Source organism: Dermacentor silvarum, chromosome 4 (assembly GCF_013339745.2).
Source record: "Dermacentor silvarum isolate Dsil-2018 chromosome 4, BIME_Dsil_1.4, whole genome shotgun sequence".
Lineage (NCBI taxonomy): Eukaryota > Metazoa > Arthropoda > Arachnida > Ixodida > Ixodidae > Dermacentor > Dermacentor silvarum.
Window position 1 is genome coordinate 65,235,502 of NC_051157.2, and position 72,089 is coordinate 65,307,590.

A 72,089-nucleotide genomic window follows, 5' to 3' on the forward strand; every position below is an offset into this window, starting at 1 on the left:
ATTTTATGCATTGCATTGAAGCACGAAAGTAACTGGAATGCCAGTGTATTTCGTCACACACTTCGAAAATTAATATATCGTGCCTAGTGTCGTCCTGAGAATTCGTTCCAAGTGGGTAGGTCTTGCGAACTCCTCGGCTATGATTTCTAAATTACAATATGTGCCGTTAAGTAATTAAATTAAAATTTAGTTAGTACAATTTTGTTAATTATTAAATTAAGCATCTTGATTTATCGTAGAAGTAATGTCCGCCTCATTTAGTTCAAGGATCCAAATTGTGCTATCTTCCATAGGCAATCCTGAAAGACTTGGTGCAGCTAAAGAAAAAAAAAAAAAAAAACACCCGGTATATTCAGCGCACCTTGTTCAGAATGGCTTACTGTGTAGCTACCGTTGCAGTATCAGCTTGCAAGTCCCATCGACGTCCTAAAGGTATCCACACGTCCTAAATCCGAATGAAGACCTCTAATAGATTTTGCAGCGACAACCTAGTTGGTAAGGTCCCGAAAACGCGTCATCACAGACACGATTGGAATGTGGAATCAGCATGCGAAATATTTTCTGCGAACGTATACCAACAGGCCGCCTGCCATAAGGGCCAAATAACGTGCCATGGATATCCAGTGAACGTCAAATATTCGAGTGCTGCGTCTGATGAACGTCCTCTGGATGTATCACATGAAAAAAAAAAAGTACAGATTTTAACATCCTATGGCTATCCGAATGTCCGAAAGCGACGTCTGCACGACGTTCAGTCGAATGCCTGTCTCTCTTTTCTTTTTTTTTTTTTGTCTTCTTTTATATGGGCTTTTCTTGTGCACGGGACAGTCTCGTAGATATTCGTGCTATGTTATTCAAATTTGTGGGGACGTCGTGGTGTCCGGGGTTGGATGTCCCACGAACGTTCCTCGCATATATGTGGCCCATTGGGTACCGAGAAAAACGATTTCTCCTTCCCCATGTATTTAGATACGAGCCCTCGAGCCAAAGCACCGTCTTCATACTTACACGTGTTACTCGTGGGTGTGCGCATGAAGGCTCGCTGACAGCTTTTGTTGCAAAAGAAGAATCAAACTTGCCGTTTTACAGTTTCAATTTCGATATTGTATGTTCTTGTCTTGTCGTCGCGGTTTTGTACTCATGCATTAGTACGAGCCTGCGAAATATAAAGGTACTGATAAAATGCGTTGAAAAATTGTGTTGTTAATTCATGAACATAAAACGAACTTGAATGGCTTAAGATATTTTTGTGAGCACGGTATGAGTAGCAAGCACATTTGCGGCCTCTTATTATTGCACTGATGTGCTCAAGAAACAGAACTGGGGGTGGCTTTATACGTCTTCATTTTCTCAAAACCCATCGTATTAAACAAGTCGCGCGAAAGACCCGCAATACTCGCGTATTTGTAACCAAAATGGGCAAACGACAAATGTAAACATTGTCACGCTGTGCTCACTCACGCCATGAGTTTGCTTAACTCGACCACGGCCTAGCTCGAGTGCGAGTGGCGCTTTCTGTCTGTCCGGTTGCGGCACGACAGACAGATCCAGCTAACTTCTTCTGACATGCCAAATCAAAATTGGGCTCAATCTTCTCGGCCTGTTTCAAGAACACATCTCTCTTTCTCATTCCCCCCTTTTTCTTTCGTTTTTTTTTTTTTTTCACAGAAGTTGTCAGTGGGAAACCGGACAGCTAGTGCACACGGGTGAACATACCATTTCATTGCCCCCGACGATGTTATCGTGCCTGCCAGGATAATATGCGAAACAAGTGACGCAGGCTGTATCCAGTATACTCATCCGCAAGGTAACCGGAGCTTTGCATCTGGACTGACGAAACGCTTGCCTTTGCATATCCCAGACACGTGATATCGAACGAACAATGCAGTTATCTGTTTTTCACGCTGCGAACGCTGCAAGCAGGAAAAAAAAAGAAACAAAGAGATTGGGTTTCAGATTGTCTTTCCACCTTATAGTTCCTGGTTTGGGAGAACCGAGCAAACAAAGTTATCACTTCTGCATTGAAATTCAGTTGAACTTGAACACCACCCCGAACTGAAACGAAACCTCATTTCATCCGTAAGCATGATGGCTGCTTAGATGTGCAGCATACTTATGTAGAAAGAGGCCGTGCACGCCGTGCACTGACAGACATGCATGCGGGAGGTTCTCAAATGCGCATGTCGTTTACCCCTGTCCCATGGATCCAAGAGATGCCACCTCGCTCGGCCATATGAAACGTTACAACTTACACTTACCGAGACGCAGGAAATATCTCTTCGGTAGCTTCGGGGCTGGAGTGGCCCTTAGACCATCCGTTACGGATTCACAAAAAGTCAACCAACGAACGTGTCCCAAGTGGTCGGCTCCTGTGGTTACGTCAGATTCTCGACACCTACTTGGGCTATGCCCTGAAACTCGGGCGATCGCAATTAACATTTGTAAGCAAGACGGGATTGAAGCCAGATGTACCTGGAAAGTACGCCTATATTGGGATTTGAGCAATAAGTTTGCAGATGCATTGCTGCAGTTCCTGCCCGATGCACAGGTGCAAGCGTTTACACTAGCTTATTTTATTCCCCACATAGCCTTGCGGCATATCATTCAAAAAAAAAAAAAAGGAAGGAAAAAGGGTCTGCGGTGGATTACAGTGGAGATGAAGAGGTTGCACGATTTTGTAGCGTTTCCGTGAACCGCACAAGATATTACAATCTGACCGAGCATCCGGACCAAATCTTAGCTTATAGTTTTTGTAAAAGTACTGAAAGTTGGGCGAGTTGGTGGCTAATTATTAGGAAACTGCAGCGCACACACAAAAAACGAGGACACAAGGCGAAGGTAACGCACAACACGCCGTGGTTGCTCAGTGGCTATGGTGTTGGGCTGCTGAGCACGAGGTCGCAGGATCGAATCCCGGCCACGGCAGCCGCATTTCGATGGGGGCGAAATGCGAAAACACCCGTGTACTTAGATTTAAGTGCACGTTAAATAACCCCAGGTGGTCCAAATTTCCGGAGTCCCCCACTACGGCGTGCCTCATAATGAGATCGTGGTTTTGGCACGTCAAAACCCATAATTTAATTTTATTTAATGGTAACACACAGGTGCCTATGTGGGCACTGCCGTTTCATAATGAATTTGTCTAGCCTCTTAAACACGGAAGAAACAGACCGAAAAGTGCAGAAGACTTATGCTTCTCGCCGTAATCATGTGCAGGGCTTGCTCATTAAAAGGGCCAAACACAATCAATCAGATGGTCAATCAACTGGTTCAGTTGTGTATATTTAGCTTCCTAATGTTTCTCATACGACGCTTAACGATATTGCTACGCGTTCTTGCTTTACTCTTTGTTTTTCCATTGTATCACTTCGTTTTTATTCGTGCTTCTTTACAACAAATTATCGAGTTGCCGCTTGGCCGCAAGACGCGCCGACAGTATTCGAAGTTCATGTTCCGTGAGATTGCACGCGGGTCACCACTATTGTACATTCTCTAATGCACGTGAGCACCAGCGATCAGGGTGCCGAACCGAACCGCCGAATTTTCAGCCGAATCAGAACCGAAGCGAACGAATATGTTTTCCGCCATCTTGGAACCGAGCCCGAGCCGGAACTTTTAATGCGTTAGCATGCCTAGGCTACTTTGCGCACTTTTCTTGGGCTTGGTGTGTTTGAAATATGTATGCGTGTAACCGTTTTCCCGCCTGCTTGGGTCACATGGGTAGTCCATGGTCGAATGGTTAGCGCATCGGGCTGCTGTGCTGAGGTAACAGGGTTCGAAACCAACCGCCGGACCAACTTTGGTGGCTGAGTATGTGGCAATGTGTATACATATATGTGCCGCTCTTCAACGAACCTCTTCCACGCCGACATGGGACACTGTAGATGCCGAACTGGGTAGGTACCACGGTTCAATGAAACTCTTTGACGCCGACTTGCAGCACTGGGGATGTGCCACTCGGTCTGTTCTTGTCTTCAACGAACCTCCCAGCGATTAATCTGAAGTCTAGGATTTGGGTTGAGTGTTGTGTTTTTGGCCGGTCACCGTAACATGACAGTATTATCTAGGGCTAATATTCACGAAAAAAAAAAAAGAATCTTGGGCTACAATTGTTCTTAAGAGCAGACGCCAGCGAATCGTGATATTATACATTACATTATTAGCGAAGACGGCCAGCCATTGGCAAATTTTACTTTAGAATGAAAAGCTTCGTGATGGCCCTTCGCGAAATCGCAAAAGGCCAGCAGTTGCTTGGTAGGTCGGTTTTCGGTTATATGATATTCGTTTCGTGTATAGGACAGTTTCAGTTCGGTAATTGTCTTCGTCTTGACGCACACTCTCACTTAGATTTCGTTCGTATACAAATGTTTGCTGCGCGCATGAAATGAGCAACTTTAAAACTCGGGAGATACACAAAGACACAACAGCAGAAATTACCCCCCCCCCCCCCCCCAACTTTGTTCTTTTTTTATTATTTGTAAGACAGGAAGTGTAGGGGACGTTACATCAGAAGCCCGTGCGTTGAAACGGCGGGGTTGAGGTCTACCTCCCTCGGACGGTTCCTCCAGAATGCCGCTATTCAGGCAACCGTAGGTTACGTCACACATTTGATCACCGTCGATGCGTGAAGCTGTGGGAGTCAGCGGCTGGATGCCGTCCCACCGATTGTATGAAGCGGCGCCGCGCCTCGTTGTGGCGACGGCCAGCCGAGGACGCAGGAGACAGGTGGGGAGTGCCTGCGCCGGCGTGCGCCAGCGTTTAGAGGGCGCTCCGCGCGCTGTAGTGCGTGCTTCCCGCCATTCAGCAAGGCAGCAGGACGGACGACCGGGAACTGACGCGCCACTGGGGCTGCCACCGCAGCGGCATGTCTCGAATCCAAAAATACCTCGCCGCCTCGGTCGGTCCTAGCGCTGGTATTTATGGATCCCTTCTGCGAAGGCTTACTGCGCCCACAGAGCCCCGGGCTGCCTCGCTTTTCTTCCCGGGCTGCATGCACGCGAAATGCGGCTGGCTTTCTCTTAGCCGCAGCGGCGGCATGCTCCGGTCCTCGGCAATGGGCTCCGTCGCGGTGCTGCAGCTTCCAGCACGTGATCGTCGATCGTCGTCGGCCGTATTATGATGTGAACGTGACGCGGCGGAACAATGAGTGCCGGGGAGTGTCCCGGATTCGTGCCCCACTTCGCCAAGGCCTCGAGGTGCAAGCGCTGCTTCCGCGATGTCTCCGAGCATGGCAAGCCAACCGCAGCGGCCCCCGCAACTGCCGCCAAAACGACGACGAACGAACGTCAGCCGGGGAAGCTTCCCGGCCAGAACCGCAGGGACAGCTGTCCAAGCCCCCAAAATACACGTGTTGCTGCCGGCTCGTCGCCTTCGCCGGCGAGCCCCGCGCCAGCTGCTGGACAGCCGAAGGCCGCCAAGTCGCCCACAGCGGCAACCGCTGCGAACGCCACGCAAGAAGAAGAGGCGAAGGCTGTCGTGAGGCGCAGACGGACCGCGGAAGACAGTGAGGACGCCGAGGAAGAAGTCACCAGCGTCAAGCTCAGGAGGCGCCGTCCGCACTCCGCCGAGATCGGCGACGAGACGGCAACGAACGGCCGCTCTCGGAGCTCCGCCGATTCGTCGCGGCTGCAAGTGAGCAAAAGCGACTCGGAGTCTCAGAGCAGCGATACCGAAACGCAGCAGCAGCAGCAGCAGCAGCAGCCGCAGAAGCGACGCCCTTCTTCGTACGGCGCGAAAGAACGCAGGCGAAGTCAGCGCATCAAGATCGTGGAGGCGCAAGAAGTGGAGAAGGGCCCGTCTCCCTCGTTGCCCTCGGACTCCGCAACGGTCGCGTCGCCGTCGGCGGACGTGGAGTTCATCCTGAAGGTGAAGACCACCGCCAGTCAGCAAAAGGAGGAACGCGATGACGACGACGATGATGGGAGCTTGGCGCTTACGGAGACGACCGAAACTACAGACACCACGCTGGCATACTACGACAGTTACGAAGACATGGAGAACACCGTGGCCAAACTCAAGAGCCAGCTCGCGGCGGCCGAAGACAAGGTCCAGAGGCTCGAGAAGGAGAAGCTCGAGATGCAGAAGAGGCGGTCGGAGGTGACCGATACCGACAAGAAGACGCTCGAGAAAACGGCATCCGAGATATTGAAGCTGAGGTCTAAGATCAACGAGCTCGAGACCATTAACGAAGAACTAAAAGACGACAATAAGTGTCTCAAGCTTGAGGTGAAGGAACTTCAGCAGGAAGTGGACAAGCGGGACTTGGAGGAAGACGTTAAGAAGGAGGCCGAAGCGTTGAAAGTGAAACTTCAGCAGGCCGAGACGCTGTGTGAAGAGCTGATGGAAGAGAACGAAGAGATCAAGAAAGAGGTGCAGGACCTCGAAGAGCAGCTCGAAGAACTGCAGGATTCGTACCGCGAAGACCAGCAGAGCGAATACCAGGACCTGAAGAAGGAACTCGAATCGACGTCGAAAAACTGCCGCGTGTTGCAGTTCAAGCTGCGCAAAGCAGAGAGGCGCTGCGAACAGTTGGAACTCGAGAAGGGACAGCTGGACGACAAGGTGTCGGAGCTCCAGAAGACAGCGCAAATCGAAGTCGACAAGACGAGAATGAAAGTGCTTGAAGACGAGCTCCACGTTGCGAACGAGCTCTCTGTTAAGCTTGCCACGGAACTGGAAGTGTTCAAGGATGCGAAAACTAAGCTCGAAATGGACAATGCCGCTCTCAAGAAACAAATGAGCAGCGGGGCCAAAGGTGTTACTGTGAGCCAAGTAAGTGTTTAACTATATAAAGTATTCACTCACAATGCATTATTCCTTCTGTTGTCACCAGACGCGGATGGCGCAGTCGCGTTTTCTTGGACAATAACCTGGGCGTGCTTCCCTGCCTGTGAACACATGCTGGCACTTGAAACCTTGCCAAGGCATTTTCGTCTAGCATTAAAACAGAGCAGCAGGGGTCCTCTGGGAGAGCTTGATGAATAGGTGGCGCATTAAGCCTAGCAGGTGCGTTGCAGACAGACGCTTAAAAACAACAATAATAATAACTGTGAACGTCCACATATTGCAGCACTCTGTGTATCTTATAAACAAAAGGCGCTTGAGGCTAACGAGTTGGCACTGCCTAAAGCCAGAGGGCTAAAGCAGCTGTCTTGCGAAAGGTGGTTCCATGGCACATGCGACTTCTTATTTGTTTAAGGAGCGTAGTTTTCTGAAAAACAATGAAGACAAAGCTTTATCCCACAGTCAGTTTCAACTCCGAAAGAAAGCCAGCGTTGCCGAACGGCGTTGTCTGCTACCACACTTGTGAAATAAGGCGATGTGGCTTCTCGTGTCGAGTGTCGAGTGAAGAGATAAGGCTTTGGGGAATTTCGACAAAAGCTTTCCCGTAGTGTCAAATCTTCGTATCGCTTAAAGAACATATATACATGTACAAGTAAACCTCAATAAAGTCTTTTTAAGACGGTTAGGCTAAGGTCCGACGATTCTGCACACGCAACTTCTCAGCGGAATATAACTGTTGGTGTTGACAATGTTCATTCTCACTTTGTGTCCCCTTTGAACAGTGGCATGAAATGTTAAACAGTGTTCTAAACGCTGTGTAATAAATTTTGCACAGTTTCTGAAAAGAAAGGAAAAGCCTAATGGGACAGACTTTGTGTGGACTTCCTTCTTGAAGTTATTCTGCAATAGCAAACAATGAGCTGCTCCTTTACTGGAGTCATCAAAGTAGCTGTACTCTGGATTTGATGGATTTGTTTTTCTGGCGCTTAAAGTCTTTTTATGTCAACCATATTGAATTCAATTGGTCATGAAAAATTCATCCTGGGAATAATTTTTAAGGTAATTAAACATCTGAAAGCTTCCATTCAATAGTTTTGCTGATACAGTTTAAGATATAATTGAAAAGAATATTTAAAAAAGCGTAGTCAGGTTGAGTTTGCTCTATAAATGTCATCTGTAAACATTTAGCGACACACGCAGCCTAAAGTGTGGTTTACTGATTATTCAATGTTAAAATAAATTTGTCAGTGAGCGCAAAGCCCAATTTTACTCCTTTGAGAAGAAAGTTTGAAACACAAATGATCCTGAGAGAATAATATGTCCAACGTGCTTTCTGAGAGGAGCTGCACCAAATTGTGAGAAAATCCACGCTATATAGTATACTTTTGATGCAGTGAGCTCTACCATGGCAAAAGCAAAAAAAAAAAAAAAATTATACTATCATTGCTTCATACTTGACTCCTATGCACAGTGATTAAATGGTTGAAGCGCTATAACTATCTCATTAGTCTTCAATAATGTACTAATTCAATAGTGTTGTTGATCCCCCTTTCAGGCGTTCTAAACCTTCAACTATTGTATCTGAATCAATATGCAACTAATTCGTCATTAAAGCCGCAGTTCTCAATTTTCTGTCAGATGGAGGCATCCGCAGGTGCACCGGTGGAAAATAAAACAAAGATTACCCACATATGAGTGTGAATGACCGGTGTGACATCGTGGTTGCCATGGTTGCGAGGCAAAACGCAATACTACATGCCTGCAATGATGAAAGGAAGGGCAGAGTGACTGATACATAACGACGGTTGTTTCAATAAGATGGAAAATTGGACTAGTTTGTGAAGCTTCATGGTTGTTTCCATGAGAGCCATCGCAGATTGAAAGAAAAGACTGAAATAATGTTGTTTAGCGAACGCTTGAAAGATGACAAACAAGTCGTCGTTATCCACGAAAACGTGGAGGGCCAAAGACAAAAGTAAACAAATCACATACGTGGAACACAGATTACACGTGTATGTATCGCACATGAACAATTACACAGAGCTTGAAAAAGTTGTGCCGAAGTGTTAAAAGAAACGCAACCTGGACAGCAAAAATATGTCTATAGTGTGCACTGTTGGAAATTGGACTAAAGTTGCAGCAAGTGTTCCGATTTATAGAAATGATGCACAAATGTTCAATATTGTCGAACTAAAAGTATACATGTATTGCTCAAGGGCGCACAACCAACCAGCAGCAGGTTCTGAGAAGTACGCATGTAAGTTATTTTTGCCATCTGCCGACGAAGCTGCTGGATTTGCAGCCGCAACGCACAACACGCATCCGCTAAATGTGATTCGGTGTTAGCGATTCCGTTCTGTTCTCATGACAGCGAGCGCCAGAATCGTCCCACTCTTACTGCCGACGAATTGTAAAATAAGATTTGCGTCCCGAATATAGACGCTGGTACCAGCGAAGACACATTTGTTAAAATCAATCGCGTGCCCATATGCCCGCAAAGTTCGTCAAGATCACGCCTATAAGGGAAACCAGGCAGCGTCTCCAGTGGTGAGCTTTGTCTTCGATCATTCAGCTTAGCGTTGCACTGTTTGGGATAGTAGTGATTCTGGATGCAAACACTCAGCCCCATGAACCGAGCTGAGGCTAAACATTCCAAGCAAGATTTGCTGCTGGTTCGTACTGTTATCTACTGTATGTTAGAGGCGCCCGGCTCTTGCGAGACGAGATTGCAGGAGATGGAAGATAGCTTCAAGGAGACGCCATGGTAGCGTTTTGTTTCAAACTGCTTCATGCAAAGAAATCATATCTTACTTGCAGCATAGTGGTGCTCCTTTATAGTACAATTTTACTCATTTTAGTGCGAGCTGAAGGTGAAGCAGCCTGCTGAGTAACCGTCATGGCGAGGAAAAAGAATTTCTTGCTCGTGAATAAGCATGTTCCGGATGCGCTGCATGACAGGGAAAGGGCAATCTCCTGAGCATGGATACAGCTGTAGGGGGGCTGGCAGCTGTTCTTCGCTTGTGGACCAAACAGTTGCGAGCATTTCCCGCCCATGTGGAAAAAGCAAAAACAAAAAAGAAAGAAAAGCGTCAATTTCCCGATCCACGGGGGCAATGAAAAACCGAAGCTACAGATGCGACATAGTGTTTCCCTAGACATAAAGTAATGTTACATGCCCACAAGTTAAGTTATATGCCACATGTCTCGCGCATTCGTTGCTTGAAAACAGTTTCGGTGTTCCCCCTCATATTTCTAAATGGATCTACAATTCTGTTGCCGAGCGAATGAACACGCCAGCGCCGAACGTTGAGTCGGTCAGCGTCTTTTCGCGTCGAGAATGGCTGCTCCAAGAAAGCGCACGCGGCTGATGATGATGATAGATGATTTATATTTTTTATCTTTTACCCATCTATCCCCTTAGATGGGTAATCAGGTTTTTTTGCACCCCCTGCCAGGCTGTTCCTTGGGGGAAACATCGCCGTTGCTGATGTATCCGTTTTTATTTATTTATTTATTTATTTATTTATTTATTTATTTATTTATTTATTTATCCTTGCTACGCTCTTAGTGATGAACCACTGCAGCTGAGTGAATAACTGCTGCGCGCATATTAATAGTGAAAAAGAAAGAAAAGTGAGTCTACAAGCACCGACTGCTCCTCAAAACATTTCCTGTCGCATGCTTATTACACATTTTTTGCCAACACTATATTTTATTTATTTATTTATTTATTTATTTATTTATTTATTTATTTATTTATTTATTTATTTATTTATTTATTTATTTATTTATTTATTTATTTATTTATTTATTTACCCTCAAGGCCAAAGGCATTACAGAGGGGAGTGGGGAAAATACAAACAAATACAACAGCAAGATACAGTGAGTAATAATAACAATTTCGAACAGGCATGTACTTAAGTAATGGTTGTTAGTGCTTCGCGAAAACGTTGGTTATCAATGATTGATACAATGTCAGCAGGAAGGTGGTTCCACTCGATTGCTGTGCGCGGAAGGAAGGACTCAGAAAATGTTTTCGTTTTACAAAATGGAATACCTACCTTGTAGCGATGATCTATGCGATGGGACATATATTGAGGTGATAGAATAAGTATGTAGGGAAGAAAGGTATGGTAGTATATGTTATGGAATAAATTCAAGCGGCTAAACCTACGACGGGCTGCTAGAGACGGAAGCGAGAGGCTGGCTTTCATGGCTGTTATGCTAGCAGTGCGATTGTAGTTGGAGAGAATGAAACGAGTCGAGTTATTCTGAACAAGTTCCAGGGCAGTGATTAATTTTACATGCATAGGATCCCATACAGAAGCAGCATATTCAAGCTTTGGTCGTATTAAAGTTTTGTAAAGTATTAGTTTAACTGAAGAAGTAACAGTGGAAAAGTTGCGACGTAAGTATCCTAGCATACGGTTAGCGTTGTTAATAATGTATTCTGTGTGCACTGTCCAATTTAAATTACATGATATATGAACACCTAGGTATTTGTAAGATGATACGGATTCTAATGGAACACTGTTCAACAGATAAATAGGAGGAGTGTTAGTGTTTCGGGCGACACGCATAACCTTGCATTTTTTTATATTTAGTTCCATTCGCCATGTTTTACACCAATTGGATATAGCCACGATGTCTGATTGAAGAATGTTAATATCCCTATCAGTATTAATTTCGCGAAAGATTACACAATCATCAGCGAAAAGAAAGATGTCAGAGGAAACAACGGAAGGCAGATCATTAATGTAAATTAAGAACAGAAGGGGTCCAAGGACGGACCCCTGAGGAACGCCAGAGTGTACGTCAGTAAACGATGAGTTGTGACCATTAGCAGTAACAAATTGTAATCGGTTAAGAAGAAAGGATTCAATCCACTTAAAAAGGTTAGGATCAAGGTTAAGAAAACTTAGCTTGTGAAGTAGTAGCTGATGACACACTTTGTCGAATGCCTTCGAGAAGTCCATGAATATGCAGTGAGCGAAGGATGATTCATCAAGAATATGGTGCAATTTATGAGTGAAAGACAAGAGCTGAGTTTCACATGAATATGTTTTACGAAAACCATGTTGTGAAGACGAGAGAAATGCATTATCTTCGAGAAAACTAACTAACTAATGACATGCTCAAGTAGTTTGCAGCATGTGCTAGTAAGTGAAATGGGGCGGTAATTAAGTGGTGAAGTTTTACTGCCGGACTTGTGAAGTGGAACCACCTTCCCAATCTTCCAATCTGTAGGAAGGCTAGATGTGTCAAGAGATTGCTGGAAAATCTTGGTTAGTATAATAGAACTATAGGCTGAAGTACTTTTCAAAAATTTAGTACATGTACAATCATAACCAGGAGATGCACTTTTTTTGCGTGAATCAATTAGTTTAGCAACACCTGATACATCAACAAAAACGGGATACATAAATGGAAAATCAACGTGATACAGATTTGGTAGCTGCACGTTTGAAACAGGGCAAAAGTTTTGAACAAACACGTCGTTTAATGTTGTAGCACATAGGTTGCTAGGAACGTTATCACGGTTAAGGTTTTCAAGCGCTATGAATGAGTCGTGTGCTGGATTTATCAGACACCAAAACTTTCCAACATTATCCTTCAGCAGAGATGGCAGAGTTGTTGTCATGAAGGTAATCTTAGCGGATTTGAGCGCTTGTACATAAGACTCAGAGGCTAACTGATAGGCTGCCCACCTGGAGTTAATGTTTGAGAGTTTAGCTAAGCGATAAAAGCGTTTCTTCCTGTTCGATAAACGCTTAAGGTTAGGATTGTACCAAGGGGCACGCGGGTTAGTGGCGATGCTCCGCTTTGGGATGTATTTATCTGTAAGTTGGCGCACTTTGTTTTCAAAAAGATCCCAGTTAGCTTCAACAGACCGGTCATCGAAAGCTTCTAAGAAGAAGTCGAGAAACGTGGCTAGATCACTATTGATAGCCTGAAAGTTAGCTCTGTTGTAGTCTAGTATAATTTTGCTTACCTTCTCAGTTTTAGGATGTGGTGTCTTTAAGTGGAAATTAATAAGAACGTGATCACTGATTCCTGGTAAATGAACAGTGTCAGATACGAATTCTGGATTAGTTGTGAATAATAAATCAAGGGTATTTGCACCGTTAAGGCATACTCTGGTTGCTTCTGTTATAAGCTGGGTTAGTGAGAATAAAGAACACATGTCCAAAAATTCCTGAGCCTGGACAGAGGGCGGTGACAGGTGCGGTGGCCCAGAGTCCCATATAATATTCGGAAAATTAAAGTTTAAAGCTACTCTCGAGAGAAAGAGGGGGAACAGTGCCAGCAGAAAACATAAATCAACTTGGGATGTGTTTTATGTACTACGTGCGCGCACGCGTCATGACGTGGCGAAAGTTTCAAAGACCATTTCATTGTCTAACCAGTGGCGTTACGAAAGAGAACAAGATTTTGCTTTGTATATGCATTTTGTGACAATTATGCTGCCAGGCTAATGCACTGGACAAACAACATGCAACGTGTATGTGCAGCTGCTTTACGATCTCCAATCTCTTCCTGCACTCAGAGCGTCATCGGCCTAGCCGCATTACCTCCCCGTTGATTAAACTTGTTGGCGTCTTCTTCCATTCTGGGAAAATCGTTTTGTGTGAAATAAGCCGCAGAGGGATGGTCTGTTCGCGTAACAGTAATTCTTAGTGTTACTTCCACGGTGGCGTTACGTTAAAGGAAGCCATCCTTTTGAGAGCCAGTTCATGGACAAAAGCGTGAGCGTCGATTTAATGTTGGCAGTGCTTGAAGAAGAAATAAACTTTATTTAATGGGCCGGCACTTTGCTTTTAGTGGCCTCAGGTGTCGGCTCGAAGTCCTTGGACTCGGGCGGCATCTTCGGCTTGCCGGACGGCCCAGAGCTGGTCTTCCAGCTCCGAACTTTTCAGGGCCGCCTCCCAGCGGCGGCGACGCCGACGGCGAAAGGTCCCCGGCGGCCCCAGCAGCCGGGGCAACGGCGGGAATGAGCGAGCTCGAGGCTTCCTTTAATCTATTAACGCCTGCCGTTATGGGCGCGTCGCGAACGGTGGCGGTTTCAGTACCGTTGTTGCCGGCACATTCCCAGAGCATGTGTCGCAGCGTTGCTCTGAGTCCGCACGCTTTACAAGCATCAGTCGGACATAAGCTAGGGTAACAGTGGCGTAAGACTGCCGGACTTGGGTAACTGTGTTTGTAGTAAGCGTAAGTTTACGGCCTCTTTCCTGTTTAATTTGCGTCTTTCGAGGCTGTAGTGTTGTGTGAGGTCTCTGAACGTGGTCAGGCGATCGCCCGACAGCCACTGTGATTGTTGTTGTTGCAGCGTGTCTGTCGTAGTGTCTCGATCCGGCAGATCCGACGCCCCGCACTCGCGGGCGGAGGCGGCGGCCACGTAGTCTGCCACGGCTCGGCGAGTGAGACCTCGAGCCGCGGCGTGGGCCGCCTCGTTGCCCGCGAGCGGGACGTCGGTGTCCGCCGGGGTCCAGAGGAGGAAGACCGTAGAATTTTGTGACGTTGAGTCCCCGTCCTCACAGATTTGGAGTATGCGAGCCGCTTCCCGCGAGACGCGGCCGCGCGCGAAACTTCGGACTGCATGCCGCCTGCGAGTCGCTGATCACGATCGCAGCGTTCGGCACCGTGGCGAGTGCGAAGGCTATCGCGGCTTCTTCTGCCGCCTCCGTGTGTCCCGTGGTCACTGTGACACTCGCGAGGCATTTGCCCGTGCTGTCTACAGCCGCGATCACGTGCTTGAAAAAAAATTATCGTGACATAGCACCACGCCGCGTAGACAGCGCCTATAACACATAAATATGTTTTCCGCCATGGTTCAAACGCTTCCGTCACCTTTCCTTGCATGATTTTCGTCTACGGGTGAAGCCAGCATTCGCGTCGTGTAAAGCAGTTGTCGCAAGCGCTCTTTTGCACCAATGAATGCGGCTTATTAAGACGGAAATATAGAGTAATATATTTGAATGCTGGCTCTAGGCCTGCTTCGGGAAGCGGTAAGGAGAAATGAACGAAGTGTGGCTCACTGTGGAAGCTTCACACGCGAAGCTCCATAGTGAGTTAAATGCCTGTTTGTCGGTAGCTCGCGGTCGGGACCCAGTACTCAAACGACGTCAATCCCTTAGACCTGTATATTTGCCCAAATGTATCCAGTTCCTTCGCACTGCCACGTGAAGACAGGCTCCGTCAGTTTTTTGCGGTGCCGCCGCCTACGAGCAGAAAAGAGAAGTACTGCATTATGACACTAACGCGCACCGACAGTGAACGCTTCGGTGGTCTCACCACTACGACGCCTCGATGCCAGCATTCGAAGGGACGCTGGCATCAAGAAGCACTACCAACGCCACCTAGGTGGCGTTGCTAGGTGGCGTTGGTAGTGGCGTTCACCGTACTCAGCACAGCGGAGCGTGGCCTCCGCAATTAGCTCTGAAAATGTTTCTGAAGTTGATCGCGGAGGCTGCAATTACGACGCGCTGTACGCGCTGATTTGACTCGGTGACGATTCAGTTACGTGCTTTGTCTTGCGCGTTGTATTAGTGTGTCAGTTACGTGCTTCGTCTTTCGCGTTGTGCTAGCGTGTGCAGCGTAGTGCAGCTTCCATATGCACGACGGTTGCTCATGGTCATCGACGTTGGTAGTCGTGATGGAGGAGACGTGCCACCAGGCGTCAGCGTGGGTGCATCAACGCCTAAGGGCTATCCGTACGTTTCCTGTAGGCTTCGAAGAGCAAGGAGGCCGTGATGGGCAAGGACTACGAGACGATGTGCAAGGACCTGTACGACTCGATGGAACGCGAGACCGACCTGCGGGAACAACTGCGGTTCGCCGAGGAGGAGAACAAGACGATGCGGCGCAAGCTGAACAACATCGAGCAGGAGAACGAGACGCTGATGCTGCAGATCCGCAAGCTGAGCGGCAAGCGCGACAGCCTGCCGGACAACAGCGACAGCGACGAGGAGGTGTCGCTCGAGGAGCTGCGCATGCAGTACGAGCTGCAGGAGCAGGAGACGAGCGTGCTGCGACGCAAGGTCGAGGAGAAGGAGCAGCAGATCGAGGGCCTCGAGAAGGAGGTCAAGTACCTTCAGGTGCGTAGTCGAGGGTTCGGTGAAAGTATATTTCGGTCATATACTGGGTGACCCGGGATAAGCCGAAGCCAAAGTATACCGTCTCGCTGTGTCGCGGATGATAATCAATGGACTCATTATCTTCAGAGATACAGTGAACTCAGCGCGGTATACATTTGTGACATCTTCAAGCCCTTGGACGACGTTTCGCGTATTAATATCGCCTTACACTTTATGTGTTCTTCACTTTCTTTGGGTTTAGATTATCTTAGGCCACCCTAAGACTGAGAATGGAGGGGTGGGAGGTCCATTCCGACCTGGAACATTGAACACCTAGTCCAGAGCTTTCGGCTCGGGATTGCGGTTGTCTGCGAGGTCTCTCCTAACACGTTACAAAGTGATCAGCCAGAGGAAGGAAAATGGAGGTTGTAGGTTTGGGGAGCGTCGATCACTAGGCTAGGCAAGATGCAGGGCTGGATGAGTTGTGTTCGCTGTATTTCTAGAGAATTATTCGGGCACGAGGCATTTCAGTAGCGCGCAGGTGAAAGAGGAGAGTGTGTTCATAGTGGAATGAAGGTTTATGTTAGTGTGTGCGTGTATAGAGTGCTGAGGGGGGGGGGGGGGAGGCGTAGGCAAGCGATCACAAAACATAACTCACAGAGCAGTGGACGAAACAGCGGTTATGAAACCGTTAGCAAACGATGATGCGTGAGTGGGCACGTGGATGCTTGTGCAGCTTGGCACCGATCGAAACAACAGCTGCCGGACCATCTCTCAAACTGCGTTGACGCGCATATCATCTAGCTTATTCGACTTCACCAATCACAGTGGCACCGCGGTCACGTCACTGCTCACTTTGCAACCGAGATTGAATAGTGGGCGGCCAGGTTGGAATAAGACGGCACTTTTCTGATGACGAATAGACGTCAAAACGGCAGCGGCTTTGTACACCGGGACGTGGGTTTACGTACACCGTCGTTATCAAAATGAAAAGTTGCAGCTACTGGGTAAGCATAGATGTGCTAAAATGAAGCACCTTGGAACTCATACTTCTTCTGGGATCGTCATTTCAAAAGGTGACATTACAGCCACTGAGCAGGTCAACTTCTTTAGAGCACACATACTGTGATTATATGTGGTCCAGGTTTCTTGAACGAAGTCATGCGGAGTCGAAAATATCTCGTTTTAACACAAGGGTAATGGCGGCGCAATTCGACCGTATGCGTCATCAGGTAATGAACGTCCGAGTCGTGGGGACTTCTAGTGTATGCGTATAGATCGATGAGTCGGTGCCAACATAGGGCTTCCACGGCACTAAATGGATGAGAGCTCGCTATAGATTACGGAAGAGATTATTTTGTTTGGGCTTGCCCGGTGAGTCACACATGTCTCCGCGTACATAATGAAAACATAGCATAACATGAGAGGTACATGGGAAAATTGTTTCGTTTTCCAAACCGGTACTCAATAAATAGATCAAATGTGTTGTGTTGATGGATGAATTACATGGATGAGATTCACGCTTTCATTCTCTACATCAAAATTGCTGCAATTAACACTGTGTTAAATAAAATGCGCTCATTCTTTCTCTTTTTTTATCTGCAGAGTAACGCAGTACGTTGAGATATAATTAAATAAGACAAAAAAATTGTGGCACTGCTTACGGGGGGATGAACGGACGTATATTCGATACTCCTTTTTCTGGCAATAATTAAAAAAAAAGGCCTCCTAAGCTTTCGTGATGTGCCATGGACAGCTGATATGTTGCGTTCCCGAAGAAACGCAACACATTCTACAGTAATTACTGTAACCGTCATAACTTTACGGAATAGTGTCTTGTTCTATGTAATGCATGACACGGGCAGTTCTACCTTTATACATACAGCGCCATGAGTGCTCCGTTCACTGCCTAGTCAGCTACATTTTTTTTTCACGCAGCAAATAAGTCAACGCCCCTCGAATCGCCGGTTTTTATATATTCTATCCTGTGGCAGATAGCACAATTCTAGTCCATGAGCTGGTCTACTCTAAGAGGCGGACATTACTTGCACAAGAAATTGAAATGCATAATCGAAAAATAACAGAAATTAACTAATTAAGTTTTTAACTAATTACCTGATGGCCCATATTGCAATTTACAAATGGTAGCCGTGGAGTTCGCAAGGCGGATCCACTTGGAACGAATTATCGGGATGACACCAGTTTCGAGATATTAATTCCCGAACTTTGCGGAGAAATGCATTGGCGTTCCAGTTAGGTTCTTAAGAAAACGTAGCTTTTTGCATTGAAGCACAAAATTAGCTGGAACGCCAATGCATTTCTCCGCAAAGTTCGGGAATTATCTCAAAACTGGTGTCAGCCTGATGTCAGCCTGAGAAGTACTTTTATGTGGATCTGTCTTGTGAACTCCACGGCTACAATTCGTGAATTGCAATATGGGCCATCAGGTAATTAGTTAAAATTTAATTAGTAAATTTTTGTTAATTAGTCTAATCCTGTACGTACCCTTTAGAATAGTGTTACTTTTGAGTTTGCCACTGTGGATCAGTGTCTACAGCATTTGGCTGCTGAGCACAAGTTGTCTGGTTGCCATGGAGTCTCAGCCACATCAGCCGCATTCCGAGGGGAGGGGGGGGGGGGGGTAGGCAGCATGCAAACAATAATTTTGTGCCGAAATTCGGGTCCACGTTTAAAGATTTTCCTTGTTCCAAATTAATTCACACCTCTCTACTACGGCCTTCCTCCTAGCTTGTGGTATCTTAAAGACTAAAAAATTATAAATCGATAGATCAAAGTGTCGCTCTAGTACCTTAAACACGCGCTGCTCGTTCGGCGGCGTTCAGAGCGATCGAAGGTGACGCACAAGCTGCTTAGCAAGCTGAAGTGGAAAATGCAAAGAAGCCCAACCATTCTGTCTGCGTTTCGACCAGAGGACTTGTTCGTCACCGTCCTTTACAAAACTGAAGGTCCAGTTGCCGAAACGTTGTTGCCTTAATTACCAGAATTGCGGCGCAGCAAAAGACGAGAGGCGACAGAAGCAGCGCAGACAGCGTACACTTCCAACTGATTTACTTCCAGAAGAGCACATATTATATGTACAGGTGTGCAGCACATGCGCAACAAGCACAATCAAATGTGATCGTCCCAGAAAGTTATATTCATTACTGTGGATTACAGTAGAAGGTTCACTTACACGTGCATCACATTTCCTTTTGATAAAGTTGTTACTTTCGTTGGTCTACCCTAGTGCTTGGTCCTCCACATCGCACTTCCGTTTCCTTTTCACTTGGGTCTCATTGATGATCTGGCGACTCTCCTGGTGATACTACCAGTGCGAGTGGGTGAGTCTCCAGCGTGCGGCCGTGTGTCTTTATGCAGGAGAAGCTGGTGAGCCAACCGTTCACAAAGGTGGAGCTGCCGGCGCCCCCGAAGAACGAGGCAGACGTGGACGTGTACCACCGACAGAAAGCCAAGCTCCTGGAGTACGAGGCTCGGGAGCTGCGTCAGAAGCTGATAGAGAAGGAGCGGGAGAACGAGAGGCTGCAGACGGAGATCGAGGTGCACCGGCGGAAGGCCTCTAAGGTCATCGTGCGCAGCCGGTCGCTGGACAGTGAACTACAGGTATGGCCTTGCAAGATCGGTGATAGGACGGCAGGACAATATGGTAGCCGGAGTAAATTAAAGAAAGGAAACTGGCTTACTTTTTTTTTCGGCACAGTATACAGACCCCTCGTTCGTAAAGGAAGTAACTGCGCTGACAGCAAAATATATCGGAGTCGTCTCCTCTAGGCGTTCGCAGTGTGTTATCGTGGGCAAATTTGAGCGCGACCTTTGCGAACAAGTGATGCTTACAGACTAGGAAGCGCCAGCGAGAGTATTGCAATAGTGGCATCTTAGATGTGTTATTTGTGGTGATTCAATAGAGGTCCAATAGAGGTCCATGAAATTCGACACTTGGTGTTTCCTCAACACTCATGAGTAAAAAACAAAAAACTAAAGGAAACTCTACTATTTCCAGATAGTGAGATGATAATCACTGTAGAATTGCCCGGTGTTTGTCCGTAAGGGTTATCGGAATATTTATTTATTTATTTATTTATTTATTTATTATTTATTTATTTATTTATTTATTTATTTATTTATTTATTTATTTATTTATTTGGTTAACAATGCAGGATTACATGATGCTTGGGGAAAAAGATGACATCAGATAGTCACCTGACTAGGCCTCTCGTTCTCTCAACCTCTTCAATGAGGTACTTTCACAGGGCACGCAAGACGACAGGGAAAACGAAGACATGGTGCAGCTAATGACTGATAATTAATTTCACGTTGTCAATACATACATACGTGCTTGCATGCATTCATACATACATACATACAATACATACATACATACATACATACATACATACATACATACATACATACATACATACATACATACATACATACATACATACATACATACATACATACATACATACATACATACATACATACATACATACATACATACATACCATCGTACAAGAAGCAATAAAGAGGAATACAACACAAATTACATCCCAGCAAATATATTTTGCAAAGCCGCGACCGAGGAAGAAACTGGATTATTATTATTTTTTTTTGAAAAGCAGACGTATGTTCAATGCAATTTTTGCCTCCACTGTTTATCTTAAACGCTTCTGTTATCTTTCTGGTCTGTTGATCAGCATTTTTAGTCAGTGTACGCGCTCCAATGGCGCATAGCTTATACGTATACCAGGTAGCCCATAAGTATGTGCTTCGGAAATTCTATTCACAATGACCGTCAGTTTCTTTGTCTCTCCCACCGTAGCGAATGTTCGCGCACCACCCACTATCTAGGCCACTGGTAATTCCTCCTCATTGCCACTTCCAGAAGCGGCTCACCAATGTGCAAGTGAAACGCTTCTCGACTAGCGCCACTAAACATATCAGTGAGCACTGTAGGTGGGTTAGAACGTGCAGTGGTGAGGGCCGAGACAGCTTCGCTTTCTAGAGTTCAGTAAGTTCACTCCTTGGCTCTTAATCAAAACCTGTCAGTGTTAGATTCACGCGGGACCAGCGAACTTAACACTCCGGCTTGGTCTACTCACCAAGCATTCGGGGCTCCTTGGGTCCTTGGTTTGCAGGTGGACCTGAAGCGGCAACTGCAGCTGGTGGAGCAGGAGGCCAACATTCTTCGTCAGAAGGCGCAGGACCTGGAGACCGAGAACGACAAGCTCATGGCCGAAAACAAGCGTTGCCAGCTGCGGCTGAGCAGGAAGCCGCCGCCTGGCCCCCAGGAACTGCTCCAGCTGGACAACATGGAACTCAAGGAGAAGCTGGCCGACGCTGAGCGCAAGCTCAAAGTGCTCAAGGAAGAACTCGAGAAGGTGGGGGTACACTGCGTCGCCTACGGGATACATCGATAACGGCCGGATGTCGTTCGTTGCTTCCAGATCCAATTGTGCCGTCGTGTCAGTTCCACAAAGCTTTAGATTCTGACTTTCGTTGCCGTGTTGCGGAGGTTGAGGATGTAACGAAAAACCTATTGATGCGGGGAGCTGAAATTCGTTACACATGCAGGATTTGTTGGAGGAATCAAACATACTTGGTGAGGTGACTCAAGCCCTATGAAAACAGTGAGAAAGCTCGGGCCGCTAAACGACGAGGCATCGAGCAACTTTTATTTGTGTATAGTTACGAAAAAAAAAGAGAAAAGGAAACAGGCCAATAAAGAACTTCATTCCGTGATGGCAGCGAAGGTAACCGCTACCTGGGCGCGATTTCCCAGGTGCCCTTGGCTCGATCACTGTTCCGCTTGGCGCAACGCAAGGAACTTAAAAAACTGAGACAGAGTAACAGACAAACGAGCGCTTGTCTGTCTGAACTCTTTCTGCGTGTCATGTTCCTTACTTCGCACAAAGCAGAATCATGCACAGCAAAGCTAGATACCAACTTGCCCGCGATCATATTCTGCGATCTGGAATGACTTGCTCGAGCACTGACGGCGCCGCTTCGAGAAAGAAGCTACCGCTACAGAAATTTCGCAAACCTATACGGCCGATGATCTTATAAATATTAAGGCTGTAATTCTATAACCATAGTTACTGGAATAGACCAGTCCTTCAGACCTCCTCCACCACATGAGATCACGAAGGTAGGACGTTCAGGCATGGGCAATAGACCAAAAGGCGCCCGAAAGGCACATCATGTACCATGTGCATTTTCATTGAGCGACCGCGACATAAGCTTCAATATCTCGTGACCACGTGGTGTGAAGAAGGCTCGAAGGACTGCTCGATTGGTGTACGACTTGATTGAACTGTGCGCCTTGCTTCCACCGTGACAGCATTGTCTCATCGTGTTTCTTTTTTTTTTTTTTTTTTGCTTTTGTACAGAAATTAACCTTAACATCTTTCTCTTTTTTTTTTCTCGTTTCACATAGGTCGCAGCAGGAGCCGCTCCGTCAGCCGTGGTGATCCAGGAGTACGCGCCCAAGAAGGAAAAGCCGAGCGACATCGAGAACGACCTGATCGCCGGCCTGAAGAAGAAGGTTCGCGCCAAGGAGGAAGAGACGTCGGCCCTACAAACCAAGATTGTCCAGCTGGAAGTGGAGAACAGCCGCGTGAACCGCGAGTTCAAAAAGCTCAAGGATGCGCTCAACTACAAGAAGAGGGCGCCGCGAGCCGTCAGGGAGACAGCCACTCGTGGGGAGCTGAAGGACATCATCCGGGACCTGGAGGACGAGATCAGTGAGCGTCGGCCGATTTTTTTATTTTTTTTCTCGCCGTATACACGGCACAAGCTGCACAGGACGTGCGTAGATTTCGGTTAAAAAGACTTCAAGAGATACGTTAAATCGTTTTGTAGAGTGATAAAATGTTCTTTCAAAACTCAATTTACGGCGACAATATTGCCCTAGTAGCTTGATTATTAGAAGAGGAAGTGAAGGCCAAAATGTAAGTTTTAAAGCTGAAGCCCCAGTGCCTGTAGATCAGGGTTACGTCACAGCTTTCAAATATTTCTGAATGCTTGGGCACGTTGTGGCTCAACAAAGATGTAACTAAACCCGAACAGACACCGTCAAAATCCGTAACATCAGGGTGAGCTGGGGCGGGAACTTGAAGACGTAGTCTGACCACCCGGCCTTTCGTTCTCACGTGTTTCCCGCCGTATCAAAGCACTCCTCGTTGTAAGAATGCCTCCTTTGGTATTGTAGTATGATAATTTTTTAGTCCAGCTCACGTATTTTTTATTCTCTTTAGTGTCCCTTTCAGGTTTAAGATAAAACATGACTGAGGGACGCATCCGGTTTTTAATCTCACATGCAAGTCACACTGCAAACAAGGACGCAGTTTCCAACAGGGCAGGACATGCAGCACAACAAATGAATATATATATATGCAGATCCAAAGCGCATCTCGGAATCTATGCGAAGCGAAGCTGTAGTGAAGCGGGTAACGAAATGCTACAAAATTGCCCACTTCATTCCCGCTTTTTTGGCGTAACGGAAACTGGACAGCGCGCACGCACCCGCGCTACACGCAATGTGACACACGTGGCGATCATCGCAAACAGCTGGTTAGCATTGGCACGATATAAGTAAACGTTCAAGCCTTCTACAAGTGAATCGAATGGAAGGGAATAAACTTTATTGTGACGTCCAGGCTTGTGTTGCCCAGGCGGGTAGCCTCCAAAGCCTCCTTATTCCAGGAAACGATGGCCTTTCTGCCGACAGCCTGGCCCTGTGAAGAAATTTTAGAAAGCCTGTAACAGGGGACCCAGGCTCGGCTAGATTCGTGTACGTATGTTTGCTTCATTGTGAAAGTGAAGGAAAAGGAAACGAATTGTGGCCTTATGGTTCTGTGCTAGAGGACCGAGGTTCAATCCCACCATCGTGCCGATAATTCAATTTACTTTTTTAATAGCGTAAGCTATTCAGCAAGGCAGCAGCAGCAGCCAGCAGCCACGGTCAGGAATGTCCGGGAAGGCTCGCAAGGAAAGGTTCGCTTTAGAACCGTTCTGCAGAAATCCGCAATGTATAAGAAGTTTCACAGGAAGGAAGTATTCTCTTTCAGCACCAAACGCTCGTAAGCGGGCTGCTGGGGCCTGTGGCTGGAAGAGCATGCTTGAGGATTCCAAGCTCTCTCAACTACTCGTTGAACATAAGCTATTAAGCTTTACTTTTCTACGCCTGTCTCTGAACAGGATTCTTTGAACAAAGCATAAAAGAGAATATTTCTTTTTCTTTATTACGAACCGGTATGTGTGCTTCTTTTCGCTAGGTGGTGCGCCTTCGAGAATCTAATTTAATATCTCGCCTTCTGGAGGCTATCAATCACTGCAACCTAATTTAATGTCCGAAAATCTCATTACCGGCGCTTAATAAGAGAAAGGAGGGTGCCGGGTGACAGCGACTGATAAAAATAAATGGCGTTTAGAGAGTGTAATTTTTCAGTCTGACATGCAATAACGCAAAGGCCGGGAAATATCGAAGAGGAAAGGGCTATGTAGATTTTCTCTTTAGACATCAGGAGTAAATGTTTTTAAGGGTGTCTTGCGTATTTAAGGAAAGTAGGTAGAATTCCTGCGGTCGTGCGATGAGAACGAAGAAAGAAAAGACATGTTTTGTAGTAGAAAATCAAGGCACACGACAATAAATATCTGTTCAGAAGGTTCATATCAAAATAGCCAAAATGAAGTGTCTCTATCGTTGCAAAGGCGATCAATATATGCAATAAAGAAAATGATTGTTGTAAAATGGTCGACGTAAAGATATATACACATTTTTAATTACATTTATGGATCTTCTTACCAGCGCGAGAGCTGTGAGAGTTGTCCCTTTTTTTAAGAGTAGTTTTATTAATTACAAGTGATCGGTGTCGTTTATTTTGTCCTTAATCATATAAAGCGCTAGTGTGAACGAGGGGTCGTTTCTTGAGTGTTCTAGTTTGTGTGTGAGTGCATGCGGGTATGTAAATGTGCTTTCTTGCACTCTGAAATTGTTACCACGATATTCAGTAGTGTAGTTGAGATTTTTAAAGTCCTTCTGTACAACAATAGATACAATAACTCTCATAGCAGTTAACACATTGAAAAATGTTACTGGAGATTGACGGGAAAGATTGAAGTGATACTGAAACTTTTTAGCTCATAATCTCATAATGCAGTTCTCTTTCTTCTTGCCCTAATCAATGAAATATTACCTAGTAAGTGCAAGTAGACTACTATATCTCGTGCTTCACAAGCTTGAATTTTTATTTCCTATGCTGTACAATAGTGAAGCAAGTGCACTTACCAGGCAATGTGTGTTTCGCACACCCAAGCACTCGTGGCACCAAACACTCCTCCATTTTTTTTTTCATGTAGTTGTCTCTGTAAGAAAAAAAAAGCATTATAATATGAAGAATAACAATGGGTAAGCTTAGTGCGAGAACTGTCTCACGAAACGAAATTGGGCGTTGAAGATAACCGAATACTGCTGAAGATCGCGCCTGAAAAGTACAAGATTAATAGAGGAAATGCAAAATGCTGTCAAAGCAAGAGAAAACAAATTCAAGTTAAAACTCTTGATGCGAGACGCGTGCCGACAGTAAGATCAAATGAGTCTTAGGAAAATTCCAGATGGTTTGGATGGTTCGAGAAACAGCATGACAAAAGAGTAAATCAAGAACAAGTCAGACAAGAGGATGCACCCAGAAACAACATATAGGGCAAGATCGCTGTAGTGGTCTCGAAATCATGCGACGGAAGGTTCGCTGCACTAACGTCCCCGTGTCTCTTTCGTCCCAGGTGAGCTGTATGTCACGCTAAGGAGCAGGGAGGTGACGCAAGAAGGCATGGCTGAAGAGGTCGAGTCGGCCAAGAAGGCGCTGGAGGAGGCGCAGCTCAAGGCCAAACAACAAGAAGCCAAGATGGCGTCCGAGCTCGAGTGCCTGAAGCAAAAGGTGGACAAGCAGCAAGAAGATGTGCAGAAGGAACGGAAGAAAGCAGACGCGTTCAAGAAGCAGCTCGAGAGCATGATGAAGGGCTCCGCGGGCGGCCCTGCCGTCGCCGCCGACGTCATCGAGAAGGTCGCCTCGCTGCAGGTCATCGAAGAGAAACGCGGCTAAGAAGCAGAAGGAGCTCGAGCAGAAGCTCACCCAAGAGCAGAACAAATACAAAGAGCTCGAGCAGCGAATGGGCGTCATGTCCAAGCTGAACGAGAGCCTCGCGGCTAGCGTCAAGCTGCTCGAGTCCAAGGGCAAAGAGCTAGAGGAAGAGGTGAGGCGAAGGGCGCAGTCAAAGGGAGTGAGTGAGTGAGTGAGTGAGTGAGTGAGTGAGTGAGTGAGTGAGTGAGTGAGTGAGTGAGTGAGTGGTGTGAGTGATGTGAGTGAGTGAGTGAGTGAGTGAGTGAGTGAGTGAGTGATGGTGAGTGAGTGAGTGAGTGAGTGAGTGAGTGAGTGAGTGAGTGAGTGAGTGAGTGAGTGAGTGAGTGAGTGAGTGAGTGGTGAGTGGTGAGTGGGGATGTGAGTGAGTGAGTGAGTGAGTGAGTGAGTGAGTGAGTGAGTGAGTGAGTGAGTGAGTGAGTGAGTGAGTGAGTGAGTGAGTGAGTGAGTGAGTGAGTGAGTGAGTGAGTGAGCGAGCGAGCGCCCCAACAAGTGGCAAATTTCTGCGCCCTAAAGGCAAGATTGACGCAGGGCATACCAGTTAGCAATGTATGTATTTGTATTGTCACGTGCTTGATCGCATTCAAAGAAAAAAAGTTTAACGGCAGCTTGGTGAAATAACTGCTTGCCATTTATACTATCCATGTCTAACCTTCAATATCGCCCAAGTCGTGACTCGCAAGTCATTCTTTTCTGTAGCAAGTGGAATGACCGAAGCCAATTCATACCCCCCATCCTAGTCTTAGAACAAAATGTTTGCTGAAGTTTATTGAGACTGTGACTACACAATACAATATTTCTGTCAGAATCCCTATTCACCATGTGTATTGGCTTTTCGTTCTTGTTTGCAGCTTGAGAAGCGCAAGAAAGCTCTGCAGAGCGCAGAGACTCAGGCCAAGTTGCTCAAAGGGAAGCTAGAATCTACAGAAAGTGGCTACACGCAGCTCAAGAAAGAATGCAGCAATCTCCGTGCTGAGGTACGTCAAGCCCAAATGGACACCGGCAGTTATTAAAAAGTCATTTTCGTTAACGGGAGCTTGCCTATCTTCTCCCGTTTTAGGCTGTCGCAATCAGGCTGTAGGATTACCTTAAGCCAAATGGTTTATCAATCAAACTAAATTATAAATGTGTTGAAAATTTTTGAGGCGTCGTTAGAAACCCCTGAAAAGTTGCGCAGCGTATGTAATTTAACTGCGAAGCTTTTATCGATGCTAATGCTTGAATGTGAGTGTTAGAAACTTTAGATGCCCCGTGGGCGTAAAATAACGGGTTAGTCGCATTAGTACCGAACTCGTAGTTTTGAAGTAACGCTGGCTGTTCTTCTGAGCAGTTTGTCGTTACACTGCTTCTCTAGTAGGCCTATCATATAGTACTTATACAATCTCCCGCGCCATTTTACTTGGGACAGACTGCTATTTTTGTCTTGCCGTGCAGTTGCAGGAAGCCAAATCCAAGGATGTCAATGCGTCAACTACATCGCCGGCTCAAGCCGGTATCACGTGGACCAAAGAACGGGAGGAGTTGAAGCGAAAGCTGGAAGACATGAGGCAAACGCTGGACGTTATGACTCGGAAAGAGATCGAGAAGGAGAAACAATTCCAAGAAAAAGTGAGTTACTTACAGCTGGGTTTATGCCTGTTGTCGCTTATTCGCTATATTCGAAATGCCTGCACAGGCACCAGTGCCTGCCATTGTACAGGTACTGAAATATCGCCTCTGTTTTTTGTCTTCCGTGTGCTGCGTACACAGTCAGTCATCATAAACAGCAGTACAGAAGAAGCCAGCGTGTAACAAGTAGTGACTGATTATATGTTCGCAACGTGCCTTTGTCTGCGCCACATATATGTTTTCAACTGCGTATGTACGGCATGTTCCCAACTGCCGAAGCTAGTGCATTTGACATGGCGTGACGTCACAAGGCAGCATGAAATTTCTATTAGGCTCTGAACTAGTCAACATGGCGTACAAGAATTCCTGCGCTGGTGACATAAAACGGTTAGAAATGCACCATGAAGGGATGCCAGTCACTAGACAGTCGTAGTCATCACCAGGTTTGCCACTACCGGTTTTGACGTCATCCTTCTTTAATGTACACATATCTCGTCGTGGCACACGCATCTTTTTCCATAGTGTGCACGTTCATATATTTAGTGTATTACTCTAACTGAAACGAAAACACGTGGCGATGTTAGCTTAGCTGTTGAAAGGCAAGAAGACCTTGCCTCTCAAACGGCGAGCTCTTGTCAGTCCCGCTTGTCCTCGCTTCGACATAGCAGACGCTCGTGGCCAGCGTATACCTTGGAGCGCCTCAAGTTTGTAGTCGACGGCGACGCAATCATTCTCGGAAATGGGCGCGTCTGCTCGTTCCTCAGCGGTGTATCTCTCTGCGGTAGCGAGCACGTGATGCCGCCACGAACCATTTTGGTCTTCTCTTTTTTTTTTTGCGTCTTTGCGTTTTCCGTGCAGGCGCTTACTTGCGCTCTCTGCAGCTCAATCTTGCTTTTGCACTTGCGCAAAGTTTACGCGGAACGCGCAGCCATATGCGCCGTCGTTTCCGGGTTTCACAGAACGTGATTTGAACGTGCGCCCTGATCCTTTTGCTTGACGCCATTGCAGACCCCTTAATTTGCTATATGCGGAGGGCTTCTCGATTATCTGCACGCACTAAAACAACAGCTGAAGTAAACGGTGCCCAAGGTAGGGCTTTCGCGTCACTCTAGAAACCGTTGCTAGAAACCGTTGCTTTACGCTTTGACAGCTTTTGCTGGCGTGTCGTGCCTCGTGCAAGTTGTTCCTCTCAACTATATCATGGCGTAAACTGACAAAGATAACTTGCAATGTAATCTGAATTGAGTGCTTAGGTGTGTGGTCAGCCTGACCGTCGCTCAATCATTATGCATGTTATGCACTCATAAAACCATTCAATCGATTAGCAAGTCAATAAATTAATCGGCTTTGGAGCGAAAATGAGACACTGAAAAAAAAAGGAAAGAAAAGGCGTTGCCCTTACAACAAATAAATTAGTTATTATAAAAGTACATTGAACTTCTTGTCACGAGACAGCCATGGACTTGTTGAACTTAATCTATGAAACATCAACTTTCAACCGTTATCTGATTGTGATACTTTGACGCATCTATAATTATGAAGTTTCCTCGTAAGCATATGCACTGAAATGCCTCTATAGCTAGCGAAAGCCGTGTAAACAATGTCTTCCTTTTCAATCTTTGTCTAACGACGAGACTATTAATTAAACGCAGCGAGTTATCAGAACATATGTCCTCAAAACGGGTGGTAAATGCTCTTGCGTCATCCAGTGAATATTCCCATAAGTAAAAATAGCGTATTAAACGCAGTTATGGTCAAATTACTCGAATTATAGTAAGTTAAACTGAGCATAACGTGGATTTTTTTGCTCATTATTTTAAACCCCCTTTAGATTCCAGCTTAAACTGCTCGAGTTAATGTTTCTTATATAGTTGATGCAAACTCTTGCACGTTATGCGGGCTTGTAAATGACTAGTCATATTTCATACATCGTGTATTTCAGCACTAGAATAGCCTCCCATATTCCAGAATTTCCCGGACGCCGTTCTCAATTATCCTGATAAAAAGCATGGTTCATATTTTTATTTTAATAAAATTACACGTTAGATCTTCGTTGACTGCAAAACGTTCATTGTGAAAAATCACAACACTCCTTTCTCGCGCACACAGGAAGAATAGCTACAAAAAATACATCCGCGTCCATATTCACAAAAATACTCATACGCTGCAATTGTCAGTAAGAGCAAACTTTAGTCACGTCTAATGCTAGACATATAATTAGTGAAGGCTGCCGAACAGTGGGAGAGAACACCTACAGACAAAAAGCTTTCTGAATTTGGCTTCAGAGCGACAATAATTTTACGTCTACTTATGGAAGCTCTGCCTTATTACGTGAACGCACCTAGTTTTCCCTACCGTTAGAACTTGTATCTAATTGTTTGTTTCTTAATATGTATGTTTTCTTTCTGCCATTCTTTTTTTTTCGTTAGGAAAATAGGCTCAAGCAAGAGCACGAGAAAAAACTGGAGAAGAAACTGAAGGAGGTGCGTGAGTTTCTGCAGGCAGAAGTCAGGACCCTCCAAGAGGAGCACGCTTCCATGAAGAACCGTCTCAACGAAACGATTGACAAGTTTGAAAAGGTATCGACACGACCGACCATATTCGTTTACCATGCAATACTTACACATTCATGTTATCCTAGTTGACTTCGGGAAAAGGGCCTTCATGAAAACTGTGTGGAAGTGGATCCAAATTTTGCCCACAGTAGAGTGGAAGTAAGCGGATGGGAATATTGTAAAGCAGAATGTTTTAGAAGTAATGAAACGCGTTGTTGTAAATCCCAAGAATGTTTTTCCATCTCTGTGTTGTTTCTGCGCTGAGCCTGTTGGCTCGAGTAAATTAATCAGACAGCAATGTACGATGAGAAAAGAATTAGCTGCACAAATGTGTTACTCTGCATTGTAAAGACGAGTGCAGACGCCACAAGTACTTACATGAATGGTTGAGTGCAATTACACTTCCTGTCCTTGCACTATCGCTCTTCTATGTGACGCTGCGTACCATACGTGTGTTTAACTATCGAGAAGCACGAACACTTGCTTTGCTTAAAAATTAGTTAATTGACAGGATGCCTACCTGCCAGGTGGATATCCACTATGCATACCCACAGTGTTAACTATTTGGTAGGAATGCGAACTACACTAACGCATACTTACCGAGCTGCAATCCCATAGTGCCACGCCGCAGCTTGTACGATAGTACTAATTTTCGGTGTGAAAACGTGATGGCCGTCGCACCTGACGTACGGTTTGAAATGTGCCAAGTGTCAGTTGGTGCGAAAGTACTCCAACTACTAGTAATTCACTAACGTGGCTATTTGTGCGTGTTCGTAATCCCATACGAGCAGTACAGACGTAGCGCGTTGCTGACGAGGACAGTCGAAGAAGTTACTAGATACGCTAGGCGCCAAGCGTGTCCTGTCACTTCTTAGGTTGCCGCCCACAATGCGCTACGCCTACCGCTTCAGGAGTAGCACGCATAACAGCGTTGAAACTGCAGGGCTGTCAGGTCTTTGCAATACGCTTTGAATGGCTCCAAATGGCCAGCTGTTAACCTTTACATTTCAAAAGTACACCTTGCGTCCGGCGTCATTCTTTAAGGCTACTTCGTTTCACACACACAATCTGGATTTTTATCGCCCACAGAAAGAGAACGAACTGAAGACGGTGTCGGACAAGCTTCGCCAGCTGAGCAACAGCCAGCGGCGCGAGAGAGATGACTGGCAGCACAAGATGGAGGACCTGGAGGAGAAGCTTCGCACAGAGCTGCGCAAGCGCGAGCGCATGGAGCGTGAGCACGAGCTCGAGTCCAAGTCCAAGGCCGAGGACGTGCTCGCCGCCCAGAACAGGGTGGTCCAACTGGAGAGAGAGCACCGGCGTCTCGTCGCCAAACTGCAAGAGGTGAGCAATCCGAATCGACGTGCCTAAAGCAGACACATTAAACCTGTATCGACCTGCTCAGCGCGTTGTTGTGGCACGGCTGAGGTTCCGGCTGAAGTCACTTCTCAAATCCAAAAGGTCAGCTCCAAATGGACGTGACACCCCAAAAGTTTGCTCACGGACCTCTGCGGTATTGGATCATTTTATATTGATTCTCGACAAAATACGCAGCTTTTTGGACCTGTGTCGTTTCTTTTTTCGTATTTTTCCCTACTTAGTTAGCTTGAGATCCACAATTTTCTACCTCCCATATAGGTGTTTTCGTAAATATAATGCATAAAAAACAAACATAAATACGTCCATACTGGGGTGGTTGAACTGCTACGAAAAAACACCGTAATCTGCTTCTCAGCAGTTCGCAAGTTGTACTTTACAGAATCACATCTTTTCTAGATGGAACAAGAGCACGCCGAGCAGCGCAAGCAGATGGAGAAGGATGCGGCGAAGGAGCGCGAAGAGTACGACGACCTGACCACGCGCTACGAGGTGCTCGAGGAGGAGTTCCTCACCATGAAGAACAACCTGACCCTCGAGAAAGGCCAGTTGGACGCCGCGCTCAAGCAGCTGCGCAAGGAGCACGAGCGCATCAGCGCCGAGCTGCGCTCCGTCAAGGAGACGCTCAACGCCAGGCAGGAGCTGTACACCCGGGAGAAGACCGAGTTCCAGGTCAGTTACACGTCTAGCTTGAAGTGCATTAGCACTTGTCCGTGTTGTTAGACAAGGCTTGTACATTCACGATCAAAAGCGTTGAAGCCACCGTGCGCGCTATCTGACCTATACCGTCGGGTTGACGTGAGGCAGGCCGCGACTTCGAAAAAAATGCCCTAGTGAACGAAATGTTGGACTTTTACCGCTTTGACGGTGACTTCGCTCGCACGATTTCTTTCTTTCTAGAATTTGATACGCGAATTGGAGGCGAGGGTGACCCGCCTGAAAGACATCGAGGCCGAGAGGAATCGGATGCGTTCCAATCTGAACGAGAGAGACGCCATCATAGAAGAGCTGAAGAAAACGGACAGGTGTTTTCGAGAGGAGAAAGAAAAGCTTCGGAGAAAGGTGAGCAACCTAAACGTGCTTAATTTGAAGTCTTCCTTGAGAACGCCAACTATATAGTTTCAGAAGGTTTCTGTGTGGCGAGGATCACCCCCAAAATGCCCAACGTGGGTTTCAAATACGAGAAAACAACATATAAGTAAAGCCTGTTGCTGAGATCGCTTGTGCATTACTCTGCACAGGTACGTCTGCGCGTCAGCAGCAACTCATTCACATCTGCTTCCACAAGACATTGAATATCACAATGCGCGATCACAGCTGCGTGGGTTAATTTTTTCAGCGGACGTAACTACGTGACTATCTGAGTAGACGTAAGTGCTTCAGCGCCTCTTATTCATACGCTGTGTTAACTAAAGTGTGCAATCCCCTTCAAGCTACTCACTCCAATCATGACCCATACGCTTTGTCTACTTTGCGCTTCGTCCGTCTGTGTCCTTGTTCCCGTCCTTGTAATTTTTTTTTGCCAGTACAAAACTCAGCGCAACGTAATCATGAACGTGCACCAACTATGCCCCTGTTCATTGCTTTACTTAATGATCCATAAGTCACGTCCAGGGATTGTGATGTTTTGCATCTTAGTCATTCAAAAACTATTCTTCGTCGTGTACGGAAGTGGTAATCGGTTAGCAGAGTGACGTGGTCAACTGTGACAACTTAAGTGTGGCGTAAACTTGAACGGTTATAAAATAAACATGGCGTCAAAAAGTCTGCCGTGACGTTTTGCACCTGCCATAACCTGCCTAAATTTTGCATCGGTATTAGTTATGCTTTCACGCATGCGTTATTCCTCGGTAATGTTCAGAAAATGGCATGATATACAAAACCGTGGGAAGGGGTAATCATTCTGAATGAGTAAAATTAAAAAATTAAATTATATTAGGGGGTTTTACGTGCCAAAACCACGATCTGATTATGAGGCATGCCGTAGTTGGAGGGGGGGGGGGGGGTTCTCCGGAAATTTGGACCACCTGGGGTGAATGAGTAAAATAAAATAGTCTAAAGAGCATGCGTCCTTTGCTCTAAGTCCTGAAAGCTTGCTTTGCCGCGTAGTACGCGTTGCTGCAGTGAAGAGCACATTGCTTTGACGGACATTACGGCGTTATATCGGAGCTCCTTGTAGAAGTACTGGTACAAAACTTTTGATGAAAGTTATTCTCTTTTTCAACCAATGCACACACATGCACGCACACGAAACAGAGACGATCATGTTCACTGAAGCAAAACACAACGCTCACTCGAAAGCTATGTTCAAGCGACACTGATGTCTTTAAAGCTGAGCCTAAGATTCAATTGCACATAAGTCGGCCGGTTACCATGTTTGCATCTATACCTACGTGACGAGGGATCCATTGATACGTAGCGGTATAAAGGGTAGCATTGTTTACTCAACTACATCTTGCCTAGCGTTAATAAACAAAATCACACCACTGGAGTGCCGTGGCGTCTGGAAGTCTTATAATCATCATTGAACTGGTTTAGCGTTAGTTTACGGCTGTGCCTGTTTCGCTTGGTGTCTACTACTACCCCTCTACTCCTTACCCACGCAGAACGAAGAGCTGATGAAGAGGGTGGCCGAGCTGGAGCGTTCCGAGAGGCACCTTCGCACGCTGACCGTGGGCGGCGCCAAGACGGACGCGCCGCAGCCGCCCATGCCACCGCAGAATCAGCAACTGTCTCAGCAACAGCAGCAGGAACTGCGCGCCCGGCTCGAGCACTCGGGCCACGTGCACAAGGCGGAGCAGGCGGCGCTCAGGGCCGACTTCGAGGGCCGCGTCAACTTCATGGCGGCCGAGCTGCAGGCCCTGCAGGCCCAGGTGGCGTCGCTGGCACGCGAGAGGGACCAGTGCCGTGAGAAGCTGGACGAGGCCGCCCGAGAGATGGAGCAGCTGCGCGCCAACTCGGCGCGCAAGGAGCGCTCCAGAGGAAAAGAGGCGGTACGGGCACGCGGCTGCTGAATTCATTTGTGTAGCAAGCTTACTCAGCAATTCGTTGTAGCAAGCTTACTCCCTCTAGCCGGTTGACCAGCGCCTACCAGATGGAGTGAACCACCAGCAGATGGTGACGCTTGTTCTCAGAGGATGTTGAAGCGCCGTTCAATTCTTTAACAAATTCTTGCGTCCTTTCAATAATTTGAGAAAGTCTTCGTCGTCTACTGCACCATTGCCTGTGCTCGCTTGTAAATGCTTATGCAACTAGTCCTTATTGAATTTTTTAGCCATTGTGTAATCTTGTAACTAGTGCGTGTGATTACCGGCGTATTTCAATAAAACCTTATGTGTTCGTAATACTGCCAGAGGTCTTACAGGGCACAATTATTCCCTTAAGCTGATGCAGCAAAAGTTACTCAGGAAGTTTCTGGACGCACATGTTTACAGATGTGAGACATCTGCACTGGAGCGATCTACTGCGACGAGGTTTGCCATTTCGTCAGCAAAAGAACTTGTGTTTTTTTTTTTTTTCGCAGCAACGTTTAATTTTTTGCAATGGCAGAAACGTTTTACAAACTTCTTTTTGAGTTCTCAAGAGCTTTATACGTTCTTTCAGTTCGATTCGATGCAGAAGAAAGCTGAGGAGCTGCGGGCGTATGCTGACGACCTCAAGAACCAGTTGGAGGAGTCGCTGACGGACAACCGCAAGTTGCGTATTCAGATGGAAGCCGATAAGAGTTCCTGGGAGATACAACTCTCGAATCTGAAATCAAAACTTAATCAGGTATGTGCGCTTACATTTGAGCAAGCTTACACCCCTACTTAACCAGAAAGAGAGGGGGAGAGAGAAACTTAATTTCTTAAGGACTCTCAGTCCGAGTAGTCGCTGTTGGAGCTGAGTCCCTGGTCTTCGTGGTGAATCCATTTGGCCGGACCCCTTGATGTTCCTGATGCGGGCAACCAGCAGTGGCCATAGTGTAGGGAGTAGTTCTTGCGGTGGAGCGGTCCATCTCTCCCAGGTGTAGGCAAGGGAGGGTAGTATGTTTGAGCGAGTTAAAAAGTGGGGCATTGGGGCATTCCCAATAAGTATCTAGTGCTTGGGATATTCGCCATGTAGTTGACACGCTGACTTGCCAAGTCCGATCTCAATGTGGCGTTGGATAGCATTGTTGGGCAGTGTAAGTGTTCATGCCTGATGGATTAGTACAGCGTCCTCTCTAGTGTGTGCTTATGATGGGGAGAATAAGAGAAATCTGTTGTTTTGGATGTAACTTTGAGCCGATTATAGGGCTATTTTTGATGTTCAGCTCAGACACTTCAGGGGCAATAGGTTTAGGCCACTTTATGGGGTTGCTCAGTGTTGTGAGATCGCGAGCTTGGGTGCTATGCAGGATGTGCCGAGTTTCTCGTTCGCACGAGTTTTGCCCGAGTTTGCTCGATGATAGTCACTGAACGGAGATAGCAAGGAAAGCGCAAGAACAACGGGCTAAAAAAATGTCGAGATAAAGCCGCGTATGACAACATGAGCGCACCCTGCGCGGCGTTTCAAGCACAGAAGGCTGCGCAACGAAACGCGCCAGCGCCGCGTATTGTTATCAACGTATTATCGCAATTTAGCAATACCGTGACTGTCCCGCTGTCTATCTGCACACTTGCCGTGAGCCGCTTGCCACGCCTTTCTCGGGCGCGTCAAGGGCGTGCCTCCTCTTTCAGGTATTATCTTTCTATCCTCCGTCGAATGCGAACAGGGCACATGCTGTGCATTCTTGCATCTACACTTTCCTTCAATCGAATACTTTAAAATACAACAAATAAAACAACGAACAATTTATTTCTTAAAGTATCGGTTTTTCGTTTTGAACGCTATAAATTTCGGATGGCAAACGGAGATCGAACGAATTATTAGATTTTGCACTTTTTTGCCGTGAGTGGCGACAGTGAGGCGACAGCTTACAAGCGGATACATTCTAGAGGGTCGCGCACACGAGGGAGTTCATACGGTGACAAGTCGCCAGGGGCGTTGCAGTGCTATTGTCGATAAAATCGATGCGATAATGACGCATTAAGTCAGTCATGACAATGATCTGACCATTCCCCGTCTATTAAGGGAAGGGCAGCGCATCGCCGCGGCATGGCTGTTCACCGCAGGCGATTCACTGAAGCTATTAAGGCCGCCGCTTTACCAACTTAAAACGAGACTCTAGCCATAGAGAGGGGAGCAACTGCTGTCGCTGCAAAATGGCTGTACGGTACCATGTTTATTTCTGTGCGCGAAGCCTCCGTGATGCATTGTGAAGAGCGAGCTGCCCAGCGTCAAAATTAATTGCTTTTCATTGCTTGCCCAGTGAAGGTGCCTCTGTGCGCATATACGCAGTATTTTGAGTGTGTTGTGCACACCAAAGTGCTTGCCGATTGTTTGTGCTGGAGCTAACAGCGATCGCAGATGGATATTGTAACGACACCGCAACAATCGCATTTTGGCATGTGAGGGCTCTAGTGTACAGTTATGAAATTAGACTTTGAACGCAGTAAAGTGTTGCAACTGTTTAGTGTGCAGTGCTTGTGATGAAGAAATGTCATCGTAATGGGTCTAGAAAAGCGGGCGATGCCCGACGCTGACCATGTTAGCGACACTACCGCTCCGATACATAGCCGATGACAGATCAGTCATCTCAAATGACAGCTGCGGTACGTTGTCGTTGGAAAACACTACGCACTCCTCAGCATCGTCGTTCACCACGGCGCATCGACACCTTGCAAGTAGCTACAGTGACGTGCCGATAATTATTTGCTGTGTGCTACGTCGCCACAGTGCAGGCAATGAAACCATGTTGTGGGGCCATCACAGCCCGAGAAGATATACGCGTATGTATAAGCCAGCGATAGTGGGCGCTCAGTACATCACCGATGACAGTGCGTTGTGCGTGTTTTATCTCGGCGGTCAAGACATGTCAAGATTGTTGATGCCTCTCTGCTCAGCACCGGGTCGCTGTTGCCGAACAATAAGTTGGGCGTGACTCGACTGTGGTGGGTGTGCCCACAAGAGTTACATGCTTCGCGTGGGGCGTGACCTATGATTTTGATTGACAGGCGAACTCGTGCCAAACTCGTACATCGTGAAACCCTCCCCGAGTTGAACTCGGGAACATGGCAGTGGCAGCAGCCTGCAAGCACCTAGGGTTCCAACCGGACCAGCCAACCTGTGGTTGGTTGGTCCCATTGTAGCGGTCACATTGTACAGGAAGACTCAGAATGGACGCCAGGTTGCCTTCCGGTGCAACAGGTGCCGAAAGCAGTCTTTGCAGTTACACGGTACCGCTTCACTGTATGGGCAGAGAGGCGAAGGAAGTTACTTCGCCAACACGGACCGCCTCGGCCGTCCGAACGTCCACCTCTTTAGGCGGCAAGGGATTTGGCTCACGTACTACGTGAGCAATAGCGTAGATGTGTGGCTGTTGAAGGAGATGGCCAGCTACTTGTTTCCTTTATCGAAGCATGCCATCGCCGACTGGAAGAACTACTACCATGAGGTCATGATGGATGAGCTGCTGTCACGACCTCCACTCGGGGGCCCCGGGAAGATAGTGATATTTCACGAGTGCCTTCTTCGCGGCAAGCGAAAGTACAACCGAGGCCGCCTGATGAAGGGCGACAGCGTTCCACCGAGCCGCCAAAATTACGGCGATGTTAAACGATCGTGCACCATGGGTCTTCGGTATGGTCTGCGCTACCACAGGAGTGCTGCGACTTTCCAAGGTCGACCGACGAAACGAAGCCATTATTGCAGCCAATGTTCAAGCAGGGGCCTTTATTCGCAGTAAGGCATGGGTCGCATAGAACTGTATTCCAAATTTAGTGGATGCTAACGAGGCGAGCCTCTATCTGCACTGGGAGACAGTCAACCACAGCGTGAAGTTTGTGGGCCCCATCACGAGCGTTCAAACGCAAAAAATAGAAATTTATTGTCAAAAAGTGAGTCACCACCTCGTCAGCGGTGGTGACAGGGTAACTGCACCGATGCTGGAGTCATTCCTGGCATAGATGTCGTGGTAGTCAATTAACCGCCACGTACGCTGCGAAGATCATTGCTTGCGTTTGTTAGAAGCCACGGATCGCTCGGGCGACCCAGTACAAAAACTCTTTCCTGCGGTTGTTCGAAACCATCGCTCGCTGCTAGCCCGTCTGAAGGTGCATCACAAAGTAAAAGTAAATAAAGCGTAGTTTTCTGACCCTTGTATGAGTGCTTCCCGGCATTCGTGAGTGCTTACACGGTAAGCCCGTGGCAAACCACTACTGCGCTAGCAGACGCTCATTCGTTTCGCAGCCTTACTTTAGCGCGAGCAACGAGAGAACTGTTAAAAGCCCAATGTGAAAACCAGGCGCATACCAATCTGTGCTCAGAAATGGGAGCGAAAGCAGGCAACGAGCCGCACCAATTCAATCCAGAGGAAAGAGAAGGAGCAACGAGCTATTTCTTAGAAGCCTAGTGCGAAAACCAGCGCACACCGATCTGTGCTCAGAAATGCTAGCGCAGGCACGTAGCGAGCCGCGCCAATCCAATCCAGAGGAAGAAAGAGGAGGGCGAGCCTCCCCTCGTGGTGTAACGCGAAACGTATTAAACGGCAAATTAGTCTAATACACGTTCAGTGCACATATGTAAATTTTAAAATGCTTATAACCTACATTTAATGTGACTAAAATTATCGTAGGAAATAGATTTATTTGATAACATGCTTGTGCCTATAATGCACTCGGTGGAACGACAGACAAATGAAAGAAGGTACGACCATGCACCGAGCGTATGATCACGTGAGCCGCAGTTTGTCGACCGCCCATATGGCAACGCCCAAGAGTTGATAGCCACCCAGAGTGAATCTAGATAAACCAATGGAACTGGAGGCGTGCCGACGGACAAACTTTGTCTTGTTACCATTAGTTCTTTCATCTTGGGGCGTCGCCAGAGCTCGTGAAGATCCCGAGTTTCGCCAAACTCGGCGCATCCTGCATAGCACCCCTTATCATGAGCTCGTTCATTGTCCTCTATCCCCTGGTGACCTAGTACCCACTCCAGAAGAACCTGTAATGTAGGGTGTTTGTGCATGTGTTTGGTCAGTGTATAGTGCGGACATGATCCGGGAGTGATTTTTTTGTAAAGTCACTTAATGCTCAGGGACGGTCCGAACGAATTGACAGGTATGGTTGATGGTTGCGATAGTTAAAAAAAGGAAAGAAGTGGCCGACGTGAAATGCGACATTCACTTTATGTCTACATTCTGTACTTGTGGGAACGATGGCCGCAACAACTACAAGCCAAGGAAGGCAAGATATACAGAGTTTAATTGTGATAGAAAAGGCTGATACTCAGCTTCGGGAAAGCATAGGAAATGATAGGAAACTGTTGAGGGTGAGGGTGAAAGTGGTGGCTTGCATGAAGATGAAAAGTGAGGTCGATGAAAAGCCCCAAATCGAAACCACTCTCGTAATGGAATTTGTTCGAGGTATAGATGGAAAAGGGATAAGTAGAAACGACTGAAAAGAATGCGATGAAATTGGTCAAGTATTCGTAATCAGGATATAAGTAGAGATGAAAATAGGGCTCGCTTTAGATTTAACTATGCAATGAGATTGATTTCAAGCTCACACCTACGTCACCCACGCCGTAAGCTGTCATATATTGGTGTAATGCACATTATTGCGCCAGATTAAAGACAGGCCATTCTGCTCATTTCTTCATTCGCAGTAAAAGTAAGCCACGACAAACGTCACCGTGCTTGATATCTTGCTTTTCTCGCTTAAATTTCCTGCTCTTCTTCCCCTGACAGTACGAGGAACGCAACATCCTGGAGGCCAGCAGAGGCTCGGCCAAGCTGTACGCCAAGACGCGGCTAGAACTCGCTTGGGAGAAGGAGCGAACCGACCTGCAGAAGGTGCTCGGTGACACGCAGGCGGCGCTGACCGACCTCAGACAGCGACTGCTCAGCGCCGAGGCGCAGCGCGAAGCCGAGCGAGAAACCGCGGAGAAAACCATCCAGGAGCTGCGCAAGAAGGTCGAATGGGGCCAGAACGACGTTTCCAAGGACATCGTCGAGGTAGGCGCAGCATTTCCAGCGATGACCTTTTGAAACATACTTAAGAAAGGTCGCATACGAAGATTGTCGCGGAGACATTTACAGAATTAATTACACTCCCTTGCGCATAACTAAGGCTTCAGTACATTTGCAAATTAAAAGCGCCGTACTGAATATTCCGTGGCTTCTAGAACCAAACTTGACACTGAAGCCATCGTACTTAAGTCACTCTTATTACCATTATTGACTGAAGTATGTCCGGAATTCCAGGAAACACCCCAAACGTCTATAGGCAGTAAAAACGAAGCCGCAGCAGTGCGAATATCGAAGAAATAAGTGAAGCAAACGCACGCAAGACGTCGTTCATACATTGTTGCCCGGTATTTACATTATCGGCCTACTTTCGCTTATCAATGACCAACTAAGAAGCGACCAACTCGCACGCTTGCTCTGTCCAGAGATAACCGCTAACTGGCAGTCAGACACTACAATTTGCTCGACGATACGGTTGTCTTGGTCACTTATACACCTGGATATGAGAAGGAAAGATCACTGGGAGAAGCGTTTGTGCTGCAGTGGACATAAAAGATGACGATTATGATGGCTGATGATGACCATGTACTGGTTTTGTTGATGACTGTGTAAACTGATCGACCTGTATTCCAGGAATGTGAGATTTTTTCAGATTCAAACTACTACCTTTCTTCCTGGCGCGCAGCTTCAGACCGATCTGGAGGAGCTGAAGGACACGCACGGTCGGCTCAAGACCCAGTACGACCGGCTAAGGCGAGAGAAAGAACGGTTGGACAGGGAGCGCGAGGACCTCCGGCACCGGGCGGCGGCCACGCTGGACGTGCAGGCGCTCGTCACCGACCTGGTCGAGGACGTCAACAGGATGGGCGACCTGGTCAAGCTCGAGGGCATCTTCGCCGCCGACCAAGGGAAGGCCAAGGCAGCCCAGAGACCTCTGCGCACGGGCTCCACTCCCAAGGACGATCTCGTCTCTCTGGTTCAGAAGGTGCATATACAAAATTGGGCAGCATTTTACACTCCTGCAACACGTGAAGGTGAAAGCCTGCTGCAGACGTTGTAATGCATTAAGCTATACGATCCGAGGGGTCAGACTTGCAAAATATAACGAGCCGCAATGTGAAGTAAACGTGTGGTGCTGTAGGTCGACCTCCTCAACGACACATGCTAGCACCTAATGCACTACCTAAACTTCTTTCTTTCTTTTTTTCTTTCTTTCTTTCTTTCGCTGTTTCTTTCTTTCGTTCTTTCGCTCCTTCTTTTGTTCTTTCTTTTCTTCGTTGTTTCTTTCGTTTCTTCATATATATATTCAGCCATTGCTTGTTTGCTTGCCCACGGGGGTATGAGCCATTCCTGATGATGAGGTATAACGTTGTAGGCGTGATTCTTATGAATGCATGCACTGTACGCTTCATTTTGCTGAGAGCATGTAGCCCCTTCATTATGAGAGGGATGAGCCTTGTATCTTTTGCTTGCTTAGGGGAGTATGAGCCATTGCTGATGATTATAGTTTTTGTACCCATTGTAGGGTACGACGCGGGCATGAGCCATAGTTTTTGTACCAATGGACCGGACGACGTGTTTTATGTGTATGAGCCATTACAATGAGCCACTTAAGGCTTTCACCGTAATATGTGCATGGAAACTGTAGACATGCGTGGCTACGCGTATAAGCGTAGCCGGAAAAGGGACGCGTTCGACGAGAACTAACGAGACTTACAGCTCATGTGGCACACGTACGGTAGATGTACAGGCTGTCTAAGAAAAAAAAAAGGCCTGTTGGTCGTTGTCGACAACGATCGACTGGCCTTAAAATGTTTTTACGATAAGGGATGCATCTGTATTATGTCTGTTTTACTTCCTGAGATATTGTTATAAGTGAGCTCCAGTCCTCGTATGCATCCATTCTTCTCCCGCATTTTAATGCGCAGCCCTGTCAGTATAGTTTCCGAGTGAACGAACTTTAGCCACAACTTTGATGCATGGAGTTTGCAGTCTGGGGTCTCTCCCGCAATGGCGGAAATCGCTACAGTGTAATTGGGCAACATTTTTATGTAAGAAACTAGCATTGCCCTGCCCCGCCCCTTTTGTTTATTTTTTGGCTAATAACTTTCCTATTGAAAAACCCCATATGCGCCCATAACCATCATATCCAATAATTCGTTATGGACTTATGGAAGTCCCATATAAAAGACGTCTGTTCTCAGTTATCATATAAGCTTATTCGATGTGACAGTAATAGAGCCTATAGATTTTTTTCAAGCGCAGCTTGTTATAACTCACAGATATCGGTGGCGTCCATGCACGTAAAAAATTATCTTCATCAGCATTGGCTCGAGCGTCGTCGTATTCTTCTGCAGCTAGCTCGTTGGCGCCTCTCAGTTCGCGCTCGTGCTCGCGCTCGGCACGCGCTCGTGCCACTGCTCCCACGTTCGTCGTCGTCGTGTGCTTCCACAGTTGACTGCGTTGCCGCTAATCATTCCAGCGTAGAATTTCACTTCTCTTCTGTCGTCGTTATGGGTAGGCTGAGTTTACGGGCGTATGAGTCATTGCTTAAGGGGTATGAGCCATTCATTGTCTTACGTGACGGACAGATTTAATTATGAAGCAATTTTATGGAAATCCATCCAGAATGAACGCGCTCTGGAAAGGGCTCGTCGTCGACGTACTGATTCTAGCGTGAGGGCTTCCGAAGCCCAAGCGAAACGTCAGCGAAGACCCGCGGACCCCGAGTTGAGGGAGCGCGATGTTGAGGCCAAACGTCAGCGTCGTCTTGCCATCAAGGAACCCGACAACGGTGGTGCACGCCTCGGCAACGCTAGCCCCAACATCCCCGGTGCGACGGTCAGGTTTCAACGCGATTTTCTCAACCGTAACTTCGGAGCCAGCTGTAGTGCGTGTGACCGGTTGTGTTTTGAGCACAACGTAGTACTCTTCAGTGCTATTCGTTCGGAGGAACACCGAAGAAACACACGACAAGCTTCGCTTACCTCCATTTCCTCGACAAGGGAGGGGCTACTGATTATTTTTTTTTTTCGATAGCATTGTCTCGTTATTTTTCTTCATTTTCCTGCTCATTTTTATTTCTTGTTCTGTCGAATCCTATGCTCAGCCTTTCTCCTTCATTCGCGTACCACCTTTCATTCTTCCTATTCTTCCATATTCCTCATCATTTTATATTTTTCTTGTTTCGCGGAGTGAATTTTCGCGCATTCTCCGCCGCTTGTCGCAGCAGCGACACCATTCGTGAGGCTCCCCCTGGAGAGGGTCCAAGCCGGGTGTTATGAAAGGTCGCTTCTCGCGCAGATTTGAATCGTTGGAGCCGAGCCCAGCGCAAAGCGCGCCGCCGTCGCGGGAGGTGAGCACAGCACTCGCTTCGCCCGACAAGCACGGCCGCTTTTTGTACACCCGTGGATGCATCCTCGTCAGTCCTGCGTCGGCGCCTCGGGGCATGTCGGGACGCCGAACGGTTGACCTCTCTTCTGTGACGCTCATCCGTCTGCCGACTTGATTGCACGAAGGATCTGCGCTGTGGATCGGCGCGTCTTCATTCGCGCACTTGTTGACGCATTGCGGGCTCCAATAATGGTGTCCTGTCGACGTCTTCCAAGTCCATATCAAAGTGCATATCACTTTTAATGCGAAAGCATTATATGCCCCATTACGCGAAAATCCATCGCAGTCGGCGTGAACGAAAGATGGTACCAAAAATGGCCGACAGCGCACACAGTAATAACGCGTCAAAAAATGCTCGGATTGACGTCAAATTTCTCAGGGAGGTTCCTGCAAACAAAGTAAATTAATGACTTTGAAAAGAAAATTTGGTACATTTCGGTCTTGGTGGGATTCGAACCCGGGCCTCCGGGGTGCGAGACGAGCACGCTTCCCCGATATACCACGGCGTTTTTTTTTTCTTTCTTTCATGGTATTTATTACATTAACATGCAACCCGATAAAACATTCACCAGTTGTGCATAGTCATAGAATGGCGGGCACAATGACAGTCACACACAAAACAGGCAGCGTTCATACTTTAGGTGGAAAGGATGGTTCCGCTTTAGAAGGGTGGTAAGGATAGGCACCTCACCAAAATGGGGTACCAGTCCGGTTGAATATGAATATAGTCCATCCTAAACATGCTTTAGGTGCACAGTCATCTGGATGAAATGCACCCTTGTAGGTACAACAGGTTCGGCGTTGCGGTGCATCATTCACGTTTTCCACAAACTCTGCATTCGCATGTGACAAAAACATCTCGAAATGCACATTATCATCAACGGTCGGCAGCAGGCATCGCACAGTATGAGCGTTGATTTCAGTCTTTCTTTAGAGTCCGTTGGGGGACATCTTAAAATAGTATGGCATCTTCACAGCTAATCAAGCAATGTTCAATTGTCTCTGGCACATCACAAAGTCGACAGTTAACAGAAGAGACAAAAACACCATTTTTCTGTAGCCATGTTTTTACCGGTACGTTTGCACTATGAAGTTTATAAAAGAATGTTTTGCAGCAAGGGGATATATAAATTTTACGAACTCGCTTTAATACATCGTGGCCTGGCCATTCAATGGAGGTAAAATGGAGGCGGAAATAGCATGGACAGTAAGCATTTCTACAATGGCGGTTCCATGGTTATGGCTGACTAAAGGTTTGCCTAGTGCGTGCGTCATTTCACACGTCACGCCGCAGCCATCTGGCTGACTAAAGGTGTGGCCTAGTGCGTGCGTAATTGGGCACCTGACGGCGCAGCCAATGGGGACGAGGTGGCGCCACGTCATGAGTGTATAAAATGAGCGAGTTCAGGACGTTCCGAGGTTTACAAACGGCACAATGCTCTCGCATTCCCACACGTAAGCAGTCTTAAGTGTCTCTGCCGATTTCTTTCCTACATATGGATTATTGTCTTCGACAGCTTGCATGTTAGTACAACAGACGCCAAATAAAGGTGCTTGCTCGCATGGACGAAAGGAAAGATCGCTCCTATATTTAGCGCTATACCCAGTCTCCTAATGTGCAACAACTACCAAGGTGCACGTGTTGTGCTCCTTTCTTCGTTGACGCTCTTGTTTTGCCTATATATATATGTCTGAATGAAAGCTCGCAATACGGATTTCACGCAATTTCACGAAATTCACGCGAAAGAAGCACGGCAACCGTGGACACATAAATGCGGACTAAGATAATAAAACGATAACTCATAAGAACAGCGAAAGATATTGAAGTATGTTGCGCCGGTACAGTTTCTAACTCTTGTTAATGAAGCCCTAATACTACAGGCGTTATGCTGTAGGTGCAAGCTATCGAGTTATTTTTCGCCACTTATTTTACACCTTAAATAATTTTTCTCAACGAGGCCCTAGAACTACAAGACATATGCCGCAGGGTGAACTATACAAATAAAGATAATAGAAAATTTAGGAGTGCGGAAACACACCAACTTATCTATGTCCATGTTTTGCCGGCCTTGTGTCATGCTCTTCTCCTTCCAGGTTGCTCAAAGGACAGAGCGCCTGCGAGAAGTTTCCAAGCCTGTCAGGGATGAGGACATGATCAGGCGCACCACATCATTCCGAAGGTGGGTATGAAGGTGTTATGTGCTGTTATGCGTTTATCACTGCATATATCATAGTCATCACCCTGTAGCTGGAGTAGCATGACAGGCGAACAGCCAGGCTAACGTCTCCAGCATATCATTAAAGCTGGTATCTCTCTCGCTTTCTCTCTCTCTCTCCCTACACTAATGCACATTTCTCATGTGCCATGTGGTTGAATAAATTATAACAAAATACAGTTGTTCCAGCGCGTATAATGCCACCAGGGCAGCGACTATTTTATATTCGACGTATGAATTTAATTGCCATGGAGCCATAATGACGCCACAATGTGCAGCAAGTTATTTTGAAGGCGTGAAAAGTCGCTCATATTTTAAATTACAGGTGTAGTATGCTCTCAAGCGCGTGCCATCCTAACTACTTCATGTCCCTTCTTATAGAAGACAATGAGCGCTTAACGAACATGATAATTAAAGATTGTATTCAGGGAGCCAGTTGCGATGGCAGTCGTTATCAGTTGTCCTTGTTGTTAGTAATAAGGAGTACAAACAACAAACACTACGTCCATCGCAATGGTCTTTACGAAGGAAGAAGCTTGTAACTGTTGGCCCGAATTCGCAAAACCACTCACGCGTGACAAAGTTGTTCAAGAACTTCACAGTAATGTCGCCGGCGAACTACAAAATAGCTTCAACTCGGCGGCTCCTATCTGAATACATGAAAACGGATAAGTATTCTTTCTCAGCAACCATTGCACCAAATTTGATGAATTTTGTTACATTTAAAAGAAAAAGGTAAAATTTAGGGACTGTAGGAAACAGATCTTTTATTCATGCCGTCTATTTCATGTTATTAACATTTTTGAAAGTAACAAGATTTCAGAAAACGAAACAAACTAGTAAGTTAACAGCTCTCTAACTCAGCAAAAAAATATCGGTAATAAAATTTTGTACACTGCACATAATAATAAATAGAAAGCGGACAAAGCTGACGTGTTATACACCACCTCTGAAATATACCACTAATATAATAATAGTCTACCACCTTCTTCTTAAAAGGGAAGCTTTAGCTAGGGGCGAACTTCGATTTCCCAATTCAAATGCATGTAAAACCAAGAAATGCTTTTGTAAGACAACCACTGATCGAATTTGAATGAAATATGTCGAATTTGAGGGAGAATGTTAAATTCTAGTGACTCCAAAAGCATAATTTTGATTTGAGTGTATTTTTTTTAACGAAAAGTCCCGAAAATTGGTAAGTTTTAAAAAGCTGAATTCGTAACAACGCCAAAACAAATATTGTAGTTCTCTGTAAACTGGATCTGTTAGAGTATCCGAAGCGGACAATTTCGATACATATTTACAGCTCACGTGAAGTTGTTACAACGCTTACGAGGGTTTCGCAAAATTCCTACTCACAACTTAATGGTATGTTTCAGAGCGGTGTATAATACATCTGTTTTGTGCTCTTCAGGTGTATAGTTAGGTGCAGCTAACGAAATTGTGATATCCATCTTTATTTGCTGAGTTACAGAGTTATAAACTTGATGCCCTCGTTTTCTTGTTTGCTTTTTTTTTCAGTTTAGCGGTTTCAACAATTTTTGTGAAATAATTGATGGCCCAAATAAAAAAATCACTTCCTGAAATCACTAGATTAAATAATTTTCTTTTAAATGCAATGAACCTCATCAAATTTGGTGCAGTGGTTGCCGGGAAAAAATGATTTCTCTTTTCGCATGTATTTATATAGGTTAATACTGGGAAGCATTCTGAATCCGTCCACTGACCTGCATTAAGGCGATGAGCTTTTCTGTATTATCAGTACCTCTCTGGCGCCCTAGTCAAACTCCTTAGGGTTTGCAGTGGGACAATGTACAGTGCTTGATCCAGTGACTTATGGAATGTATAGAAGCTCAGAATGTGCTACATCAGCGAATGCACGGAACAACAATATCAGCAAGGGTCACCGATACAGCGGACCTCCGACACAGAATTGCATTCGTTCTTAGACGCTCCACCTGAGCATGCATCCTGTAATGTTACCGTTTTACTCCCCTGCCGTGACGGAGCCGCGAAAAGAGTATCTCGCGACGTTGTCGTAAACTTAACCGTTAGACGCCTTATTACATTGTGCAGCTGTGCTTCTTTCTGCTGACGTAACATGTGTTAGCAGTGACGTAATTAAGCGCCAGAATATTAAACTTGATTCGCTAATAAGTGTCAGTACTGTCAATATTATGTGTCAATAAATGTCAAAAAGTACCGTACACGAGAAAAAGATTCCGATTCATTTTGAGTGAGCACAGCGTCACAAGATCGCGGGAGTCGTAACTGTCTCATGTTTAGCCCCCAACTCTCCCGCGGCTATGGAGAAGACAACAATAACAGAAGTAACCCAGAAAAGATAGTAAAGAAAGAGAGAGCTAAAAGGAAAGACAGGGAGGTTAACTATAGGTTGCACCATGGTTTGCTACCCTACATTGGGGGAGGTGTAAGCAGGAAGAAAAGCCAAGAAAAAGAGAAAAAGAAAGGGAAGGATAATAAATGATGCTCGTACTCCTGTAAAACCGTTCGCCGCGCAATCAAATGTGGTTGCAAAGCGTATTCGTCTTTACAAAATGCAGCTATGCTATGGTGACTTTCTGTGCGGCGACCATGGACTCGAAAAGATAACAGAGAGAAAAAGAGAGAGTGACATAGTGAGAGAGAGAGAGGAAAGGCAGGGAAGTCAACCATACGTCAAAAGATAGTAAAGAGGCAGTGCAGGTGTTTATAACAAACAAAATGGAAGGACAGGAACAAGCAGATGGTTAGTGTTATGTTTAGTGTTTCTGTGTTATTTTGTAGGCACTCTTTACCCATTTCGTTATGTTCATTCTAAATTCTATTGGAGGCGCAAGATGAGACTGGCTGTAGAGCACAAGTATGTTATAACTATAGATAGACATAAATCACGAGGAGTTGCGTATAGTGGAGCACGCTACATCGCTCATGAAACCAGACTTTTCCAGCTGAACTGCCATCATTCGCACTCGCTAATGAGTCCCGAGTACGCAAACAAGCTGCTTATTTGCTCATGATAGTTAATTCGTGCATTTAATAAACAAAGCTTCCCGACGTGCAATGTAATGATAGAAACGCACAAGCGTTGTGATACCGAGCTTCGAAGATCGTTTTATACTAATGGTAAGAACTGCTGTTCACTATTCAAAAAGTATTAAAAAATATTCGACATTCGATTCTATTCGATTCGATTCCATTCTGGAACTATTCCATTTGTATGCAATTCGGTCTCGAAACTTAGTATTCGCTCACCCCAACTTATAACCACTCCTTGTGTAACCACTGTCATGCATGGAGGTTGACGGGCCCGTTACTCGCAGGGCACTGTCGGCGACGGACATGGCGAATCAGGGCGGCCTGATGCCCGGCATGGCGCCCGTGATCCGCGCCCCGCCGCGCACTCGCGGTGGCATGCACTCGAAGACCATGTCGCTGGGCCAGGGCATGGCGGCGGCCGATCTCAGGATATGGGGCTCCGGCGACAGCCTGGTGTACACCCCGTACGGCTCGCAGAACAGCCTCAGGGGAGGCCGCACGGGCTACGACTCGGACGCCTCGGTCGTCTCCGAGCCGCCCAGGCACTGGCGATACAGCAGGCCCGCAGTGGTACGTGCACAGGGAGTGCGTGCGAGAAAACTCTCTGCTATACTCACGTATAGTTGCAAAAGACTGAAATCGAAAGAAGTATAAGTTACGCACGCTCATGGTGATTTGGCGTTAATATAAAAAAAATGCCCATGAAAGCAAGTTGCGCTGCGTAGCTCTATAGAGAGACGTAAACGAAGAAGCACTATTGTACACACACAGGAGGTTGCGAAAGCTAACCACTGGTTTATTCGCTCTCGGAAGGCAAAATGTGCGTGATATATGCCAACGAAAAGTAAGTAATAAGCAAGGAAGCAACAAAATTATAAAAGATTATAAACGCGTATGCTCCTTCAAATCGGTGCCGCACCCTGGTTTTGTCTAGCTTGAGCAACGTGCATATAGTGGCATTTGATCGTGGATGAACACATACAGCATCATGAACCAACTTGCCTGCACAAAACCTTTAATTGAAAAGCTGTCGTCGTCAGCCTGTTAACTGCGTGCACTGTAGGAGGGAAGGCCTCTCGCAGCAATCTCCAGTTTAATGACAAAATGTAGCGCAAGGGCACAACCACAAAGGAGAGAAACACACAACACGTCACAGGCGCTACTAACAACTCTTTCGAAAGGCATTGCGCTACACTATATGTTTCCAATGCGCAGTCGCATCAGCCACAATGAAACGGCGTGGCGGATGCATCTGCGCATCGGAAAGAGCATATATGGTGTGTAGATAGATGCCTGTCAGTGCAGTTGCTTGCAGCGGCTGGGGCGTGTTCTGTGTGTCCTTTTTTTCTAGTTGGGCCCTTCAGCTACATCATGTCATCAAGTAAGCACAAACTATCCCGGCAACGTGTCGTTCGGAAGTATCCACTTATGTGCTTCGAGTCACCGATCTCCATCGTAGGCCTGAAGCTTTCTTTATCTTATCACTCTGTCTAATACTCTGCCCCTCTCGAATGCGCGCACCTTGGCTTGGCACCCGTTCTGTGCCACGAACCACCGGCTACTTGTTCTACGAATTGCGTGACCTACCAAACTGCGCTTCTTCCTCTTAACTAAGACAACGTTTGCTAATTAATTCTATCCTTCACTATAACATATATAAGTTATGCTTCTGTCCCAGGTTTGCAGGTCTTCAGCATTTTTATTCTTTCTAATATTCTCCGCTTTATTCTGAAAAACACCTCAACGTTGAGATTCACTCCTCTAGTTGTGATGTTCTGTCCCGGAAGGTCTTAATATGGCACCACCGCAAACGTGCACTTGTCGCTATCTTCAAGCACTTATACGCTGGTGCGTTTTATCTCTTATGTAGCCTTAACGTCTTTCGTAACCTTTGAAAGTGCGTTGTAGGTTTTAGCACATGTAGCACGTGCTGGCACGCACCTGGCCGCATGGTGCACCTAGAGGATTCTTAATTATACGTACGTATGCTCGTGGCCACCATAAAATATGTATTATATATAAAGGATTGCTCATCGAAGCATTACGAGGACTTTTCGGCTGGGTGTCAATCGTTTCTCTACGATACTTCTAGAATGTACGCCAACTTCGCTTCACTGCGGCAGATGCCTCGATGTCTGTAGATTGGTGTACGTAAACTGCCTCTTTCGCATTATGAGACACTCCATCTGGACGAAGCTACAGAAAAATAAAAAAGAGCGTACACAACGATCGCGCTTCTTGGAAGTGTTTCGTTTCCGTTCAGTATGCTTCTCAGCATTACTACATCAAAAACAATATAATTCTCGTTTTAGCGAGTTGAATCAGAGAACGAATCCAGCAATCCAGGGAGCACGGAAGACGTCACAACAGCAACAAAGCACCGCAAGACGCTCAAGGAGCGCCTAAAGCTGCTGAAGAAGCCATCAACTCACGAGCCAAAGCAGGACTCCGGTAAGAACTACGTTGCGACAGGTAACAGCGTCATCATCATCATCACCACTACCACCATCATCAGCGTCATCATCACCCGAACTATGCCTACTGCAGAGGAGCGAGGACCACTGTAATAATGATAACAGTATTCTCATTAGTGCATATTATCTATATATACATGATTTTACGTTAGCAGACAATACTGCGCTTATAGTATTTACATTGTTTACATGTGTTAACACTCCTGGTTTCCATGTATCTTTTACGTATCGCCCCCCTTAAGCTACGCCACACGTGAGCTCTGTAAGGCATTTTAAATAAATAAATAAATAAATAAATAAATAAATAAATAAATAAATAAATAAATAAATAAATAAATAAATAAATAAATAAATAAATAAATATTATTCATTGCGCCTGCCCTGCGCAAGTAAAGCCCGCCTTAAAGCCTTAATTCTCCTAACCGTTTCACTCCCTCACATCGTTCTATATTGACCTCAATGTTGTGATCTCTTCTTTGATTCCTTCATCTTCATGTCTGCATTGCGCCTGGCCCTCGACTATAGTTCCTTTCCCTTGGCACTGAATTACCTTGTTACAGCGTCGCGTTATTTCTTCCCGTCGACTGCAGTCCCACAAACTGTATGCCACTTTTAGGGGAAAAAATGAATTCTATAAAAAAGAAGAGGAGAGGCAGGGAGGGGGGGGGGGGGCAATTTTTAGTGTTTTCATTGTAGCATCGAGTTCATTCAACAAGACGACCAATCGGGACACTGATGCGCTTTACCTTTGTTGCCGAGAATGACGCGACTGATCTGTATATATGTGCATTCTATTGGCAACTCCAGAATCCGCTACTTGAGCCGGCATCACTGTCCAAATAAACAAAGATGGCTACTACATCCAGGTTCACGGCGGCTCTTTCGCTTGGTCCTGTGGTGACATTTCTCGTTTGTGACATCGAATCGAAGTGTTTCGTGGAAGCCGAAATCATCTTTGCTGCCGATCACGAGCACATCTCACTCGATAACCGCGTCCTCTCGCTGTCAAACGCTGAACTGAGAAAGCGCCGCAGCAGCAGCGAGTGCATTGACAGTCGTGCTGCCTCTCGCTTCAACGCGAACTAAGCGGCGAGAACACAGCACACACGAAGCTATCAGATCTCGGCGCGCTCTGTCCCCATCGCAGATCGCTTTCGAGATAGGGCCAGCGCGGCCGCGCCATATGCAGCCACCGCCGGAGTAGAACCCGCTCCCCTCCCCTATCCTGCCCGACGACGGCGCGCTTCTGCCCCGCTTTCCTGCCTTGCGCGCGCGAGATTCAGCCATCATGGCCGGCTCACCCTCGCACGCTTTCACTCGCACATACAGCATACTGCGCGCGGCGACAATGTTATCGCCCTTGGACTTTATACGGAACATCACGGTGACGGTGACGATGGCAGAATCGTGCCTGCAGTGTCCATGTGATTGCTATCTCAATAAAAAGTGAATACAAAAAAAAGAGGATCTTTGTACTCTCACGACGCTGTAAAGAGAGAGAGAGAGAGAGATAAACGAAGAGTAAAAGGTAGGGAGGTTAACCAAGGACGTGCCCGGTTGGCTACCCTACACTTGGGGAGGGGGAAAGGGGAATGATAAATAAGGACAGAAAAGAAAAATAATAGAGTCAGTCATTCGCAGAGACAGTCAAAGAAGAATCTCCGCTGTCACAAGCGTTCGTACAATCCAGTACTCTTCACGAATTCGCGTTGGATACTATCTCTGCGTAACATCGACAGTCTTATTGCTTGCTTCGTGCACAACGTTGCACACTGTTGGCGTACATTGATCTCTTCGTGCCTTTTTGCAGACTGTACATAATTTTCTCATCACTGTTAGTATTTAGAACTTGTGCAAATTGTTCTCTTCGATACATTTCATTCGAACAGATTTTCCTGTTGAATGGTTGCTTAACTGCGTTTTTGTCGCAGCTGTAGAGGCTGCCTGTATTAAGTCCTGATCGGACCACGGGCTACCATTCGGCTAGTGGTCCAACAGATGACTGCGTAGTGCTTCTTTTGCGAGATCGTGGTGGCGCAACACACCACCCTGTTTCAAATGGGACGCTCATAGCATCCATCCATCCATCCATTCATCCATCCACTCAAATAGCGTGTACATACGAGCGCAGTTTGCTTGTGTAATGACATGGAAAATGTAGACGCGGCTCTCGTAATGAGAACATTCGGAAGAAACAAGCCGCAGCTTGGGGAACCTAAAGCACTTCGTCCTCGTTTGGATGATGACAGGTGCCGCCATTAGTTATAGGGCAAATGTGCAGTGCAGAGAAGCGCACTTGCGAATTAGGAACAGGGTCTGATAAAACGCAATATTTTCGGTGCTTCCACACAGGTGACTCTCTTAAACCACTACTACTACTCTTCCTCGTTTCTCGTGCACGCAGACAAAGAAGACAAGAGCGGCACCCTGAGGGCACGGCTGACCAAGCCGTTCCGCTCGAGAAGCAAGGAGAAGATTGACACGCCATCGCCGAGCGCGTCCGAAAGGAGGCCCGTGCTCGCGCAGCAGAAGCTCGAGCCGGTCCAGGAAAGGGCGCCCGTAGAGGTGAGCGACAGAATGCATGCCCGCCTGGTGCGAGCGATGTGACATGGCATACGCCCAAATTTTCATTCCCTTCCGTCCACGGAAAACTCTAGTCCAACGTGGACGCCGTAACAATTAAGAATCCAATAAATACATCTGCCTCTTTCTCTTACTCAAGAGAAGGCGTAGCCGCTCAACGTGTATCCAAAACGTGATAGAGCTCCATGGGGGAAGCTGTTCAGCGGGAACTCTGCCGTGTAGTTATTCATCAATAAGGTTCAAATCCTTTTGCTAGAATACAAGTTCTGCGTTTGGTTTCGAGTTCTCACGGGTGTAGTTGCGAGTTGTAGATTACGATTGTGATTCGCAACACAGAATATACCAGCGCACCTTGAGTAGCTCATAGTAATAGTGATAGGATTCTTAACAGGATGGTTTCGGTTTCTGACGCCACCGACCCTCGTGCAATCGACAGCAAAACAGGTTAATAATGTCCGAAAGGTTACTCAGCGCGACAAACACACTCCATTGTGACTTTTGAAGCGACTTACGCACATGGCAACTTATGAAGCAGTGGGAAGTGCGTATTCAGATGTATCTGCGTCCTTTGAGAGCTCGTAATCAACACCGTACGGGTCACGGCCAGCCTGATGCTCTTGTCTCCGAGGCAAGTAATCAGAATGAGCTTGAAAATGAAAGAAAATCTACAGCGTGCTCTGGCGTAGCGCTGCTAAGCCCGATGACGCGGGATCGAATCCCGGCCGCGGCGGCCGCATTTTGGTGGGGGCGAAATTCAAGAACGCCCGTGTACCGTCCATTAGGTGCACTTTAAAGAACCCCATGGTAGTCAAAATTAATCCGGAGTACCCCACTACGGTGTGCCTCGCAATCATATATGTAGTGGTTTTGGCAGGTAAAACCTCAGAATATAATTTAAATTTTTACAACGAACTCGGAGATTGGACATTTTGGCGCTATTAAGAACGAAATACACCTGGGGTTTTTGCTACGTCGTTCGAAGGTTTGAAGAAAAAGTTTGAAGTCCATGCAGCGACGCGTCCGTGCCGTGTGAGGTTGGTAGTTTAGATTATAAGAAAAAGTAACCCTCCTTACTATTTCGGATTGTTTCGTTGGAACTCTTCTCTTTTGACACTTCGGTGGTAAGGGTTGTACTCCTTTCATGTGAAATGGTTGTTGCTCGCTTATATGACGCCACCTAATTCGTCGTTCCACATGAGCCCATTTGATACCACAATGAAAAAAAAAAGTAAATGAATACAGAGTGCAGATCTTCCAGCAGTACTGTCGTCAAGCAATGAACAGTCCATGCACCCAGACAGGCTATACTTGTTTTGAATGAATGAATGAATGAATGAATGAATGAATGAATGACTGTTGTTTATTGGCGCAAGAGCCAGGTATGGCCAAAGCTTATACCTATAGTTTATCTATTTTGAGCAGAGATAATGGTTTAGACTAACGCCTATTCGCCCGATAGATCTCGTAAAATGAGCGGCGGAATGGTTCCCTTAAGTCGCGTTTGCAGTGTCAGGAATCGGGTTTTCTAGTCATTTCTATTATCTTTCATGCTGTTCTTCCGCCAATTGCCCAGTACCACTTCATCCCTGTGGATGTGGGAGACCTTGTGTTCCCATGTACATCCCTAAATTTAGGCTTTCGAAGATGAGCATTCGCGAGAGGTGCCTTACGATGTCGTTTTGTGCTTCGGCTCCTTCTGCCAGGTGAGAATCCGTATATACTGTGTCTCACAGAGCGCAAAATGTGGATTCGCCTTTGTAAACGACTGTCTCTCAACTTCCCAGTTACAGGGGTAAATACTCCTTGAGGTGATGCTTGGCTGAACTTCCGCGCGTTAGAAATATGGAATTTTATTTCACTATAATGCACGTCTAAAACTTCAATACCGCGTGGGCTTTTTCCACAGCCTTCTTTCTTAGTGATATAGATCCTTCTCAAGAAATGAATATGTTCACACTGGTAGCGGCATGTCTATGCGCACTTGTACTGCCCAAAGAGCTATGAGCACCAGTACGCCCCCGCCTGCAACTTCGAGTGATCGGCGCAACCTGCAGATGATGGACGGAGACATTGTCGAGTGGTCACAGTCTGGCACAGATAACGAGTGGCCGATAGGCTTTATCGCGGCAGCATCTGTTCACACGTGTTAAGAGCTGAGGCGGATATGCAGCACACAGCGTGGTAACTAACTACTGCCCCTCGTAAATTTTATTACTACGAGCAATATACGGGCTAGACTAAAGCTGATTAAATGAATGCTGACTAAACATCCTTTTTCTGTGAAGAACGTTCACTCACATTGGGCGCACGAAGAGTGCGCGTACTCTATCAGTGAGTATACGGGACTGTGTTAAAGATATGGGACAAGCACGCACTTGCTTTCACATAAAAGATAACCGCCACTCCACTGTTTTTTTGTTTTTTTTTAGGGTTTGCTGAGAGGCAGAAAATAAAAACGCAATAACGAATTGGTTGTCACTGCTTATCTTACGTAGATTTGCAAGACAATGGAGACAGCCGGAACTGCGCCTAATCGAACCGCGATGCATTTCTCTGAAACGCAGCGTTCAAACTCCCTATCGGCCAAGAAGGACAAAGGGAGTAAAAAGTCGCTCCTGGGACGCCTCACTTCGAAGGAGAGCCCGGCCAAGACGACGACGACGACGGCGGAATCGCCAAACTCCAAGCCGCCGGCAACGCCGGTCAGGAACCGCAAGGGCTCGTTCAACGAGACACCCGTCTAAGGAACGTCGCTTCTGCTGCTGCTGCCGCCGTTGTTAGTGCTGCTGTTCCCGCGGCACTGCGAATGCGTCCACTAACGAAGAGATGCCAAAGAACCGTTTTCCACAATCTCGCTCCTGTAACGAACTTTTCCTATTTTTGTGCCTACGGGAGGGAGAAAAAAAAAGAAGCAAAACGCTGGGCATGTTTATACACAGTTCCGTGATTTTCATACGTCAATCATTTTTGTGGTGTTCCCTGTAGTCATTGTCCTTCTGCGTCCCCTTCGTACACAGTTTGTTGTTCTCGTAACTGCGGGGAAAAAAATGAAAACAATGGGTGTGATCTGTTATGAAATAGAGCATTTTTTCCCTTGTTCTCCCGTTTCGTTCATTTCTGATTAAGCTCCTAAAATGCAGTTCTTTTGCAAATTGCGTAAACTGCAAGTCTGGTATGCGATAAACGACATCTTGTGACGCCCTAAAGAACAGTCGCTATGGTGGAACGGAACGGGAGATCTGCCAAATATGCCAACCAGGAGGCAATCAAATGGCATAGGTAAGGTTAATTTAATGACAAATTGTAGCGAATGGAATAAATGAGCACTGCATGGAACCGGGAATTGGATGTAGGCACTCCTCGGCTGTATGCAATTCATATAGGTACAGTCGGCTTCAAAAGTTCATGGAACTCGGGCTCTGGGAAAACATTGGATTTTCCAGCGCAGTTTGTGAAGATAGCCAATAAAATCGTACAACGCTATGCTGTTCGCACGTACTAGTACATACAGGAAATCTGAATACCATGCTGGAGGTCAACGTTTGTCATCAACTGTACTTAATTCGCTTCTTTTGCTAGCCGTGAAAGCACTCCTGTGAAACTGTCTCATCCCGTGGCCAATTATCTACTGTCCACGTGGCGAACTTTATGTTTGCATGCAATGGCCTCACTTATTTATCAATTTTCTTTTTTTTCTTTTTTCTTCCAGTGTCGTCGAACACAATACGAGAGAATGGTCGTACAGATATGGTAGTTGAAGGCGCCGCAGTGTAGAGAGAGACGCAATACGGCAATTTGAAATCTCGCTTACATAAACAGTCCTCTTTTATCAGTTCGAGCACTCGTTGGAGAATTGCATCACACTGTACAAAAGTCATGCAGCAGCGACATGTCTCAGTGCTTGTCGTTCTTTCTTTATGTGTGCGATAACAATCACGTGCACTTCGATTTGGTAGCGCTCTTACCGTATTCTTTTTTAAACAACTGCATAAAGTAAAAGGAACACACAACTTGGCTAAGGTCTTGAGATCACGCTGTAGATGTACACGTATAACGCGTAATGTTGCTTTCGGGGAAAGGTATCGTATAGTCCGCCATTACATGGCTGCCTTCTTTATCTATACGTGGACTTCGATATGTATAGACTTCGTCGTTTCATGGGCCCCTTTCTCCTTAGGTTATTATCCAGGCCACAGCGGGCGCACGTGTTCCCATATTACTCCAATGGCTAACTTACGTTCTGACCTCTCCATTTCAAAATCGAAGAAAAGCAATGTTCTAAACCTACTTCATTTAATTGGAATAAGACAAATGGTCACGCGAAGACGTAGACTTGAAGCGGTCAACAGTGGCCGAACGGTGGAAGCCTTTTACCTATGGAGCCAACGTTTCGACGAGGGTACATATCTTCGTTAGGGAAACTGATTTTCTTGGCAACGTTTATACGGCCAACATTTCCCCGGGGGCGAGCTGAAGAAGCGACTATACGGAGGAGTAATGGGATGGGGTGGTTCGGATTTTTCTTAAATACGACCTTATACTCACGTTCTGCCACTGTTGATGACTTCGTCGGAATAACGAGGTTTCAAAACACGGAAGCTGCACAGTATAGTGTTTCAAGGGATGCCGTATGGGGGAGTGCTGCGGATTAATATTGAGCGCCTGGTTCTGTTCAATGTACACCCAAAAGTATGATACACGAGCGTTTTTCTCCTTTGTGTTTGCCCTCCCCTCCCCCAGTACACGCGCGCGAACTCCAGAAGCTTATATTCTCTGTCCAAAATCCACCATCGACCGTTTGCTGACGACGTATATACCTGGACCTTGGCTAGACTGCAAACCCACTCGCAGAGCACTTCAGGCACTTATTGCATTCCTGCAGAGCACGGAGCTTGACTCGCGGCTGTGAAACATCCATTCACGCCCTCAGTCCACATCTTCAACACTCATAAACCTCTTTAGTTCCCATCTCCTCATGGTCTCTTCATGGTTAACCTAGAGCAGCAGGCTATGGGAGGCAACCTCAGGCATACTACCCTATCATTTTATAAATAAACATCTGTCTATATCTCCCTTGCCTGCTTCATTCCAAGTATTATTTCTGCCGTTAACATTCATAACGATCGTCATCACCAGCCTATTTAGGAGCGGCGCAATGCGAAGGCCTTTCTGAACTGCCCTGCATGCAAGTAGAGCAATTGAAGTAATTTTGTTAAATTTTTCAAATTCAGAATTAGCATTTTTTTTCGCCATATTGTCAGGAGTGCGACATTTTTTTTTCGAATACCTAAACGCTCATTCCCAAGCCCCTGAGTAGTTAATGTCACGAAAATGGTGCAGTGTCTTGACATGCCCTTTCAGGTTAGCGTATATGCCCATTCGTGTCAGCGAATTATCCCGCTATAAGTTCAAATTGGCGATCGAAAGCGCGATGTATGAAGTTCTCGAATACACGTTTTACCGCACGCGCGTGCTTGTTCCACACCTTGTTCTATCCTGATCCAGCGCCCTTTCCCCTTAACTAATCGTACTCGTGGCAACTAATCGTGGCCAGACGATTACTTTCAGAGACGACAGGCACGCAACGTTACCGAGAGTGTCTCATTCGACCCTGTTCTCGCCGCTGCACGCCACGCGCTAGTGCCGTTTCCCTCGCTGACCGCATCTTGGTTTACCCTGCTTCTAAAGAACGGCGCCATAGATCGGCTGAGGCGGCCGGTAAAAGAAAAAAGAAAGAAAAAAGAAAATGGCTTCGAGCTTGAGATGTGTGTCCAAATCTTATGTCCACATTTGTGGACATGACCTTCTGGCTTCAGATTACTTTTTATGTCACCAGTTTTTTTATTTTTTTCTTATTTTTTAGCTCCTGTGTGAAATTAATCTTTAGAAAGAGTTACTCATTTGGTTGTCTGCATTTTTTCGGTAATGAGAATGGACTACAACAAATCACTTTATCAAACCTAGGACCACAACCCTGAGGAATCAGCTGAAGGCACGTATCTAAGGTATTCGTATGAACATTCTACCGGTGTTGCCGCAGAAAACCGCAAATTCTATTTCTAAACGTCTTTCTTTTTTTTTTCCTTTTTATTTTTTGCTAACTTACGGAAAATGCCAAAGCCTGCGTTTGTTAAGGCTGCCCGAAGGCAACCGCTACACCCGAGAGCGTATCTTTGCAACGCGGTGCAACCTACAATACCTTATCTAATCTACAAGAGTACAGCTGTCAATTTTGTGCCGTCTTACGATTGCTCACTCGTCAACGACGGTACCGCGAGGCCTTGAAGTGTGCCGATGTGTACACGACGATTTGCACGCATGGCACATTCCGCCGTGTAGTCATGACGTAACGCGCCTGATAAGGCAACATGTTGCAACCCTATTTCACTGGGTCGCCAAGGTAACGACAGGCGTTTAAGATGCGAAAGAGAAGTGGCGTGCTTCATGCAGTCAAAGAACTTGCAGTAAGGAGGTTATCTAAAGAGGCCTACGCAGACTGATAACTGACTCGTAAATCTGACAGACAACGACAAGTGCAGCAACTAAACATAGCTTTTCTGTACAGGGAGCAGACACAGCGAACAATGCAAGCCAAAAGCTGCCCCGGTCCATACTGCACGTCCCGTCACTGCTCTCTACAAGCTTCAACAATTCCGAGTGAAATCGTGCGAAGTTAAAGAAAAATTAAAAAAATGAAAGGAAAAGACAGAAAAAGAGAACAAAGAAACAGATAAGAAAGATACTTTCAGTAATGATGTAGCGGAAGCCCTCTCAGAACGCAATGTTTGCTTGTCTGACTTGGTTATGTAACCAAAGCGCATTTCCGCTGCCATTCCCCCAAGCCGTAAATGCACATGTAACAGTAAGTGCACATCCCCGATCGCTCTCAGATGTCTGTCTTTCTTTTCTTTTTCACGTCCTACCTTAAAGTTGTTACTCCTTGCATTAGAATACAAAAAAAAAAAAAGGAAACGTGAGAAAACTAGAATGGCGTGCGCACATTCGAAATAACCAACAAAAGCCCCGTCGCAAATGGTTCAGTCGAGATTTAATTTCGGCTTCCAGTTCATCCCATTTCCCTGCACTTCGGAAACGATTACGTGACCCCGCGCGCCAGCTAGCACCACCGGGGACTACTATATAGCAGCGAGTGACAGTAACACTGGGCGCCACGCTCCGGCTTGTGTCAAGCCCCTCCTCCTCTTTTCTCCCTACGATCGCCGCGTGACACGCGAATAAGGGAAGCAGGGGAAGAAATAAAAAGGGACAGAAATTCCCTAGCTGTTTCCGGACCTCTCTCATGGCCGGTGTTCCCCCCCTTTTCTCTCTGCCCAATCGCGCGTGGTCTTATAAATAAAGGTGTAATGGTTTTTCTCCTTCACCGATGGAGAGATGAAGTGAGAGAGAGAGAGAGGGAAAGAGGGGGGGGGGGGGGGGGGCGTGTGGCATGCGCGTCCCTTTCTACCAGGTCTCGCCGGCTATAAATGAGAATTCGCGCGTGGGCGACAGCCGAGCCGAAGCGAGCGCTGGTGGGTGCGATGTGCTCGGAATTGAGTTTCCCGTCCTTACAATGAAAGGCCAGTGTCAATCCAGTTTGCGTCCTTCTTAGTGTATCTTTCCTTCCTTCCTTCCTTTTCTTTGACTTGTTCCCTGCATTTGGAGCTAGGTGACGCGCGAAGCCCGCTCGTTCCGTTTCATTCCCAGCACGAACGGCATTTAAAGACTCCTGAATGCCCTTTCCAGCCACGTTTGTCAACGCCAGTGCGGAAGTCATGTCTCCCCCCCCCCCCCCCCCCCCCAACTCCAGGCTTTGGTATGCGCCATGCTGTGGCGATGTTATTTTTCGTCGGCAGCGTGTGATCAAAGAAGTGGAGGCCGTCGACTCGCGGTGTCCGCGGACAGGCGTGCTGCTGCTTTCAATGCGATTTCACTTACCGTCCCGTTTAAAAGCCGACGGCTAGCTGCGACCGTTCCCCTAACGGTTAGACAGGCTGACAGAGCGGATGAGAACATGCACTGGCTTCGTTATCTTATGGCCGGTCTCTAATGGACCCGTTTTATTGGATTGTTTCGACATACTTATATAGAACAAAAAAGATATTGCATATTTGATTTGTCAGACACAAATTGTGGTAGGAGTGCGAGGGGAATAACTGCGATGTCTCTATGGTAAAATATGCAACAGTGAAATATTGTTGCGCCATCGGATCCTATTCGCTACATACGGGAGTCTTTCTACTTCCAAGTTGCCTCACGTATTGAAGGCTTACAGACCATTTTCAGAGATAAAGATTCTTGGACCATGGCCCCATGCGTCGCAGACTTTCAAATCGACGCGGGCATTGCTAGGATCATGAACTCGACTGGCCTCAGTGACCGATTGTGAAGTGTTGGACGACAGCACGTGTTCACACTGAGAGTACTCCCTCTCCCTCCTTTCTTTCTTTTCGTCCCTTTAAACCCCTTCCCCCGTCTAGGGTAGCAAACCGAACGTGCATCTGGTTAACCTCCCTGCCTTTCCTTCCCTCTTTTCTTCCTCCTAGACCGAGAAAAGAGTTGAAAACTGAAATGTCGCATCTGTTTGTTTACTGGTCTACAATAATAATAACAATAAAGAAAATGAGAAGGTTGTTGGAGGTGGCCGTATTGCCTTAACATCAGTATTACCAGGGTCCTTCAATACTTTTATTGAAGGACCCTGGTATTACCTTATGTATACAACAAGTTGGGCAAGCACATAATTCTGAATTTTCTCATTTATTTTGCGGCGACAGTTTGAGTGAAGCAGTTCTGATAACTGCACGTCCTAACTGAACTCCTGCCGCGGGCCTGCAAGGCCGTAATGGCGCGCGGTAAAACGAAGCCAGCCACGGTCTTTTTCCTATACTACTTCCAATTCTTGCAATGTACGAAACACTTCCCGAGCTCAGGAAGAGCTCGGCAATGCATTTCATACATTCAACAATTTACCGCTATGGGGAGGCCGGTGACATTTGTGTTGACAACATGTCCAGATCTCCGGCATCCTTGTCAGCGATCCATAGTAGAAAAAAAAAAAAGCAACTGCACTAACATCAACAGTAGCCCATAACCTCTCCGATATTTGCTACGCGGTGGAGTGGACCCTTGGCCATTCTGGAGCCGAAGGAAATCAGACTACCAATACTTATTCATGAAAACCCAGGCTACACGAAAAACTACCTCACCCCCCATCCCGCGTGAGCACAGTGCAAAGGGAGTAAACTCCGCCTGAGAAATAAAGCTGAACAGGAAATTTCCCTGTCGGAAGCTTCCGCGAAATATTTTCCGGATGTCACCGCCTTACGGCGCGTGACTCAAATTTACTCTAGGGTGCGTCGATGTCCGCCACGCCCACCGCTCCATGCGGGCGAGGAGGACATCGAGGCACCCTAACTTGCTCTCTCCCTGCACCTCAAATACACGACCACATTCGAAGGTGACTTGACCACAACACATGCAACCAATGTTGGTCTTACTCCGACAACACGCATCTATTGTAAGTTTGGCTACAAATTCAACCCACAATACACGAAGTTATTAACGCTAGCCGTATCGCAAGAATTAAAGAATACAAGGACGCACTAAAAAAAGCCTTAAGGCCAAGTTATTGAGCGGATCAAGAATATTGGCAAGACACAGGACTTGTACAAGGAGCGTCCCCGTGAGGATTCTATGGGCCAGGATCTTGGGACCAGACGAGGAATTGTGGGCTCTTCCAGACCACGTCATCGCCGCCAGCGCCGTCCGGCTAAAGAAGAGGCGTAAATAAAGCCCTTCTGTCCGCTGCTCTCAGATGATTCACTTCCCCTCACCTTGACCCTCCCCGTCCATTAGTCTGGACTCGGGGCCTCAGTAAAATATTTTGCTCTCCATTCAGATGGAGTGAAAATGTACCAGCGTCACAGAAGAGTCACAAATATGCATTACATTGCCGGAATTGTATACAAAACAAATTGTTTTGTTTAATTTTTAGTCGTCTTCAGTTTTCTATTCAACAGAAACCTTATTGTGACGCTCATATTCTGTTGTACACGCAACTCCATTTTTATGGGTCCTCGAAGCTAAAGAGGAGAGTAAAAGAAGTCCGCTAAAAATGGGGTTGCGTATGTAAGCGAATATTAGCCTCAAAATAAAGCTTCTGTTGACCCGAAAACTGAAAACGACTGAAAATTAAACAAAACCAATTTGGCTCGGAGAGAGTGTGTGCGTCCGAGACATCAATAAGAGCACGAAAGACCGTTCTAGTTACGAGCTGCTCCCTCACTTATTAACTGTGGAGCGCGGTTCATACACTTGGCGTTTAAACTGTGTGGCATCAATCGCACGTACATTTTTTTTTGTATATAGATAGCTTGAACAGGACGCTATAGTGTTTCTGTCTGTGTGTACTATAGTTCTGACAGTGTCACGGCAGAATAATGCCGTTAGTTAGCGATGCCACATGAATGTCTATCAAGTCTTTACTCGCGAATAAAGCTGACACGTATGTACGAGAGCTTATTCTGCCTAAGGGTGTCACTTGGCTTTATGATCTTGTTTCACCTGTTCAATAGAAGAACACATGACATGTCTGTCAAGTTTCAACGTAGACAGTAAGCCACTGTCGCAGTGCTGTTCTATTCATTCGGTTGGAATGACACCCAATTATTATTTATGCATGTCCGTGCACGCATAAACGAATATGACTGGCTCACTGCATTCGACGTCAATGTTATATCAGTGGACTGGGCAAGTTCAGAGCGGAAAAAAAGAAAGTGACCTCAAGAGAAGAGTTTCACGAGGATTTTTCTGGGAGATTTCGCTGATTGTCGTTGGGAAACAATACGTTCATGAATACTATGCTTTGACCCGTTAAAAATGTATGCCATCGTGGCAGATTCTTAGAGTAGAGCCATGCTCTTGGACCTTGGGGCAGCGCCAGTAGCGCATGGCATGCAACAATGGCGCGCTTAGCCTTCATCAGAGACACTGCATGGCCTCGAACAACTGGTTACCGTGTGTGCTTTTGTATTTTGGGCGCCTCTGTATTATGTATGAATGTGTCATTTCATGACACATTCATACATACATTCATACATACATTCATACATACATACATACATTTCATGTCATGTGTCAACAACCTGGTCATCTGGAGTAACATGCTAAGCGTATGGCCAGGCAAACATCAGTAGCATACATGAACGTATGTTTCTCGTTCAAATTCCGAGTTTTATTTAATTCGTATTAGAGCAATCGTGCATGATTTCTCCTCTGTTTATTTTCTTTAAGTCCTTTTATTTATTCATATCTGCTAACTCGCTAACTCAAGCTTCGCGTTAATATTCAAACATTGCGTTGGATTTGCATGTCTACTTCTCTCACTCTCCTTTTCACTTGGACCCATTCTCACCTTGACACTGCGGATTAGCAGAACAGCGACCATGGCTCCTCTTTTATGGTTGTGATGCAGAACTGCAAGCAATGCAGGACGTGTTATGTATGGTCTCGTCGTAACCACAAAATTTGTACCACGCGCCATGGAGCTGTCCGTGATGTATATGGCTTGCAACGAGATAGACCCCGCGACAGTCGAAGGCGCATTGGAGGGTCGCATTTCTCTCGCATTTGCGGCTAGATCTTCTCTATTTTTATTTGTTTATGCAATGCGTGCGAACTTGCCCTGCAAGCTGCTGTACTCGAACGGTCTAGTCCGCTCTTGATGACATTTCGAAAGCAGAAAAATAAAGGGAAAAAAAAAGCCTTTTCGATGTCACGTGTTTACAATGCATGGGCGGTCTTACACATTGCCACAACGCATGTCACAACTAAGCACGTGGCGTTCAAGGAACTTCCTACACGAAAGGGCGAAGCAGCGTACCCGTGAGATAAGCATCGTCTGGGCAAGAACAGACTTCCTCTTTCTGTTGATCCCAGCCCTTAATGCTAAAGAAAGTCCGGCTAGCTGAATCATGCACCAAGCTTGCTCTGGGAAATTATGGGACAGCATCCAAGTAGCGACTTTTTTTTTTTTTTTTTTTTTGTAGCTTCCTTTTTATTTCTGTCTCCATTTGGTTCCAACCAGCGTTATGCAGTATGGGATATGCGCCACCCAGCTCTCAACGTACCATCCTTCACTTCCTCTCTCGGTCATAACCCACGCATATTGTTGAGAATAGTCTCGCGTCACGTGACAGGCGACGACGAGATACTACACACCTCTCCCGAGCACCGGCGGCGGGACGCTGCCTCAAGCGGGCGCCGCTATTCTAAACAAAACTCCCCACGACGCACCCGGTCCCGTCTTTGGGTCTCGGCGCCCGACGAAGCGCTCGGCTTCTTTTTTAGGTGCGCGAACGGAGCGGCAAGGACCGACCTGCCCGCCGTAGCGCAAGATTATCAAAAGCGAGACGAGGAAAAGGGGGGGAAAGAGTGAGTGACTCGGACCCATCGTGAAAATATCAACGGCAAAATGGAAAGAGGAACAAAACACCGCGCGCTCGAGCGCGCTCGCACGTTGAGCGTCGAGCGCCGTTGGGAGGGAAAGGAGGCACCGCCTCCTCTCCGAGCCATTCCTGCCTTCGAGCGCTGCTGGCTCAAGCCGATCGGGCTTTCGGGCGGTCGGTGGCGGCGGCTGCGTCGTCGTAGCGCTCTCCTGTCTCTCCTCTCCCGCCGCACGCCACGACGACGTACGCGGCAGAGAGAGCCAACTTTCAGAATCGCTTTTTTCCTCGCGTGGGTTGGTCCGCCGTTGCGGTCGCGGCGTTACGGCGAGCGGTACTAGTGGTGGTCGCTCGTGGCCTGTTGCGCCACGACAGCAACTGTTCGCCGGACCAAACACCGAAGGAACTGTTCCTTCCCAGAACTCTGCAGCTCCTACCTACTTTCAACCGGCGCCGACGGCGGCTGCAACAGGTGAAACCGGCGGTGGACAGCGAGGGAGCGAGGTAATCCCGAAGGGTACCGCGATTGTGCGTGAAGGCTGTGATTGTGCGCTGAGGAACCTCGGCAAAGCTAAGCAGCGTCGTGCGACGACAACTGCTGAGTTTGCCGCCTGGGGAAGAAAAACAAGAAACCGAAGCCGGGCTGCCGCAGCGGCGAGCTACAACTGTGCACGGAAGGCTTTATTTCTTTATTTTGCCACTCGTTTTCGTACTCCATTGTGGTCATACTGCCCCAACGCGCGCGGTGCGGCGCGTTTTGTGTGTTGTTTTCTCGTGACTGACATCGCGTTGCGAGCCACGTGTTCGCTCGAGACAGCGGCGCGGTTGGGGCGGCGTGCCGGCCGGCGATGTTGGCGGTCGTGCGCCGGCGTCTCGGCGTGTAGACTTCATCGGTGCGACGGCGGTGGCCTGACCTGGATTTGGGACACGTTCCAGCCCCCGGCGACCGATCATGTAAGTAGGGAGGGGACGAACATCGTTCTCTTCTTCATCTTTACTGCTAGCTAAGCCAATTTGGCTCCTGGGACACCGCGTTCAGTTTGTAATTGCACTTCGCGATCACGACAAGTTTCGTACGATAGCTTTCACGGTCAGTCGATCGCTGCCCGTGGCGCTTTCGCTTTGCGTTCTTTCCTGATTGGCGTAGCTCGGGCAGTGCGGAAGCTGTGTTGTCACAGCTACTGATTTATCAGGCGATCTTCTGATTTTTGTAATTTTTCTTTTCGGAATTTTGGTGATTCAGTGATAAGCTTCGGAACTACTGGTTCTTGCCGTTTTCCAGAAAAACTATGGACAAATCGACTACTTTTTTTTTTTGAAAATTTTCTACTACTTTTTACGGCATCTACACTTTTTTTTATAAATAACTGCTAAAGTGCCATCGACCTTTGCTGCACATGAGCAACGAGCGATAGGTGCATTTCTTAATTTAAAACACTATGAACACATCAGATTTCAGGTGCGAGATGTCATTTGAGACCCTAACGAAACTCGTTTAACGATGCACAAGGTGTCTTTTTAGCAGTTATGGCTTTCGAAATTCCCTGAGCACTGTTGTTTTTCGAACCACGCACCGCGCAAAGAATTTCGGAGGGCATTGTATTGCGTTACTGCTTCGCAGCTGGCATATTGGAGTACTATAAATAAGCACTGGATTATTTCTGGCAAGAAACAAAACAAAAACAATAAAATTGTTTAAAATACCTCGTTCACCAGCATGAAGGACCTGCTTATTAAATTCTACTGATCTTTCAGGCCAAAATCAACTAATATGACCTCAACATTGTTCGGGGGGCTCGAAGCAACCCCAAAGAAAAGAATTAACAAGAATAGTATATTCACAACAAAGTAGTGACGGAGTGACATTCGCAAGTCACGAAATATCCTCCTTTTTGGTAGGAAAAACGTATCGCGGGCCTTTTGCGGTGAGACGTATGGAGGACGCCTACCTTGAGCTTGCCGACGTTGAAACTACACGACGTGAAAGTGCTATAGGCCGCTTTTCGCTGCGGGGCGGAGCGAGCCTGTAGCTTTCGGATACGAAACCCCGTAAACTACATGCAGTCGGTGCGTAGCGACCCTGGGTCCTTCTGTCTGTGCGTACGCGACCCCGGGTCCCTCTGATAAACGGTGTTTCTTTCATTTACTTGTTTTTCTTTGGTACGCCATTGATTACTCATTGCCGATGTATTTTAATTTGCATGCGCCGTGAGCTCGAGCCTCGCATTCTTGGCGGGAACGCGCCGTCACGTGGCCTTTTACGCTGGCGCACCTGTGCGCCGTTTACGTCGGCGATTGCTGCGACATCCGCCTCGGGAAACACGTATGCATAGCTGTCTGCTGCGATCGGTATGTGCAATACGCACTGCAGTCGCGTTCCAGATGCACCTGGCCCGAGCAGTTTCGTTGGCGTTCCAGTCAGCAGAAGATATAATGTAGCAATACTATACAGTGGTATACAAGCCCATCTTACGTATCCACGAGGCTATTTAGAACGAGCCGAAAAGTTGAGCAAGCTGGTATATAGGGATTCATGATGTGGAACGGACATATGTGGGACGAGGAGGTTGACGCAGGATAGTCGGCGTTTGTGTTGTCCATATATCGTTTTATACTGGCGTCATTTGTTTGCACGCCTGCCTTTCCGTACCATGTATTCACGAGTTTGCTGCGTTATTGGGTTATTCGGCCGAGCACGAGGTTGCAGGTTCGATGCCGAGTCGCCGCGGCCGAATTCCGATTGGGAGGCGGAACCCAAAAACGCCCGTCTACACTGCTGTCCCGACGGCCAGTCTAATCTGAATAGATCTAAATTAATCTACGTCGTTCTCTCGTAGAAGCGAGATTGCTTTATTTCGTGTGTGTGTGTGTGTGTGTGTGTGTGTGTGTGTGTGTGTGTGTGTGTGTGTGCGTGTGTGTGTGTGTGCGTGTGTGTGTGTGTGTGTGTGTGTGATCGAGATAAGTCGGAGGAAGTGCAATGCAGTAATTTCCCTCTCATCTTTTCCTTCCGTTCCCACGGTTCATGTAGCGCTGCATCACTAACGGTAATGCTAGCTCACGACTTTCAGGAAACACTTCTTTGTTTGCATACGTGCTATCGCGACCTATGTGTTTGACGCCTAGCTCGTTAGCATATCTCCTGACGCCACCCCTCCGTTCCCGTGTTCGCGCTCTGAAACACGAATACGTTCTGAACACGCAAGACGCAAGTGTGCGCTCAAGCATTGAGAACGAATGCCGAGTGCACACCGCGGACAAACTCTTTTGAGGCTGGGGGTGCCTCGAAGAGACTCCGTGCGCCTGAGCACGTTGGCACAGTTTACGCGACCACCGTTGCGCACACGTGGGCTTTAATGAGGGAGGGGAGATGACGCGATGTTCCGAGAATATTCAAGGATACTCATTAGTGGTGCATAAACGACTGTTCTTTATACTGTCGCCAGCTTCGGTTTCTTACACGCAGCCGTGTGATGTCGACATTGCGGTCTGCATTGGGGTTTAGTAGCTGCCGCCAACGCAGGCTCACATAAAATCGTTACTCGTGCAGCGATTCATTCGCATTTGCTGTTGTCGAAATCAACAGAGTTAGAGGGTGCTATTTAACACTTGGCTTTGCCAAACTTTCTCGGGAACATAGCGATACCGTACCACGTATCTGCGGTACGCGCTGAACTTTAACGCAGCTAGCGTGGTGCAGTAATCGTAAAGGTAACGCTGGTCCGTGGACCGTAAGCTACTGCGAGACTATATAGTTAGAGTTGAGAACAGGAAACATGCTGAGAAATTTTGACCAAAGCTGTTCAAGGTATCTCAGCTATACTTATGAAAAGCTTTGGCCACAAGTTCCGGAGGTCGCTTTTAACTTGAGCACTGCATTACAATTTGTGACTGGAGTATCGGTGCAGCCATTTACGGTCATTCTGAAACCGGCAAAGCATTAATAGCGCACACCGGTTTGGTGCTGCGTACACGGCACAGAAATGACGATTGTCGTTAACAATCGGATCCGAACGTTTCCAATACGACGTCGCCTGCCAATAAAACTAAAACGGTCTGTAGGCTATTTGAGTTCCAGTGTGTGGGATATGTCATCTCAAGCACTTCGACACATAAAGGAAGCAGGTTGCCTTTCGCGCACGGCAGCGCCAAGCTAACGAAATTAACTAACGAAAAGAAGCTAACGCGTCTGTATACACGTATACACTAACTATTCTGACGCTTCCAATGTGACTTTAAGCGTAGAACTTTGACCAATAAGATACACTATATGTACTTTCGCGTACGTAGTCCAACATGACAGCCTTTCTGCGATTCTTTTAAATGTGCTATATCAGCTGAGATAGTTTATAGATTATGGGTGGTGGGCGAAGAAACTGAATTTCGTCCCAGCTAAAGTGCATCGCTGGAAAGTGGCTGATTCTCTCGCAGAACTTATTGCCACAGCTCTGAGTTACTTCCAGCATATGTAGGCCAGGAAACACATTCAGATTTCTCGCTGCGATCACTGTCCACGAACTTCAATACCCGACTGCACGCTATCGCCAAGTACACGCCAACATGGCTCAGGGCTGACCTTTCATTTAAGCAGAATGCTCAAGGACAACTGCGGAAACAAATAACACGACACACCGCTGCGCCCGCAATTAAGGTTGCGTTGAAAGTGGAATATACCACATGCAAACACTGAGCCGAGAGAAGTATTCCAGTTACTATAACAAAAAGCAATCAGTGAAATGACAACTGGAATAATTCTATCGCGTGTCATTACCTTGAAGGAATGGTATTGAACGTTCGCTAATAAACTTGTGATTTCAGCAATGTGTCGCCTTCCTTGTTTGTGTTAGCCGTATGTGCGCTGCTTAAATCAAATATTACAATTGATTGATTGATTGATTGATTGATTGATTTGTAACGCCCAGAAGCTACGCCGGGACATGTGATACAACGCAGTGGATGGATTCAGATAAATTTTGACCATCCGAAGCTTTTTAATGTATAGCTAAAAGCGAGTATACGCAAGTGCTTTTGCATCCTACTCCAACCGGAATGCAGCCGCCGTTGCCAGGTATCGAACCTGCGCCCTCAGGCTCATCAGCAGATAGCATATAGCACATAGCCACCCAGCCACCGCGCCGGCTAAAGATAAGCCGTCACCGGATGGCCCAAATGGATATCCAGGCAATAGAAAGGTTCAGATTAGGCGACGAAAACGGCTTGCGCAACTAAAAGCCCAAAGTCTGCTTGGGCTTTGCTGGTGCACAGGTGGCTTGTGTACGCTATAGCGGAACGCAAGCCTCTT

General features: G+C 46.8%; 1 protein-coding gene across 1 annotated transcript; it reads left to right on the top strand.

Annotated features, from left to right (window-relative positions):
- Positions 1-4,686: 4,686 nt before the first annotated feature.
- LOC119450171 (trichohyalin-like) lies at positions 4,687-57,447 on the top strand. The gene is given in 22 exon segments (XM_037713546.2): positions 4,687-6,771; positions 15,510-15,878; positions 19,236-19,478; positions 21,014-21,256; positions 22,312-22,618; positions 25,659-25,957; positions 25,959-26,129; positions 26,866-26,991; positions 27,449-27,622; positions 30,052-30,201; positions 31,267-31,521; positions 31,954-32,226; positions 32,455-32,616; positions 34,161-34,547; positions 35,158-35,325; positions 40,364-40,630; positions 41,328-41,627; positions 46,130-46,215; positions 49,575-49,860; positions 51,603-51,741; positions 54,169-54,329; positions 56,912-57,447. Coding segments are annotated over 22 exon segments (6,375 nt in total). The 5' UTR covers positions 4,687-5,142; the 3' UTR covers positions 57,092-57,447.
- The last annotated feature ends 14,642 nt before the right edge of the window (positions 57,448-72,089 follow it).